At 38.0% G+C, this 72,089-nt stretch overlaps 1 protein-coding gene, 1 long non-coding RNA gene and 1 other non-coding gene across 13 annotated transcripts; all 3 read left to right on the forward strand.

Annotated features, from left to right (window-relative positions):
• The first annotated feature begins 225 nt into the window (after positions 1–225).
• On the forward strand, positions 226–2,198 carry LOC145056668 (tRNA/rRNA methyltransferase (SpoU) family protein). The gene is made up of 4 exons (XM_079004374.1): positions 226–536; positions 643–744; positions 1,426–1,552; positions 1,807–2,198. The coding sequence occupies exons 1-4, from the start codon at positions 258–260 to the stop codon at positions 2,022–2,024; spliced, it is 726 nt and encodes a 241-aa protein (XP_078860500.1). The 5' UTR covers positions 226–257; the 3' UTR covers positions 2,025–2,198.
• A 5,927-nt stretch (positions 2,199–8,125) lies between these two features.
• On the forward strand, positions 8,126–30,352 carry LOC145056672 (uncharacterized). Of its 11 annotated transcripts, none has more exons than XR_013685872.1 (8): positions 8,126–8,236; positions 8,385–8,834; positions 8,907–9,040; positions 9,418–9,494; positions 9,882–10,099; positions 11,290–11,462; positions 11,953–12,036; positions 12,210–12,461. It is a non-coding gene; the product is annotated as an uncharacterized LOC145056672 (long non-coding RNA). The 11 variants fall into 11 exon arrangements; XR_013685875.1 differs by lacking the exon at positions 8,126–8,236 and adding an exon at positions 30,204–30,352 and having other exon boundaries at positions 8,243–8,834; positions 12,210–12,293; XR_013685874.1 differs by lacking the exon at positions 8,126–8,236 and adding an exon at positions 12,678–13,001 and having other exon boundaries at positions 8,243–8,834; positions 11,953–12,135; positions 12,210–12,293.
• On the forward strand, positions 22,901–23,007 carry LOC145060808 (small nucleolar RNA R71). The gene has a single exon (XR_013686991.1). It is a non-coding gene; the product is annotated as a small nucleolar RNA R71 (small nucleolar RNA).
• Positions 30,353–72,089: the final 41,737 nt, after the last annotated feature.

The raw sequence follows: 72,089 nt of genomic DNA on the forward strand, positions 1-72,089 counted from the left end.
AACTTTGGAAAAATAAATAAACCAAACACGTTTTCAAAATTTTCATTTTCTTAAAAATTAAAAAAATTTCACGGTCAAACTCACCCTTATCTTTGTGATTTGCATAATTTTATTTGGAAATTTGAGTTTTGCCCAAGAAAAAATAGGTACTGATATGCCATTGAGTGGAATCACAAAGGGCTTAAAATGTAAAATGGAATGTTATCGAAAATCAAGAACAAAATAGGGTTTAGTATTCAAACCCTCTCGTTATTACAATGGGGGATCGAGAGCAAAATCAAAGTCCAAGTCAAAATCAAAACGAAAATCAAAATCCAAGTCAAAATCATGTTGGTTTCGAGAGCTACGTGGTGATACACAACATAGCAAAGCGGCACAATGTTGGTACATTAGCTCGTAGCGCCACCGCATTCGGCGTTTCCGAGCTCATTCTGATTGGCCGCCGCGACTTCAACGCCTTCGGCAGCCACGGATCTACCTCTCATCTTCGCTTCCGCCACTTCTACTCCCTGTCCGACGCCCGTCTCTTCCTTAAGGTTTCTCTATCTTTACTCCCTGCTCTGCTCTGTATATGATTTTCTGCAGCAATTTATAGATTTTTTTCCCGAATATAGTTATGAAACGCTTTGGCGACTCTTACAGGAGAAAGATTGTGATATATGCGGTGTGGAAATTACTGACAACGCGACAGCTGTAAATGGACACCCATTTAAGAAAAACACAGCTTTTCTTCTCGGCAACGAGGTATCAGAATTCCGTTTCTATGATTCTGTGATGTTTAAACCGGAGATTGTTTCAATGGATAAAAAACGCTAGTCGTTGAGCTTTGAAATCATCTTAAAATAAGGGTTAAATGCAAGAATTAGCAACATAATTTCACTGATATGTTTATTATAGCATCCTACTTTATTTTCTGAAGCGCCTGTGTAGCCGTGTGTTGCATTGAATGAATACAAGATCATTGAGTTTTTGTTGCAAAAGACAATTCCTTTGATGTTGGATACAAAAAATAGAACATTAGATCAGACAAAAAAGAACACTTGATCAGATTATCATGTATTTGTTGCAAAAAAGAACACTTGATCAGATTATCATGAATCTATCATCTTGTCTAAGCATAATATTAGTTTATCTTCTAGGTGAGGCATTTTATCAAACATTTAATATGCATGCCAGATTATCATGTATTTGATGTTGGATACCAAGCCACACAAACCCCCAAGAAACAATTCCCTCAAACAAAGATGACAATAATCAGATTAGTTCTGTTGTTTTCTAAGATGTTTTTGCTTTTATACATTGCAGACTTTAACAACTACTTTCTACATTCAATTGCTACTTTTATTGCTTTATGCAACCAAAAAACCGAAACCAAGAAAACCTAAAATGTACATAACATTCTAATATTGTTGTATTTTTTTGTAGGGTAGTGGATTATCTGCTAAAGAATGTGAATTTTGTGATTATTTCGTGTATATTCCACAATATGGGTGTGGCACTGCTTCTCTAAATGTCACTGTTGCAGCTTCCATTGTTCTACATCACTTTGCAGGTAATATTTGAGTAATAAAAAGGGTTAATGTCATAACTCATAAATAGGTAATGAACTGACCTTTTTTTTTTCCAAAAAACCTCATTGTTTTTTTTTTAAAAAAAAAAAATGCTATCAGAAGGTAAGCATGGAACTTCATGTTTACAAAAAATGAAAAATGGAAGTAGGTTGCTATTATAAACAACTAAATGATAGTACAATGCTATTTCAGACAATAACAATATCATGTTTGATTCTATTTTGTTTTGCTTCAGTTTGGGCGGGATTTCCTGAGCGAACACGCGATGGAAACAAATTTGTTGTGGCAGAACGACCCGCGCGTAAAGTGGGCCGTAACTTCTCCACAGAAACAGCCGAGTCTGTCACTGAAGAACGAAAACTTAAAAAAGAAAATGATGCCATAAACGGATTTTTTGACGAATCGCTTGAAGACGATTCTTCTAAACTTCTTGATTCTGTTTTTGGAGATTAATTTCTAAAAAATCTTTACAGAGTTTTACTTGGATGCTCTAGGTATATTGTAGTGATTCGTACTTTACTGTTTTTAGTAATATTGGCAATGTATTTTTTTTTTACCTATAATAGCATTGTACTCATATTTTTGTATCCCTATAGCTATGTAGTTGCAATTATTTACTCATAACAACGTACTTACATGTCTTATTGATTTTTTAAATATGTGAAACAAAGTGTAATGCTTTTATTGGTAAGTTCATTGCAATTATGAGTTAAAATACTGTTTTATGATGTCTTTATTGGTAAAGGGAATAAAGTATGTTGTTAATCTTTGCAATTTATTAAAACATATTTGTAGTGATTTTGTGTCCATTAGTGATGTTTCATAAGTTTGGTTGCTTGGTGTTTGTAGATGTTATGACGTCATGTAGTAGGCTAAATGCAAGAAATAGATATTTACTTTTTTTTTTTTTTTTCTTTTTCTCGCTGCATATTTACTATTACTTTGAAAAAGTTTCCTAATTATAGCATTGTGCTTTAATTAATTAACTATAAAAACATCAGCAATGTTCCAAGGTGCATCCAAGTTTAATAGAGGCTGTTCCACAATGCGCTTTCATTTGGGGCTAAATGCAAAGATTAACAATGTACTTTCCAGGGTAAATTTATGGTAGCATTGTATTCTAATTTCTTCTTATTACAACATTGTATTATCTGATTATATTTTATTAGGGCATTGTACATGGAAAAAACCACCTATTTACAGCTACAGGTAACATCCGTATGAACTTTCCAAGATCCTGAGTTGTTTTCGCATATGAAATTAAGTTCCCAAGGTTGACTTCTTCTTTACCGACTCAGCAATAGCCTTTGCTCCATGCAACATGAAAATATATCAGTAGTCTTTCACAAAACAATTACCATGTTGAAAATTTTAAATTTGTATAAACAAAATAAATAAAATGCTAAGCATATTTTTATATTTCTTGCATACAACCTAATTAGTCAGTTGCAAATTAAGAGAAAAAGTTGGAACAAAGAAAATTACGAATTTTCTATATTGTTTGGAAAATGAAAAGTAGAGGCTATTTTCATAATTTTATGGGAAATCTCCATTTTAGTCCTATTATTTTACCCGCGTTTATGATAAAGTCCTAAACTATTAAATGTTAACGAAAAAGCCTGAAATACCAGATAAAACGGCGAGTTGACCAAATTTACCCGGTTACCACTCTTGCAACTGGTGACAAATCGATGTGGCATTAAATGAGATTAGGTGGAAGGTGAGTCGACCAAATCACACACCCATTCCTTCAACGGTAAATCACACACACTTATGGAAATATCTTCTCTGTAGACGACATTAAATTAGGGTTTTTTACGTGTGAAGAAGACGACAACTGTGGCCACGAGTTCGAGTCTTCCAAGCTTTGCAAATGGAAGACGTTTGGGATTTTGATACTATTGATGTTGAAGTAGACAAGGATTTGAAGAAGCAAACCAAGAGATGCAATGATGCGTTCTTGAACAACTTGTGTCCCGACATAGCTGGTGAAGAAGGTGATGACTTTGCAATCCCTGAAATTGAACATATGGATGACGATGTTGACTTAAATGAAGATGATGTTGTGGAGAATGAAGATCAATTTGACTTAATGCGAGAAGGAAGTGGGTCTGATGAAGAAGTATCAAGTGAAAGCGACCAAGATTCTAAGCATGAGTTCGAGTACAACACCCACGATCCAACGGTTAAATGGAACAAGATGAGACCATTTCTGGGAGAGAGGTATGAATCACCCCATCAACTAAAGTTATGTTTAACTAACCATGCTATTCATACTGGTTATAAGATAAAGTTCAAGAAATGTGACAGTGTTAGGCTAGTTGTTGTATGTGCTAGTGATCCACAAAAATTTCAATGTCCATTTAATGTTAGGGCTTCGTGGATGAACACTGAGAGGTCGTTTCAAATTAAGAAACTTCTTGACAAACATAAGTGTGTTAGGAATTATAGAAATACCAACCTTATGGGTCCAACATGGTTAGGAAACCAGTTTCTGAAAGAACTGATTAGGAAGCCCAATTTGAAGTGTAAGGAAATGCAGGTAATTATCCAAAGTAGATTCCACTGCAATGTGTCCTGGTCAAAGTGCTATAGAGCAAAGTGTAGGGCCATGTCTTTGATAGAAGGGAGATTGAGTGACCACTACGCTAAAGTATGGGATTATGGTGGTGAGTTGTTGAGATCAAATCCAGGTAGTTCAATTAAAATTACTATCAGTCAAAACCAGGATAACACAACTACTTTCCAAAGAATATATATCTGTTTTAAGGCAATAAAAGAAGGATGGAAGGTTGGTTGTCGTAGGGTTATTGGGCTAGATGGTTCTTTTTTAAAAGGTCAATGCAAGGGAGAATTGTTAACTGCTATAGGGAGAGATGCAAATAATCAAGTGTATCCCATTGCCTGGGCTGTAGTTGAAATAGAGAACAAGGTAAACTGGAAATGGTTCTTGGAATTGGTAAGAGATGATTTAGAATTGGATGGTGGAAGGGGTATCGCAGTAATTTCTGATCAACACAAGGTACTTCACAAAACTTTAGTATTTGTTTACTACATATTTCATACTTAGGTTATCTAATGTAATTGTGTTTGTTATGAATAGGGTCTTCTTGAGGCTACAAAGGAAGTTCTACCACTTGCACAACACAGACAATGTGCCAGACATATATATGCCAACTTCAGAAAGGTGTATACTGGTGTGTTGTTTAAAAATATGTTCTGGGCTGCTGCAAAATCAACTGTTGAAGGGGAGTTCAACATGAACATGCAAAAGATTAGTGATATTAGTCCATCTGCTTATGAACATCTAATGGCAAGGGATCCCGGTTCATGGTGCAGGGCCTTCTATGGTGGAGGATTGGCATGTGAGGCAGTAGAAAATGGAATGGCTGAATGTTTTAATGCAGTTATCGTGGATGCTAGAAAAAAGCCCCTACTGACTATGCTTGAGGAAATACGACTATACATGATGGAAAGATTCTATAATCTAAAGGAAGAAGGACAGAAATGGGATACTGAAATATGTCCAGCATCAATTAAGAAGATGGAAGCATTTGGTGAAAGTTTAAAGTAAGTTATCCTATAATTTAATTCACTAATATTATCTTTCATATGCTGATGTATTCTTAATTACAGGTCCTGGTATGTTCATCCTAGTGGTGTAACTGCTTTTGAAGTGAGGAATGGTTTTTACTCTTATTGTGTTAATTTACAAGAGTATTCTTGTACTTGTAATTTGTGGGTTGTATCAGGGATACCTTGTGTACATGCCCAAGCTGCCATTATGTATACACAACAAGATCCTGTGAGCTACATTAGTAGTTGGTTTAGTAAAGAGAAATATATGTTAACATATGGTTCCAACATACTACCAGTCAATGGTAGCAATATGTGGGTGGATTCTCCTTATCCAAAGCCCCTTCCACCTATTGAAAGAAGGATGCCAGGAAGGCCAGCCATCAAGAGAAAGAGGCATGTTTCTGAACATGAGGACAAGTTTTCACAAGTATCATCTAAGGGCAGAACTGTCCAATGTACAAACTGCCAGCAAAAGGGTCACAATAAGGTCTCTTGCAAAAATCCCAAGGTGATCCCTGAACCAGAACCAAAGAAGAAAATGGGAAGGCCTAAGTTAGATCCTAATCTTACCCATTGGAGAAGAGGTGGAAGGGGAGGAAGGGGTGGAAGAGGAGGTGGTAAAGGCAATAGAGGTGGAAGAGGAGGTGGTAGAGGTGAACCTAATGCTAAGGTTGAACCTGAGTTTGAGGTTAAACCTGAGGTTGAGGTTAAACCTGAGTTTGAGGTTAAACCTGAGGTTGAGGTTAAACCTGAGTTTGATGTTGTGGATGGAATTGATATATCAGATATGGATATAATAGTAAGTTCCATTCTAAATTTGAGGTCATCAAACTACAGTGATGCTGAAATAATGTCTGTTCTTGGAATTAATGAATCTCAATTGAAGGAGTTTGGGTGTTTAAATGTGGTTAGTGTTTAATTTTAAGGGCATTACAAATAGAAGCCAATTTTTTAAATTATTTGTTTTTGTATTCAGGAAACCAATGTTCAAGAAGAGACTCAAACAGTACAAGTGAATGAAGAAGAGATCAATGAAGAAGAGGTCAATGATGAGGATACCCAAGAAATCATGAGGAGCAACACCCAAGAAAGCAGGATGAGGAAGACCCAACAAATCAGAAGGAGGAAGCCATCAGAGAGGATAACTGAGTTAAAGTTGAAGAAGCAGGTGGTGGGCAAATTTGGGATGACTGAAAGCACACCACTTAATTTAGAATAGGGCAAATGATTGTGATATGGTAGCCCTTTTTTTGTAATTAAGTCATTGTGTTGGCTTTATATAACTCTTTGGGTAAAAATTTCTCTTTTTGTAAATTTTTTGGAAAGTCAAACACTGTGACATACTTTGGTATGTAGTTTGGTATGCTTTATAATGTTATTTTGAAAGTCAAACACTAACAGTTTCCTATAGTTATTTGGTATGTACTTTTGTATGGTTTGTAATGCAGTTTCCTATAGTTATTTGGTATGTACTTTTGTATGGTTTGTAATGCAGTTTCTTATATTTGTTTGGTATGTACATTCCATAAGAAACATAATTAAACATCCAAAAATTACAACCAAAACCCAAACAATTGCAATCAAACCAAATATGCATTTCATACTCATATACCATTACATTAGAAGATCAATTTTTCCACAATTCATACAATTACATTCCAAAACAAACAGGGAATCCTAACATTACATAGAAACATAAGTAAACATCCTAAAATTACATAACCATAACCCAAATAATTGCAATCAAACCAACTAAACACCAAATCTTCCATCCCTTAAGAACCATCACACCTTCCACTTGCAGAGGAATCTGTTGCACTACTCCTTCCACATCTTCACCCATAAAGTCTTCAAACCCTTCATCATTGACTCCATGAATTCCTTGGTTGTGAAAATCATAGATCATCTGTTTGTACCAGTTGTTTGGTAATGGAGGATCTATCCATTCAAAGAATTTGCAATCCTTTTCCTTATCCTGCATTGGACGACATTTTGCAGTGTAACTACTATGGTGTTTAACGGAAATTTCAAAGATTTGAAGATTAAAACCTCACATTTAACTAATATAGTGTTCTTCCGTTTCCATGAAGATAAAAACCTCGCACTCAAAGATTCGAAGATACTCACCTTGTAATTGGGGCAACCAACGAATCTCCTTCCAGGGTTCTTCGGCTTCCATGAAGTCCACCTGCCAACTGGTTCATCACAATCGCACCTTCTTCGAACTTGTCTGGCTGACCTATATGCACTACTGTTGGAGACGGAGGAGGAGGAGGCCATATTCAAAACTTGCAATTCGGTCGATTTAGGGTTTGTGTCACCGGTATCTAAAGAAAGAGAGAGAGATATATGTTTGAGTCAACTTCCATGTAAGCAAAATAATGCCACGTCGATTTGTCACCGGTTGCAAGAGTGGTAACCGGGTAAATTGGGTCAACTCGCCGTTTTATCCGGTATTTCAGGCTTTTTCGTTAACATTTAATAGTTTAGGACTTTATCATAAACGCGGGTAAAATAATAGGACTAAAATGGAGATTTCCCTAATTTTATCTATTTCTGGACGGTAAAATTTAAATTTAATAGGTCATAGTTTAAATGAAAAAAACAAAATACAAAAATATTAAAAACATTATGGTTATCAAAGTTTAAAATTGACGTGAACAATTTGATGATTTTGGCCCTTGTTATAACCATTTTATGTTTTTAGTAATAAATGAATTTTTAACAAATCATTTGACTTGCTTGGGAATTAGAAACATTGATTTTCTTATGTTTTATCCCAACTTTTAAGACATAATTCTTGTGTCATTAGATAAACCTTGTGGTTCCACACAAATGCCAATTAAAATACTAGTATAATATATATGAATGCAATTCAAAAAAAAAAAAAAATAGAATGTTTTGCTCCCTATTATATATACTATTATTAATCCTTAAAAGGTTGGTGAACAGAATCTTTTAGAATTCGTGTTTCTGCCACAGATTTTCCGAAGTTTTTAAATATTTACCACAACGCTTACTAAATGTTTGCTTGATGCTTATCGTCTCTTCGTCGAAGTCGGTTGCCGCGGTTGTCCTCCAATACGGTTCGTTTATGTTTTCTTTCTCTTTTCCCTTTGTTATTTACTCTTCCTTCCTTTATCCGCTTCCTTTTATCAATTCTTTCCCACACCGTCTCTCTCCCTCTGGGTTACTGACGTTGGAGCCGTTGCTGGTGATCGACGAATGGTAAAGGAGCAGCACTCAGTGACCAGTCCCAACTTTTTCGTCGGCGTTGAAGGCCACCGGTGTTGGCGAAGGCAGTCCATCAAAGTGCTCGGCGGACAGAGACTTGGCTTCGGGGTTGTTCTTCTAAGAATAGGTTTGTCTCCTGCTTATTTCAAAAAACGACATACATGTAGATTTGATTTCCTTAATTACTCTTTGCAAGTATTACGTTCATCAACTTGGGTTCTTCCACCACCGATTTATGTTCCTACGTACCGGTCTCACTGAATTTTTATATTGTGACTGACGTTGGAGCTGTTGCTGGTGATCGACGAGTGCTGAAGGAGCAGCAGTCGGAGACCAGTGGTTTGATGGTGCGCCGATGGCGTCACCGATTTCCTGTTTGCTTAACGGTTCCATGTTTCGTCCACTGCTTCTCTTAGCAGTTTCCGTTCTTTCTCTGGGAATCAATTTAAGGTTCGTTTTCGATTATTCATTTCCTTTCTTTTCTAGCTTTCAAAAAACATGGATTTTGTTTCCTTTTTTTAGGTGTTTGACGGGATGAGAAAGCAGGAACAACTATGTGTGTTTATGGTTATTAGAGAAATTTGAAGAAACAGTGGAAGCGCACCAGGTGTTTGATAAAATGCCTATTTGAAATCTGGGTTTGAAACCAATAATTGGTAAACTATTCTTATCAATTTCAGCCATCTTACTCTACTAACTAAAATATATCATCCATTTGCAAATTTAGCTTTCAAAGTTTACATTCTATTATCATAACATCTCTGGTTATTTGAAGACTAATATGCCCTCAAGAAATAGCATTTATAACAATTTGAACTGATCATTGCCCTTGCTTCCTTTCATTGTATCTTTAATGTTTTTGGTTCCATGGATGATTCACAAATGAAATTATTGACTTTCATTTTTTTTAATCTTATTTTTCAGGAAAATAAATGAAGGGTTATATGCAAAAAATAGCATCATACTTCTGTTATAATTTTGATTTTTCAAAGTTTATTAGTTTTAATACATTTTTTTTAAAACTCATTTACAGGTCAGCTTAAGAGATCCTATTCGGAAAGGTGCTGATGATAATGACCTGAGACAAATTAATGAATTATTGGGGCTGCGGTACGATTTTATCATCTCTTATGCACAATTTTTTTTTTCATTTATTTGTAAATTTTTGTGATGCCATTTACAAATGATACAAATGGTCTCATGTTGGAATGTTTGTCACCAATAATACATATTGGTGGTTAGCTTTCCTTTTTTACCCTCCAATATGTTTCTTATTCAACCAAGAAATATCTTTCCAGATGTGTAAACTTATGGTTAAATGTCTTAATGAAAAGGTGACATTGTTATAATTGGGTAGATTTCTCAATGTACAATGTTGTAATATGAAGAAATGATAGTTATGATGCTATAATAAACAAATCAATGAAAATATGTTGCTATTTCTTACATTTATCACTTTAAAGTTGATGAAAATTCTTTTGATTTGGGATTTTGTAGGCAAGTGAATCTATTAAGAAGGAGTATGACCGAAAGTGTGAACAACTTAGACATCAATTCGCAAAGGATATTAAACCTCATGTGATTGATAAAACTCAAGCTACGGCTAAAGATTTGCATTCGCGTATTTGGGTTGTATTACATACGGTTGATTCTATATCAAAACGGATTGAGAAAATAAGAGATGAAGAGTTACAACCGCAAGAACTCATTCAAAGGTAAATCATTAAATTTTAGTTTTTTCTTTTCTTAAATAAACATTGTGAATTTATTATACTTTACGAAAAATATTAACAAATGAAATACTGTAAATATTTAATAAAATTATAAGCAAATATAATACTAAAATTTAACATTGTAAAAAAGTAAAACAAAATGAAATGCAAAATATTTTAAAAAAAACTACATTTATTATAAGAATAAATTGAATACTTAAAATTTAAAATTATGAATCATAAAACATAAAAAATGGATTACTTAAATTAAAATTTTTAATATTTACAAAACATGCATCTTTTAAATTAATTCCAAGAAAGTTACAAACAGAATACTAAGGATTTATAAAGAACAACCAAACTTACAATAATTTTAAGAACTGTAAAAATATTATAAAGAAATGTAATTCTTAAAATAATATTTATTAAGAAGTACAATAAATGTGTCGTTTATATCAATTGCTAACAAACCAAGCACTTAAATAATTATATAGATCAATTACTAACAAACCAAGCACTTAAATAATTATATAGAACAAACGAAATTAAAATAATTATGAAAGTACAAAAAACTATTTAAAATGTTATACCCAAATGAAATACTCAAACTAAAAATCATAAAAATTGCAAAAAGACTATTTGACTTCTAAAAATTTACAAAGGGAGTATTGTAAATTGTAACATATACCAATTCAAAATTTTCATGGAACATGTCTTTTGGTCTACTTGATGCAAAAAAGACTCGATTCATTTACATATAATTAGTGATTAAACTTTGCAGATTAATCAAAATGTGGAAATCAATGCTCGAATGCCACCATGCCCAACACAAAACAATCTCATCTTCTCACCATTTCACCATTTCAAGAACACAAACTCACCAAAACGAATCCAAGAACCAGATTCTAATTGAGCTACAACACGAGATCGAATGCTTTGCACAAAAAAAGTCTTTGTATTTGTATTGTACCTAACCTAACCCCCTTATCTCACTTTCTACTTTAGAACTAGAAAAATATCTACTCAAAAAACATGGGCTAAAAACAACAAAACTACCATTCAACAATTAAAAAGACGCCATTAAATTCCAAGCACAAATCTTTTTTTTTTTAATATATATGAATGTGATGTGTCATAAAAATCGAAATTCTTGATTTATTCTACTAACAACAAAAACACATATTACCTGTCAGCTTTTTTGGTCTCTCTGCTTACTCAAACGCAAACCCATAGAGGTAATTTTCAATATACGATTTTCATTTCTGATTTCATATAAAGGTGTATTCCATTGCAATCGGTCTGTCGGCCATGGCAAAAACCCGCATAAATGTCACTTATTGTTGGGCTTCCGCGTCATAATAAAAAGGTAGATATTCTACCTTCTAGGTGAGCATAAATGTTCAAAATTAGATTTTGTTTCTTTTTTACTACTTTACTGTTATCTAGATAAATGATTTTAATTAAAACAATTGGTTTAATTTTTATTTTTAATTTAATTGAATCCACGAAGAACAAGGTTTTTGTTTTTAAAAGGCTAAGATTATGGTTGTATTTGTATGAGGTTGACAAACAATGTTTGGATTTGTGTTTTCACATTTGTGGTGTTTTGTATGATGATTCCAATGAAAAGCTGGTGGTGTTATCTTCTTCTTTTCATCATAGAATTTAATGAAAAGTTTCAATCTTGCAATATAACCAATTTTTGTTGAGTACTACTTTTTATGTGCTCATGTATAATATAAAATTTATATATGAATATGCCATCAATTTGTGCAAACCAACCGAATGTAATCACTAATAACTTTACATGTGAATTCCATTCCACTGAAAGAACTAAGGTTTGGTTATTTTTGTAGGATGATTTTCGCCAAGCTGCTCGACATTCCATACACCAAACTCCTTCAAAATTGCTTTCACTTATCCTGCTGTTAAGTGTTAAGGTATGATAATGAAAGTCCAAGCATCTAAGTTGCTTTTACTGATATGATGATTGGCTACTCTTTATCAAAAAACCCTTGTACAAAAATAGCTATCCACAGGTAAAACTGATTGAAATTATTGTCATACACGTATGGCTGACTTATAGTTGAAACTGATTGTGTACTTTCCGCAGTTACTGACAAAGAAGCCCTTCAGGGTTCTGGGTTTGCATTACGGTCTCTGAATATGGTTAGACACTTCATTATCAAAGAAGAAAGTAAGCACTCTGTACTCACTACAAGGTTCCATGTCGTTCGTCTGTTTCTTTCGTCTCATCTGAACAGTAGGTTATTATGTATTTTAACAGCTTGACTGTTTCATGAATAGTGTCATTTCTCATTTTAATATTAAATATAGTAATATACACCATTTTTTACTTAGAAAATGATTAAATATTTGATTAGGTGACTAAACCTCTAAGTTTTCATTTTTTAATTGACCTTTGGATAAAAATCCCGAAACACCAATATTTAAAAAAATTCAAGAACTTTGATTAAATACTTTTTGTTCTTTTCCAAAAAAGAAGTAGAAGTATTTTATAAAATAATTCTAACTTTTAGGTTTATGGTATTTTAAGTAATATTTTTTTTGGTGTTTGTAGTGTCTATGTCCTTGATGAGACGGAAACACGCATGCACAATGCATAGTGTGTGCTATCTCGGACTGTAAACGACAGCAGGGTCCATTTTGTCCAAAAAAGGGTACTTTATCTATAGAATATTCATTTTAACAGAAAGATATAAAGGCCATATAGATGGTAATGCTATAACAAACAAATGAATGGAAGTACGTTGCCATTCTTTTCATCTCAAATGCTCAAACATGACATTGGTGTTACTTTCAATTATTTTCTATTAAGTCATTGTATTATATATTGGGTTGAAATTTTAAATTACAATGTTATAATAACACTGATGTGTGTGAAGCGAGCTAGTTTTAATCCTACTTTTAGTTAATAAATTAAGCACACAAAGGCAGTGAACCTGTCTTTTAGTGGTATAGTTGGATAAGTAGGGTGTTGAACTCAGGGAACGGAATTTAATCTAATAACTAATTTTAACTAAACAAGTAATAAAAGTAAAGGGTTTTTTCTTTAGTTTTACAAGACTAGAAACTTAAACATCGCACTTAAAACAATTAACTAACTAAACAATTAAAGCAAATGACAAATTCACCAAATTTATTAAAGGGTTTCTGTTTAGGTTCAACTAATTCACTCCTATGGTTATTTAAATGATAAATTAATTATTATTGGTTACCAACTATAATGGTTAGGTTCATGTTCATTACTCCTAACCCTTAGACAATTAATCAATTCAAGCAGTGACCAATTGTTTAAACTAATTAATTCCCTAGTTTAATTATTTGGATTAAATAAGATTTGTAGTTGGTTAATCAAATTGGTGTTTCAATTAACCTCTTGTTTGTTGGTTTCTCAAACAAGCTCACATATTAATTTACCCATTCTCTAATTAATCTTAATTTCATATTCATTACTCTTAAGTATATGATCAAGTGTTCACATAACATATGAGGTTAATAATTAAGAGATGTTCATGCAACTTAATTACCTTCCAATTAACAGAAAATAGTTGTCATTAATGCAAAAGGTTCTTTAACAAACTTAATTTAATAAAATCACCAAATAACAATCAATCATAAAGTATATTCTAAACCATAAGAGTAAATTAGTCTTCCCCAACAGAAACAAAACGAATTTAGTTCATAGTCATGATAAAAGCAAACTCAAAAGCAGATTTAACTAAGCTAAACGTACTTAATTCCTAAAGCTAAGTGGAATGATTAACCTAATTGCCTTGATTCTTCAAAGGATTGAAGATTAGGGTTCCTTAGCTCCTCCAAGGGTTCTTCAATCGCAGATTCAGCTCTCAAAATCGCCAAAAGTCCTCTCCAATCGGATAATAGTTTGGTATTTATAATTATCACAAAACAGGGTGTACTCGGCGAGTAGCAGATCCAACTTGCCGAGTAGATGCTAGTTATCCGTCCCATACTAGGAGTCTTGACTTATCTTCTGGAATATTCTAATGGACTCGCCGAGTAGGAAGGCTTTTGTCCCTCATTCTTCATTCTTTGGTCTCTAATTGCTTCCTCTTGTTCCCTTTCACTCTCAAGCGTGTCTTTTGGACTGAAAACAAAATTTAAACATTATTAAGTACCTTTTGTCCACATTATACACATAATTAGTTAAAAATAAATAAAAATGTATGCTAAGTAATTAACTAGTTATGCACATAATTAACTAATTATGCACATATCAAAATACCCCACACTTGACTTTTGCTTGCCCCCAAGCAAAACTGAATTTTAAACATATTAGAACCACATATGACAACTCCAATCTAACCCAACCATTATTGCCAAGATCGCAACGCATGCATTTGTGTCTAAAATTGTCCTAAATACCCCCATACTCCAAATACTCACAATCCTCATAAACATTCGCCCACTCACCCCGAACTATGCTCATTTTATGCATCTCTCCGAATCCATCCCCAGAAAACCTCTTAACCTCAAGGTATTTTTGTTTGAGCAACCCAAGCATACATAATCTAGATAATTACAATTTATGATACCACATTGGAGCTCTTTGGAATTCTTCACTTCTTGGCATTTGATCTTTGATCTCTTTGAATTCACCACTTTGTTGTTTGATTTTTGGTATCTTCAACTTTTTGAATTTCTTTGGAATTTTTGATCTTCTAATTTCATATTTGACTTTGATGCTCCAAAAATTCTTCAAACTTTTCTTGTAATTTCTCTCTCTCTCTCTTTTTTTTTTTTTTTTTTTTTTTTTTACATGTACCTCACTTTTTTTCACTCAAATCCCTACATGCTTAAGCAGGGGCGTTCAACTTCAACCTTTATTGGCTAAAGATAACAATTTTCCTAGATACATTTCTGGTACACGATGCTAAACATATTGCATCCCTCAGGCTGAGCGAGGTCGTGTTTTTGTCCCATGATTTCACTGGAATAAGGAAGCCACAAATGCACTAGAACGTATATAGGCTCAACTAAACATTTGGGTTTTTATGCAATTATCAACACAATTCTAACATGGAATCATAATTTGCTTTTACCAAAATTTTCTCAATTAATTCCTAAGTAATATTTTTGGTATGCAACAATTTTTTAAAATTAGCCTAAATTAAGGCTCTAAATTTTCTAATATGTGACCAACCCCCTACCCTACACTTATTTTATGCAATGCCCTCATTGCATATTATGCAAAAATAAAAATGCAAATATAGAGAGAATTGGAACAAACTCCCCTGGGGTAGCAGTCGATATGTTGATACTCTTTTCTTCAGCTCCATCTTCAATTGACTTTAGCCATGGAAACAGCTCATCCATGTCTTGGGTGTCATGCGTCTCGTGTGGTTGACAGCTCGAAAATATCACGTAACAAGCTTCTTAGAAAATCCCCAGTAACAACTCTTCACGAAAAGTAGATAAATGCTGCAGTGAAAGTGCTCAAAACAGCTCTGGAACTCGAAAATTGCAAGTCTACTCGGCGAGTAGTGCCGTGTACTCGGCGAGTAGCTCTTAACTTGGAACTATAACGTGTAATATCCCATGTACTCGCCGAGTAGAATTTGTGCACTCGGCGAGTAGGCAATGTATTGCCAAAACTGATCCAACTCATGTTCCTTTGGACTCAGGTTTTGAAATTGGAAATTTCACTGAACCTTACTCTAAATCCTTCAGCAACAACACTCTCCATTATTCTCGACTCTAACGGACTCAATCCTAAGGACAAGACTTCGTACTTTTTCTTGAACATCTCTCATTCCTTACTTGACCCTCAACACTTTATTATGCTTTCTAACCTTCCATCCCTGAAACATAAGCAACTAAAAGTGAAAGTAATAAAAATCCTAAAAACAAAAATCATCCAAGTTTTAACAATTGTTCAAAACAAAACACCATAAAAACACAAAACATAAAAATAAAGTCCTTAATCTTCTTCTTCCATATCGGCTCCTCCCGCGCCACATCCTCCTTCTTCATTTCTTCTCCTCATTCTTTCGTCCCAACTCATAATGTATAGATAGCCGGGTCCGGGTCTTGGTGCAATGTTCATCTGTTGGAAGAGGTATTCAAAAGATTGATTATTATAATTAACCCCTCGTCCAATATTGTCCAAATAGCGCCGGTACTCCACTTGATTCCACCCATCGTTGTCCTCCTCCACCGGAATAACCGGTGGGTCTTCTCGTATCCGCTCGCTACGTTGCCTTACCCGTCTTCCCGGCTCCTCGGGGATTGCCGGCTCGTCCGCATGTGGAATGGAAAAGGAATCACCAAACTTCTCCACGATCCGTGCCCTCCTGTATAATGCAGTGTTGAACGGGGGAGGATAAATGACCGTGAGCGCCCCTGCTTCTTGCAAATCTAAGACCCCAAACGACCTGACAAGCCTTGTAACAAACATGCCTCCATTAATCTTGGAGTTCACCTTTTCCTTAACCGCCCCTTCAGCAAGATACTTGGCGATGCAATAGGGGAGATTGCAGAAAGCATCGGGAGTAATAATACTCCAAAGATAGAAGATATCAAGGGTTGGGACCTTGTCCTAATCCTTTCGCATGTTGATGGTGCTGGCCACGAAGCGGTGAATAAGACGATGGATCGGCGAGCGAATATGACCCTCCTGAGCGGTGGAAGGAATATACACCCGGTTGGCAATAGTATTCCACCAGGTGGAGTCCACCATTGCCTCGGGAAGATCCTTATGGCAGTTCTCCAGAAAGGCTTCAAAGTCCTCAGTCAGCATAGTGCTTTGATCATAAATCCCCAGCCTCCAGGAAAATTCAGCCATGCTGCATTGTCGCAGCTCACCACCAAGAGAAAAATAAATTATGTTGGGGTTGTAATACTCACTACCACCTCGGAATGAGATGGTAGCAAAAAATTCCCAACACAGTTCAGCATAAACAGGTTCTTGTATCTTGAATAACTGTAACCAACCATCACATATGATGGTGGTATCCCCTAAGTTGCACTCCTTCACCAAATATGGTGTGAGCTCCTCCTCCAAGCCCACTTTTCCCAACCAATCCCAGTCAACAACGTTGGGCAAATGGATCTCCTTCTGTTTCAGCGCCTCTAATTTGTTTTTGGCTCGAGCTTGGGATGATTTGGACGTGATTTGTCGAAATGAGAGCCACGGGATATCACCTTGGCTTCCACCTCTGGAAGACTGCCCCCTTCTGGACATGGTATCTGCATAAGAACATTAAGAAAACACAAACAAACAACACCCAGTAATTAAAATCGAAATAAACACGGCTGTATAATATCCTACTCGCCGAGTTCATGTCCTACTCGGCGAGTAGGATGAACAGCGGGACCAAAATCCGTCGATCATATATAGGGTGCCCAAAACTCCTAATTTTTCATAGGGGTTTGTTGTATTAAGTCAAATAAACATAGATCCAAAAGAAATTTCTCCTAACATTACCTAATTCATGGCAAAATTAGAACCCTAGAATTTGAGGAAACCCCCAAATCCGAATTTAAGCAAAATAGGGGCAAATCGATGATAAAGCTTGAACATTTGATGAGTTTTAAGTATAAAGATCTTACCTTTTCCTTTGAAAGACGAAGATTAAGTGGAAAATTGAAGAAATCGCAGAGGGTGCTTGAAGGATGCTGTGCACGACGAGTATTTAGGGTAAATGGGTGAAAACCCTTATTTTACAGTTTTTATACTATCTGTGTAAGTTGGCTACTCGCCGAGTAGAAAAGATCTACTCGCCGAGTAGAACTGGTGTTACGCGTTTATTGGGTTATTTGGGCGGGTACTCGCCGAGTATACGTGCCTACTCGGCGAGTAATCCTTACAGTTTGAAAAAAATTTGAATGTTTTTGAAAAATTAATGAATTTTCTCATTTTTAACCATCCACCCCACACTCTAGGCATTGCTTGCCCTCAAACAATTATATTCTTAGAAGAAGACGAATGAAAAAATAAAATAAAGTAAAGGAAAGAAAATGCAAACTTGAGACACGGGTTGCCTCCCAAGAAGCGCTTCTTTTTAAGGAGTCATTAGCTGGACTCCTCCCCTTCTACGTGGTTGCAATCCCTTCCAGCAACAGCAATTCTTCCATACCTTCATTCCTGGGGACTCCTTCTTCATACTTTTTGACCCTATGTCCATTGACTTTGAAAGGTGTTCCATCTCTTGACAATAGCTCTATAGCACCATGTGGAAACACCGTCTTCACCAGAAAAGGACCATCCTGTTGATTTTCTTTTATCCTCTTGTCATGCCACATCTTGGTCTTCTCTTTATAGATCAACGAACTAGAGTATGCATCATTTCTAAGCTCCTCAAGAGCATTCATTTGCATTAACCGGTTGCTCTTGAGTTCCTCCATGTTGAAGTTGCACATCTTTAAAGCCCAAAATGCTTTATGCTCTATCTCCACCGGCAAATGGCATTGCTTTCCATAAACTAACCTATATGGTGTAGTACCAATAGGCGTTTTGAAAGCTGTACGGAAGGCCCAAAGTGCATCGTCTAGCTTATCCGACCATTCTTTGCGATTGCTCCCCACCGATTTCTCCAAGATTCGCTTTAAAGCTCGATTTGTCACTTCGGTTTGTCCACAAGTTTGTGGATGGTAGGATGTAGAAAATTTATGGGTTACCCCATATTTCCTTAGCACCTTCTCTAGTTGATCATTGGCAAAATGCATGCCTCGGTCACTTATAAGAGCTTTCGGGACTCCAAATCGTGAAAATAACTTTTTTAAAAACCGCACCACTACCCGACCGTCATTAGTTGGTAACGCTTGTGCCTCCGCCCATTTGGATACATAATCTACCGCCACCAATATGTGTTTGTTGCCTTTAGACATGGGAAATGGTCCCATGAAGTCGATTCCCCACACATCAAATACCTCGCACACTTGGATACTATGTTGTGGCATTTCATTTCGAGATGAAATGTTTCCCACTCTTTGACAAGCATCACACTCTTTGAAAAATTGGGCTGCATCTTTAAAAATCGTGGACCAATAGAACCCAATGTCAAAGATCTTCTTTGCAGTGTAATGTGCTCCATAATGTCCACCCGTGGGCCCGCTATGACAATGCTCTAATATTTTCCGGCTTTCATTCCCGAACACGCATCTTCGTATGATCCCATCCGCGCAGCTTCGAAAAAGATATGGTTCATCCCAAAAGTAATATTTTATCTCGGAAAAGAATTTCTTCTTTTGTTGACTTGTGAGATCTTTTGGGATGTAATTGCTAGCTATGTAGTTAGCTATATTTGCAAACCATGGTTCTTCTCCCACGGTCACCATAATATACTCGTCCGGAAAATCATCGCCAACTCTATCTTCGTGCAATCGCGGGTTTTCAAGCCTTGACAAGTGGTCAGCTGCTACATTCTCCATTCCCTTTTTGTCTCGTATCTCTATGTCAAACTCTTGAAGAAGTAGCACCCATCGTATCAGTCTTGGCTTTGTATCCTGTTTGGCAAATAAATACTTGATAGCAGAGTGGTCAGTAAAAACGGCTGTTTTAGATAAAACTAAATAAGGACTGAACTTATCAAAAGCATACACCACAGCTAATAATTCTTTTTCCGTGGTAGTGTAATTTTCTTGGGCTGGATTTAGAGTCTTGCTAGCATAATATATGGGTCGAAAGTGCTTATCAACCCTTTGTCCAAGGACAACTCCTAATGCAAAGTCACTAGCATCACACATAATTTCAAAGGGTAAACTCCAATTTGGTGCAATAATGATCGAGGCATTAGTTAATTTTTCCTTTAAAAATTCAAATGCCTCTAAACACTCTTTAGTAAAATTAAATGGTGCATCTTTTAATAGTAATTGTGTTAGAGGTCTAGTTATTTTGGAAAAATCTTTTATGAAACGCTGGTAAAAACCTGCGTGTCCTAGAAAACTTCTAATGCCCTTCACATTAGTTGGTGGGGGTAATTTGGCAATGGTGTCAATCTTTGCCCGATCCACTTCAATTCCCATTTTGGAAACCTTGTGGCCTAACACTATACCCTCCTTAACCATAAAGTGACATTTCTCCCAGTTGAGGACCAAGTCGGTTTTTTCACACCTAGCAAGTATTAAGTCAAGATTTGTGAGACAATCATGGAAAGAAGATCCAAAAACAGAAAAGTGGTCTATAAAAACTTCCATGAATTTTTCCACCATATCATGGAATATGGCTGTCATACACCTTTGAAAAGTCGCGAGTGCATTGCATAGCCCAAAGGGCATGCGCCTATAAGCAAAAGTCCCACTGGGGCAAGTAAATGTGGTCTTTTCTTGGTCCATTGGGTCTATGGGTATTTGGAAATAACCCGAGAATCCGTCTAGAGAGCAATAGTAACTATGGCCCGATAATTTTTCTAACATTTGATCAATAAAAGGTAAGGGAAAATGGTCTTTAGTGGCATCGTTTAGCTTTCGATAATCGATGCACACTCTCCAACCGGTTACCTTTCGTGTTGGAATTAGCTCGTTCTTTTAGTTGGTTATGACCGTCATCCCTCCTTTCTTGGGCACCACTTGGACCGGACTCACCCACGGACTATCGGAAATGGAATAGATAATTCCCGCATCTAAGAGTTTAACCACTTCCTTCTTGACAGCTTCTTGCATATTTGGGTTTAATCTTCTTTGGTGCTGTACAACCGGCTTTGCTCCTTCTTCCAGATTAATCTTGTGAGAGCAATAAGATGAGCTTATTCCCTTGATGTCGGTGATGCTCCATGCTATGGCCCGCTTCCGCTTCTTCAACACTTGCACGAGCTCTTCCTTTTCAGATTTGGACAGGTCAGAAGCTATGATTACTGGCTTTTGGTTTCCATCTTCAAGGAAAGCATACTCCAAATGTTCTGGTAACTTTTTGAGCTCAGATTTTTGGTTCTGACTGTTGTAACTCGCCGAGTGCAGGTAAGGTACTCAGCGAGTTGGTAGCTGCATTCACGACTTCTGATTTTTCTGAGGATGAACTCGGCGAGTAGATCGGACCTACTCGGCGAGTAGAGCTATCAGTTTGCTTGACTATTTCTTCAAATTCAGCTTCTTCCAGCAGCCTTTCCATCTCCATTAAGTCTCTTTCTGCATCAAATTCTTCATAAAAAATTGTGGACTTGCTGGAATCTTCACTTACGCACTCCTCCAATAGTTCGTCTAGCATGTCAATTGAGAACGCCGTGTCGTCACTGTTCCTTGCATACTTCATGGCTTGATCAACCCCAAAAGTTACAGAATCATCACCTACCCGCAAAGTAAGCTTTGAATCCCTCATGTCTACTATAACACTCGCAGTGTTGAGGAAGGGTCTTCCGAGGATGATTGGGACTTGAGGATCTGCCTCCATATCTAGAATTATAAAATCCGTGGGAAAGACGAATTTGTCCACCTTGACTAGTAAGTCTTCGCAGATGCCTCTTGGGAACGTGACTGTCTTGTTTGCTAAGTGAATTGCCATGCGAATTGGCCTTGGTTCCGGGAGATCCAGCTTCTTAAAGAATGAATATGGCATTAGGTTCACACTTGCTCCCGAATCGGCTAAGGCATGAATGGTAGCCAAGTTGCCAAATTGGCAAGGTAGAGTTAAGCTCCCCGGGTCACCCTTCTTCTTTGGTAGCTTATTTAGCATAGCAGCTGAGCAGTTTTCATTGAGGACCACCTTCTTCACTTCTTCCATCTTTCTTCGATTAGTGAGAAGTTCCTTAAAGAACTTAGCATATTTGGGCATTTGGGCGACAACTTCAATGAAGGGTATGTTGATTTGAAGAGCCTTGATATGATCTAGAAACTTCTGGTACTCCTCTTCCGGCTTCTCCTTCTTAGCTCGGGCTGGGTATGGCATTGGAGGCTGATACAGCTTTTTCAGGAACATGTTCCTTTGGATTTGGCAGTGTACTCGCCGAGTCCATATTTGGTACTCGGCGAGTAGAGCTGTCAGATTGAAGATTTTGATTTTCTGCTTCCTCCTTCTGTGAGTCTTTGGGTGCTTCATTCTGAATAGGGGCCAGAGGAGTGATTATTTTCCCACTTCTTGTTGTAACTATATTTATGTGCGCGCCTCGTGGGTTATTTTCGGTTTTACTAGGAAGTTTGCCTGGTGATCTTTGGTTGATTTGTTGAGCAAGTTGCGCTAGCTGCGTTTCTATGTTGTGGATGGATGCTTGCTGGTTTCTAAGCATGGTCCTTGTTTCTTGAATTGCAGCATCATGATCACTATGTCTCTTTTCTGAAGCAGCTACAAATTTGGTAAGCATTTCTTCCAAACTTGGTTTTCTTTCTTGTGCCGGCTCCTCCTTTTGGTAAAACCCTCTTCCTTTCTGCCTGAACTTCTCCTCCTTAGCCTTCTTGTACTCTTCATATGGGAGCCACTATTTCTTTGGTTTTCGCCAATCTTCATCATATCGGTCTCCACTTGAGTAACAAACTTGCACCTTCTTGTTGCCATTTTCATCCAAGTCGCAATCTCTAGTAAGATGAGGCCCATTGCAATTTTCACAACCCACCCGAATAGCATGGATCGTTTGATCCATTTTATCCATCCTCCTATCTATGGTTTTTAGCATAGCCATGACTGTGGACAAGTCTTTAGTAGCTGCATATGCAGCTCCCCTAGTAACATCATTTCTTGGGTTGTGGTATTCTCTAGAGTGCTTAGAGAATTCTTCAATTAATTCCTTGATCACCGGGGGTGGCTTCTTTGTGAGCGGGCCTTGCGAGTCAAGTAACTGCCTGGTTGTGACATTGACTCCATCATAGAAAATGGAGACTTCTTGCTGGCTATTTAGGTTATGGTGTGGGCAGTTTCTTAGTAAGCTCTTGTACCTCTCCCAAGCTTCATATAGTGACTCTCCAGCTTGTTGTTCAAAGTTAGCTATTGCTTTCTTTAGTTTGGCTATCTTGGAAGGCGGGAAAAAGTGATCAATGAATTCTTCTTTCATCTTGGCCCATGTGGTGACTGATCCGGGGGGAAGTGACTTGAGCCAGTCTTTTGCAGCACCTTTGAATGTCACCGAAAGCATGCGAAGCAGCTGAGTCTCGCGAGGCATATTTTGAACATTGAAGTAATCAGCTACATCATTGACTTCATCCAAATGCTTATAGGCATCTTCGTGGTCTTTTCCATAGAAATGTATTTCTTTAAGTAAAGCTAGGATATGAACCTTGAGCTCAAAAGTAGCAGTCGCGGGAATTGCGGGTTGCACAAGTCCCGGGCCAGTGTCGTCGCGCATCCTCTTCTTCCATTCCCCCATGGGGATTTCATCAATGTTAGCCATGGTAAGAGTTAACTCGTTGCCGGAATCGGAGTCGTGCCCGTATGTGGGTTCTTCCTCTTCCTCGGTGTCGTACTCGGTGTCTTCCTTGATCAGGTCTTCGCTTGCTAAAGATGCGCTGGATGCTCCTGATTTGCTGCTCTTTTTCTTCCCAAAACAGTCTTCAAATTAGACAAATGTGACTTCTTTGGTGTACTCGAGCTCTCCACGTCCTTTCCTTTGTTCCTTTTCAATGCGGATTTGGGATCTTCAAACGGGGGTACCAGCGGGGTGTTTGATCCTCTGGTCATGAAAGTCCTGAAATAAACAAGATAAAAACGTAAAAAGAACAAAAAAGTGTACTAAAAAAAACGAAAATTAAAAGCTACAATCTGCTTTACTCGCCGAGTAGGTGTGAATGCACTCGGCGAGTAGCAGTGTATTTTTGAAAGAATTCAAAACTTGAAATAAAACTAATTTAGATGCTAAAACCTAACTACTAATTATTAATCTGCAATGAATTAACTTTGTGCCAGTAAACTCACACAAAGGATCGAAAAAATTAGAAATTAGATAAATTATTTAGAACCGTTCCCCGGCAACGGCACCAAAAACTTGATGTGTGTGAAACAAGCTAGTTTTAATCCTACTTTTAGTTAATAAATTAAGCACACAAAGGCAGTGAACATGTCTTTTAGTGGTATAGTTGGATAAGTAGGGTGTTGAACTCAGGGAACGGAATTTAATCTAATAGTTTGGTATTTATAATTATCACAAAACAGGGTGTACTCGGCGAGTAGCAGACCCAACTTGCCGAGTAGATGCTAGTTATCCGTCCCATACTAGGAGTCTTGACTTATCTTCTGGAATATTCTAATGGACTCGCCGAGTAGGAAGGCTTTTGTCCCTCATTCTTCATTCTTTGGTCTCTAATTGCTTCCCCTTGTTCCCTTTCACTCTCAAGCATGTCTTTTGGACTGAAAACAAAATTTAAACATTATTAAGTACCTTTTGTCCACATTATACACATAATTAGTTAAAAATGAATAAAAATGTATGCTAAATAATTAACTAATTATGCACATATCAAACACAAAAAAAATAGGATGCTATAATAAAACAATAAATGAAGTATGTTCCTATTTTTTTCTAGCAATATCCAAATCAGCGCCAACGGCGCAACTGAGTTCCTTCTAGTTATAATGGGTTATTATCACTTACTTCAAACATTCGCTTAGCATATGCATTAATCCATTTTCCCTTAGACCCAAGGCTATTCAAGCAAATATATAATCAATACTTTCTCTCAAAAGCTGATCAAAACCTTGAAGCCATCATATGAAATAAAAAAAATACATTTAAGCAAAGCAACCAACTTTATACAGTAAAGAAAAGGTTATACTAAGTCTATAGGGAGAAACATAGTGAGTACCGTATCTACCCTTTTTTTGCTGAAGACTATGTATTGTAATTGAAGGTCTTTTGCAATAGGGTCCTCCTTAACACCAACTTCATCATCATCATCATCATCATCATCATCATCTCCAACTTCTTCTTCACTTGAGAAATCTCCATCTTCAACATCATCTTCTGGCTCCTCTACATCATTGTCTTCTTCTTCATCATCATCCTCTATGTCACTACCATCTTTTGTCTCTGGTTCAGTTGAGCTCTTCCTGTTAAGCTCGGAAAAGGAAACATGTAAAAAAAATCAAGTTTTATAAAATTTTCAGATTATAATAATAGAAAGTGTTTGCAAATTGAGCGCCACCTTTGATAATTTCCAATCAAATTCGGCAATGTAGTTGCATCCTGAAGAAGAAGTCCCATCTGCTTAACAAAAAAACACAAATTTTTTCATGATAAAAATGAATTAAAGTAATGCAAAATTTTGTTAACATTTCATGTCATATTGCCATCATTCCATCAAATGAAGGAAATTTGTAAAAAGTTAGGAGAAGGGTATGGATACCTCACTTAGTCATACATTTTTTTACAAATTTGCCTATGTATATACTTTTTCTTTCCATTTCCCTAAGTATTCAAGAACTTTTTCAAATATATTTTAAACAAAATTTATCATGATAGTATATAATAGAAAAAAGGGAAAAGGCAGGGTTCATCAAGTCAAAAAAGAACAACAATAAGGGAGACAAGCTTGATGTTGAGTCAATGGAAAATTAACTGGCAACAATATAAAAAATTTGAAAGTCAAAAGTCAAAAGATGAACTTTCTTCATAACCTAACTTAAGAAACACAATTCTTTCCAACACCAAAAGATCTTGAAAGTGCAAAGAACAATCAGCTTTAGGCGTCATGTGTATCATTGATGTAATCCCTTTGCTCTATACCTAAAACAGTAGATACTAAAGAGTATACTAACAATAGCCCTACGGTTCTTCGAGTGGATTCCACAACGGTGACGATTGTCGTTGTGGTAGTGGTGGTGTGAGTCTAGAGTGATCAAGAAAAAGAGTTGAAGAAAATGAGAGATTCAATTTTGACTATGTCTTTGATGGAAAATCGAGGGTTTGTCGATGAATGTAGAAGCGAGTGTTGAAGTGAAACGTTCCAGAAATTGGAAGCGGGGAGATAAGAGAGGCAGTGGATCAAATTAAAGTAACCCTGAATTCGATGAACAGTACCCGACTCAGGTACTGTTCATAAGGCTCCTTTCCTTTAATATTAACTAGAAAAGATTCCCCAGCGTTGCCGGGGTCGGAAGGTATTGCTTTGTAAAGTAAAGTAGCATGTTGAATTGCATTGAGATAATCTAGTAAAGGAAGATAAACAATGTCATCTAATTACATAAGTAAAGAAATCTAAATCATTATTTCTTGCAATAAATGAGGAAAATAAAGAAATGGTATCACAAATTGAACTTTATTGCTACGTATGGCAGTGGCCGGAAAACCAATCCGGAAAATATAGACCGTTGTTTTTTGTCCGTTAATGTGAGGGCAATTTGGTCTTTTAAGGTAGTAGAGACTGAATTTGTGACGACGGGTAAACCATATGAACCATTTATGTAATTTTGGCGGCGATGGTGGTGGTGGTGATGGCAGCTGGTAGGTGGTTTTATGGTATTGGGTGAGTATTTTCTAATAAATAAAACATTAATTTAAAACCAAAAAGAGAAATATAAATTAATAAAAAAAATCGGATCATGAGTAAAAGAGTGATTTCGGTTTGCATCGTTGTCCTCAATGTGTTAAATCTGGTAAACCATAGGGACCAATTGTGTAATTTTGTCTAACAATAATAATAATAATAATAATGAGGGACCATTTCTAACAAAAGCCTAAATACTAATAATATGTAATAAAAGGCGAGGGTTATGAAAAATTCAAACGAAAGTGAAAGGGTTGTTTGTGAACAAAAGCATAAAAGTGAAGGGTCAATGTTGTAAGTAGTTTTTTAAAACCAACATAAGTTGGAGGACCAAAAGTGACAAACAAAATTGACAAAAAGAGGAGCAAACATATATAACCTTAGGGACCAATCTTGCCAAATACTTAAAAAGTTTACTATTCCTAACTTTCGTATCTTTAATATATATATATATATATATATATATATATATATCAATTAATTTTATTTTTTTTTAGTTTTTATGATGACAATGACTTTAAAAAATCTATCACTGATTTATATATGGATACTGTTGTAACACTCGATTTTAGATTTGCTTCTTTATTTGGGGTTGAAGCCTAATCTTTAGTGGTCATGAGGCTTAGTGTGACAACCTGAATTTTTTTTTGCTTTATAAGCTCAGTCATTCAACTCAACTGAGTGTCAGACTCATTGGTAATGAGTTCTAGCCTTGTTAAAGGTCATTCTAAGGAGTTTTAAGCCTAGCACACTTAAGGAATGAGTGTTAGAATGTACCTGCTAGAGACACCGTCCAACAAATGAAGACTTAACCTCCTCAAAAAGAGTTCACGGCCACAACACTTGAGTTTACGGTCGTAAAGTCAAGGTGGGCTGTAAACTCCCTCCTTAAGTCACATATTCTTCAACTTTCTTTCATTATTTCATTTCCAACTCAAGAACACTTCCAAATCCTCTCAAGTATCATCGAGTTCATCATCTTAGATCATAAAAAACGTAAGTGTTCTTTCCTTGATTTGTTGTTACACTTCATCTCCTAGTTACACTCTTTGATTCCATCCATGAAAACATTCATTTCAACTAGATCTTCAAGTTTCACCAAGAACACCAAGAACACACATTCGTGTTCTTGGCCAAGATCGACCATTTCAATCCTTTACATTGTAAGTACTCTTCCCTACACTTGATAGCTAGTTAGGACTCATGCTTAGAGCCTTGAAAACATCAAAAACACAAGGACAAAAGGAGTTTACGGCCAAGCCATCTCCCATGGTCGTAAACCCTTTTAAGGGTGCCATTTTGGCCATAAACTCTTCCTAAGACTTGGATTTGAGGCTAGAACACTCCCTTGTGCTTTGTAAGACCTTAAATCATCACCAAACTCATCATTTAGTGAGTTTACAGCCCAAGAGTAAACACCCTTGTCGTAAACTCCAAGTATGACATGTTTTGGACCTTAAACACATCTATGCTCTTGCTTAACCTTAGGACACATGAGCCCTTGAGACCCCTTACCTTTAAGACCTTAAATGTGACCATTTAGAGAGTTTACGGCCAAGAGTAAACTCCCTTGGGCCGTAAACACCTCAACACTCTCCAAGGAGTGGGTCTTTCTCATCCTTGTGTAGAGCAAAAGTCCCTCAAGCTTCCCTAGCCTTCAAACCAACACTTATGCATCTTTGACCATGAGTTTATGACCGTAAACTCCCTTGGGCTGTAAACCCATGGTAGTAAACTCATTTTAGTGCCATTTCACATTCCTTATTGAATCACATGTGATTCCAACACTTGGTCAAGGTGTTTCCTAGTCCCGGAAGGTGTTTCCTTTCATATAGTTGTTTATAAACACTATATTCATGTAAATATGTGTCCTTATATGTCAATTAGGACTTATTGTGTCTCGGGACTTCATTCGTGGAACTTCTCATCCTTACACACATACCCGTTTGAATCACCCACATCAGGTGAGTTCATACCCCGTAATGAATCTTTTAACCGTTTTAAATGCTTTTAAGGGGGGAATACAAGTTGAACACAATGATAATTGTGTAATTATTTGTTATAAACATCTTTCAAAATGTTGCCTATGTCTTCTATAAGTGGTCAAAACATTTCAAAAACTTTATTAAAGTTATGTTACTTTATAGTTTAACAAAACTCCTTTTTTAAAGTACAAGCATAACTAGGTAGTAAAATGAGTCTTTTCAATAACAGTTCAAGTAGAATACTAGTAAACTATAATGGGTATAGTTTAGGGGTTCAGTTCATACTAGATACAATACACGATAATAGAAAGAACATACAAAGATACTATAATAAGAGAGGATACTAAGATACTATAACAAAACGAACATACTAAGATGTTGTAGCATGGAGCACTTACATGATCTAATTATACCAATGAATCACTAACACATTGTTATAAACAAAAGGTGATAGTTATATTGGATATAAATGATCATATAATTTTAATGTGGATATTCACGACTTGCAATTGACTGCAGAGGTCGCGTTTGGGTTCTAGAATCTTTTGACAGGGAGAGCGTTTAGTATAGGATCTAGCCATCACATTATACCTTAATAATCAATTTAAGGCAATTAGTACAACAATAGTTACTATATACAAGACAAACAGAACAGTCGGGTCTAGTACATTCAGTAGAAAAGGACCATGATGCTAACCTTATGATTCTTTAATGTATACACCAAGGGATATATATTAATAGGATCCGATAGGTAATAGGATGTGTGCTTTCCGCTTCATTTCCTGTTCCTTGTTTGGTTGTGGGCTTAGAGCAGATTATATATATATATATATATATATATATATATATATATATATATATATATATATATATATATATGTCTCGTATATATTAAGTCATCATAAGGGGTACCAGGTATGGGTCAAGTCATAGGACACTAATTCAAAGAACTGTTTTCTAGTACTAATCATAATTTTCAAATCAGAATTTTTGGTATACAAAACTAGGAACTTACCAGTAAAGTGTTTAATCCATTTTATTAAACTAGTGTAAACTTAAAGGACCTTAGCTGATTGACTCTATAATACCTTAGTTTATACATCATGGTTATATATCATTAATACCCAACAGGTACTTGGATGTGTGCTTTCCACCTTATTTCCTGTTCCTTGTTTGGTTGTGGGCTTAGGGCAGATTCATCCAATCAACTATCTATTCGATATTAGATTATATATAGCTAGTATAAACTAAGTGATTATAGAAGTAATCACTGTGGTCACTATTTTATTATAAGAAATAAGGGTTTTCTTAAAGGATCTTTTCATAAATATAAAGTAACTATTACAATTAACTCCATGAGTAACAAGTGAATACACCATGGTTATATACAACGAGGACCTAAGAAACAATGGGATGTGTGCTATCCGCCGTACTTCCTGTTCCTTGTTTGGTTGTGGACTTAGGGCAGATGTGCACAATCGATTGTTTGTTTACTCTGAGTTTTATATAACTTGTATCCACTTAGTACTCATAGAAAGGATTGTAGAATTATTTTTACGTATCTTTCATCAAAGTAGGAAATACAGGATTTTCTAGGGGAACAGGCGAAATTTTCTAAAAACAGAACTTATAACTTACTACGTTTCAACAACTTTCTACAACTTACTTACATCACTAAAATCTTATGAACTCACCGGTTTAATTGCTGATAAAGTCTTTCAAATAACTTGTATACTCAGGAAACTAGTAGACAGGAACTCGCGCTGGGAATTCAGAAGATGGAGCAGTATAACTTCAAGTCTTTTTTTTGTTATTTGCTTATGTATTCTATGTTTTGTGAACACACACATCGTAAACACTTTCTTTCTAATGAAATGGTTGTTCATTACTTGCTTACTATGATACATGTCTTGTGATACTAAACATGACGTCCTCCACACCCGAACATTTCCTCCATTCTGGTTTTGGGGTGTGACAAATTGGTATCAGAGCATTGTTTATAGTGAGCTAAGTATATCAACCGATAAAAGATATACAAACTATAAATACAATGGGGTTTAAGTGCTCTGGATAATGATATATTTTAAGAGTATAACGATAAGTTATTAAAATATACCTACTTGCTTATGATGGGTTTTGAGCATTCTAACACTCCTATGGCGTACATGCAACCCTATAAACCTTGAATCTATGTTTTCTCTAATATACATGCAAATTTGATTTTTCAAGGTTTACTTCCTAACTAGCATGGCATGGGGAATATGTAATATAAAAACTAGTAGAAGTACATACCTTTCTTGTTGCTTGGATTCCTTGAAGACTTTGTGAGCCTAGCACCCCAAATGTTGTGCCTCAAATGCTTCACACAACACTACAAGACTTGGAATAACTTGAGAGAATACACTTGCACTCAAAAATCGGTTATGCCCTCTTAGAACTCACTAGCAGTCCGATTTTGCTAGCTATAGGGCTCCTTTTATAGTGTTGTCACAATTAGGGTTTACACATGAATGCCCTTAATTGTCATGACTCTTCATTTCTAATGATCCTTGGGTTTGTAACTCCCCTGAACTATCCATGGAGCTCCAAATGGTTATAACCCAACTCCATAAACCATGGATCATAAATCCACCATAAAAGATTAGATGATTGTCATAATCAACCCTATATATTTAATTAGTCTCATTTTGATCACCAAATTAATTCTAAATTAATACTTGATCAACACTAATTAAATAATACTATTATTAATATATTAGAACTTATAATATATTAATAATCACAAGTGTCCTTTCTCTCATTTAGTCTATCCAAGTATTGCAATGCCATGCAACCCAAATGGACCATGCCGGGTCGGGTCAAGTACATACCAAATAAAGTTATGGACTTAGACACTATATCCAACAGTCTCCCACTTGGATAAGTCTAATAACTATATTTGCAGATATGACTTCAGGATCCGACTAGCAATCGTAGCTCTTTCAAAGTCTCTCGGAACTGAGATGATAATGATACGCCATTTAAGATAAGTGATCATACAATCCTTTGCTCTCAAGATATCAGCCGGACAAACACATGGAACATGGTCTTACTTATTGTCCAACATTTTTTTCTCGATCTCGGATTTGTTTCAACATAGAACTAAATTGAACACATCAATTAAGTTCTGACCGGCCCCGGTACATAAGTCAAAACCAAATCATCGAGGGGCCTAGATATCGCTTCTATTTCTAGAGGGAACAGATAAACTTCGACTCATATGCTTGTACTGACTACTTGATGAATTATGCACAAAATCATGTTTTATAACATCGAGTTACCAATGCGTTTTCGTACAATCAATGGATAACCAACTCATAGTTAACAACTCATATCTCTAGGTTTAAAGTTTATATGATATTACCGTCTCACGATCACTCGAGATAAATTCCATGAAGTGATGCAAGTGAGCGTGGGTTGAATCCAATACTTAGGACTTATGAGTACTCATGAATGTTGCAACAACTATTGCTATGTCTAATACTCTTTAGACATATCATACAAACAAAATTCATGACAGTCTTGATTCATATCTACTTCCGACATATGACCGACTGTGGAGAGTTCGAATAAAATAATTATTCTGGAAGACAAAACATGCAAAATTCAAACCATAGTAAACGATTAACATAAGATAGTAACACTTTACTCATAAATAAATAACAACTTTTATTTAATCATCAAAATGTCAATTACATTTTACAAGTTTTAGAAACCTAATCATTGAAACTAATATCATCTTTCAGCCCGATACGCCTCGCATGCTATAAATGCTTAACCCTACTCAGTCCCTTCGTGAGGGGATCTGCTGGGTTCTCATCTGATGATACCCTCTTTGTCACGAGGAGTCCTTCTTCTATTCGATGTCTAATGAAATGGTATTTTATGTCAATGTGCCTAGATCTCCCATGATCTCTTGGTTCCTTAGCCAAAGCAACCGCACTTTCGCTGTCACAGAAAATTTTCGTTGGCTCCTTTATAGCTGGTACAACTTCAAGTTCTCCGATGAAGTTCTTTAGCCATATTGCCTCCTTTTCTGCTTCACTCGCTGCTATGTACTCTGATTCACAAGTAGAATCAGCTACTGTCTCCTACTTGGAACTTTTCCAAGTAATTGCCCCTCCATTTAGGATAAAGACCCAGCCTGAATGAGATCGGAAATTATCCCTATCAGTCTGAAAACTAGCATCGCTATATCCTTCCATTCTCAAGTCATCACTGCCACCGAGGGTAAGGACCCAATCCTTAGTCCTCCGCAGATACTTGAGAATGTTCTTTACCGCAGTCCAGTGAGCCTTGCCAGGATTCCCTTGATATCTACTGACCATGCTCAAGGAAAAGGCCACATCAGGGCGAGTACAAATCATAGCGTACATGATAGAGCCCACAACGGAAGCATATGGTATATGACTCATCTCAGCTATCTCAGCCTCTATACTGGGACTCTGAGTCTTACTCAGCTTGGCATTACTCTGGATAGGTAATTCCCTTTTCTTGGATTCTTTCATGCTGAACCTCTTCAGCACCTTATCCAAGTAGGTACTTTGACTAAGTCCAATTAGTCTCTTACTCCTGTCTCTCATTATCCTTATCCCTAGGATATAGGCAGCTTCTCCAAGATCCTTCATGGCGAAACATTTCCTAAGCCAGGACTTAACCTCCTAAAAAGTTGGGATGTCATTTCCTATGAGTAGTATGTCATCCACATACAACACTAGAAAGCTGACTATACTCCCACTAGCCCTAACATACACACGGGACTCATTTTCGCTCCTCGAAAATCCAAACTCTTTGACTTTCTCATCCAAGTAGGTACTTTGACTAAGTCCAATTAGTCTCTTACTCCTGTCTCTCATTATCCTTATCCCTAGGATATAGGCAACTTCTCCAAGATCCTTCATGGCGAAACACTTCCCAAGCCAGGACTTAACCTCCTACAAAGTTGGGATGTCATTTCCTATGAGTAGTATGTCATCCACATATAACACTAGAAAGCTGACTATACTCCCACTAGCCCTAACATACACACAGGACTCATCTTCGCTCCTCGAAAATCCAAACTCTTTGACTTTCTCATCGAAGCAAAGATTCCATCTACGAGATGCTTGTTTCAATCCATACATGGATTTCTCAAGCTTACACACCTTATTAGGGTACTTTGCATCGACAAAACCCTCTGGCTGAGCCATGTAAACATCCTCAACCAACTTTCCATTAAGGAAAACGGTTTTGACATCCATTTGCCATATTTCATAATCATGAAATGCAGCTATGGCCAGCAAAACTCTAATAGACTTAATCTTTGCTACTGGTGAAAAGGTCTCATCATAGTCAACTTCTGGAGTTTGAGTAAAGCCCTTTGCCACCAGTCTTGCTTTGTAGGTGTGTACCTTCCCATCCATGTCGGTCTTCTTTTTGAAGATCCACTTGCACCCAACTCTCTTACGGCCTGGTACATTGTCAACCAAGTTCCACACTTGATTGTCATACATGGACTGAATCTCGCTGTCCATAGCCTCCTTCCATTTAGCAGACTCAGGGCCTGCCATGGCTTCCCTGTAATTATTAGGTTCATCCAAATCTATTAGTGTACTATCACTAATAAATATATCACCTTCAGTGGTGATGTGATAACCATAATAAAATTCAGGTGTGTTCCTAACTCTAGTGGAACGCCTTGGAGGTACGGACTCACCTATCGGGTCAACAGGAGTTTCATCCTCAAGTTGGTCGGTAGTATTTGAGCTTCCTTCACCACTTGACTCTTGAAGCTCTTCAAGGTCAATTTGCCTCCCACTGTCCCCTTGGCTTATAAGTTCTCTCTCACGAAAGACTCCTCTTCTTGCAACAAAGACCACATTATCACTGGGTTTGTAGAAGAGGTAACCAAAGGATCTTTGTGGATAGCCGATGAAAATACACCTCTCACTTCAAGGTTCAAGCTTGTCATGAGACTCGCGCCTCACAAAAGCTTGACAACCCCAAATCTTGATATGGTCTAGATTGGGAACTTTCCCAGTCCACATCTCGTGAGGTGTTTCGGCAACCTTTTTAGTAGGGGCTAAATTGAGGATATGGGTAGCAGTCTCTAAGGCATACCCCCAGAATGAGATTCTTAACGAAGCTCGACTCATCATGGAACGAACCATATCCAACAAGGTTCGATTACACCTCTCATCCATACCATTCAACTGTGGTGTCCTGGGAGGTGTCAATTGTGAGATGATACCACATTCCTTGAGATAGTCAAGGAACTCTGTACTAAGATACTCACCACCATGATCGGATCGAAGCATCTTAATGTTCCTGCCCAATTGGTTCTCTACTTCCTGTTTAAACTCTTTAAACCTCTTAAAAGTCTCTTACTTATGCTTGATTAAATAGATATATCCATATCTACTATAATCATCAGTAAAAGTCAAATAATAACGATTAGCATCCCTTGTGGCTGATTTGAAGGGTCCACAAACATCTGCGTGTATGAGGTCCAACAAACCCTCACCCCTCTCACAAGTACCAGTGAAGGGTGACTTTGTCATTTTTCCAAGTAAACAAGACTCGCAACTATCATCCGACTTTAGGTCAAATGATTCCAAAACTCCAGCCTTTTGGAGTTGGCCTCTGCGCTTCTTGTTGACATGTCCAAGACGACAATACCACAAGGATGCTTTATCCAAGCTATTTGAAGAATCAACATACAACACATTATTTCCTAGATTGTCTACAACATTCACAGTTTCATATACACCATCACAAGGTAATGCTTTAAAGTAAAATACATCATTGTAATAAACATTAATAACACCATTATTATTATCAAATGAAAATGTAAACCCTTTTTTGTACAAGCCATGAAAGGAAATAATATTTCTCACCATTTCAGGCGAGTAACAACATTTATTCAAATCTAACATTAACCCATTATTAAGCAATAAAGAATAAACTCCTATCTTGGTAACATGTGATGCTTTCCTGTTGCCCATGACCAAGTTTATATTCCCGTGCTCCACTTGCTCACTTCTTCTTAGGCCCTGCAAATCAGTACAAATGTGAATACCACAACCTGTATCAAGCAACCAAGAACTAGAATTAGATGAGTTATTAGACAATATTGTATAAATACCTGCATGGGTGGGTTTAACATTCCCATCCTTTACATCTTGCAAGTATTTGGGATAGCTTCGCTTCCAGTTCCCCTTTTCCTGGCAATAGAAGCATTGTGCTTCCTTTGGGTTTGAGGAAGGAGTAATGGGACCTTTCTTTGTCCCACTTGAAGAGGAACCATCAAGGGGCTTACCCTTGCTAACCTTCGAAGGGTTTTTCCTCTTCTTACCCTTTCCCTACCTAATTGCAAGAACAGGGGCTGCTGTAGGAGTAGGAGTAGAAGTAACAAGCGACTTACCTTTAAGGCCACTTTCAGCGGTCCTTAAAAGTCCTTGAAGTTTGCTAAGTGTGACTTCCTCCTTGTTCATATGATAAGTCATACACAACTGATCATAACTTGGAGGTAAGGAATGGAGAATGATATCAATCGACAAGTCCTCAGATAAGTCCACATTCAGCTTCAGCAACCGGTCCACGAACCTTTGCATTTTATGCAAGTGACCGGTGATGTCACAACTAGGAATTTTGATGCCTTGTAACTACAATTATGTCAACTATGAACCAATAATGTGAAAGCATGTATGATGCTTATCCAAGAACAACAAAACTTCATCAAATACTTCATTCAAGCACTACAAATAGTCCACAAAGAGTTGGAAACCCTTGAAATCCCGGTTTAAGTCCATTTTGGACTAGGATTTCCTTATTGGGCCTAATGGACTAATAAGCTTCCAATTTAACTATCTTGAACCTAGAACTCTCAAATGGACCCTAATTGGACCCATATACATGAAACTTAATATTTTGGGCCTTATAAGCCTAAAATAAACTAGGTTAACTTTAATGGGCCTTATTGGGTCACAACCAATTTAATTTAGCCCTAATAGGTCATAAAAATCATTCTGTGATTTATGTTGGGCCAAAAATCATCTAATTAAATCATGATATGGGCTTAAGCATGCAAGGCCCAATTTTCTTCCTTTCTCCTCTCCATTCTCGGCCCAACAACCCAAGAAGAAAGAGTTGACTTTTCATTTTCCACCTCACTATTACTTGTTGGGTTTCCATGCAAAAGTCTCATGCTTCCATACAACCATCACTTCATCTACTCTCTCTTCCCCTCTCTCTTCTTCTCTCGGCCGAACACAACACAAACACACACACATTTCACTCAAAACTCTCTCAAGGAAACTCCCTCCACTCTTCATCAAGTTCTCGAAATTTAGGAGGTTTTTCAAGAAGATATTTCCACAAATTCATCATCTAAGGTAAGTTCATGCTTGGATCTATGATCTAGATTCTTTGTTTTATCAATAACCTCTTTCTAATCTATACAAAATCATGATCACTCTCTTAGAAATCATCTAAGTTCGAGATTTACCAAGAGGACATGTTAGGATCGAAATTTCTTCATCTCTTCCTTCAAAAACCGAAACCACAACTCAAGGTGAGCTTCATACCCCTCTCTTTTTGGTTTTTATGTGTTTTATGGGGGAGAATACAAGAAAATGTGTAGATCTATGTGTATGTGTATGCTATGTGTGATTTTATGCATGTATGTGTGTTTTTATGTGTTTTTATGATGAACATGTAACCAAAAAGGGGTAATACTCAAGATCTATGACATGAGAAAGGAAACAAACATGATCTAAGTTATTTTACACTAAACAAGTCAATAATAACACCCTATAAGATTATGATGAACATATTTCCCACATAAAACCCATTTTTGGGCTCAAATTGTCAAAAATACAAAACCTGGGTTAAAAATTGCCAAGTCATGGTTTCTTAAGGGCCAAAAGAGTCAAAACAGTTTCCATAATTGTTTATCTGAATATTAAAATTTTCAAAGGACTTGAAATGTAAATTTTTAGCTTAATGGGCTAATTTTGGGCCTTTTAGCCCAAGAAGCCCAAAATTGCGAAAAATGACAACTAAAGTGGATGAAATGAAACTTTCTTCAAAACAGGGGATAAAAAGGGTAATAAAACTATTTCAAGGGTCAAAAATGCTTTTTATTTCCAAAAAGGATAAAAAATGTAAAGTTTTTGGATTTCGGGCCAAAACTGTAAAAATTGTGAAAAGTTGGGTTTTAACCGAAAATTACTATTCTAAAAGGACTAAAATAGTTAACAAAATAAATTTTGAGTTAAAACCATCATTTCAACAAATTTATGATACAAAGGTGTCAAGAAAATGTTTTAAGGGCTAAAAAGTCTTTTTTTTTATAAAGGACTAAATTTGTTATTTTTATAAAAAGAAATGTGTGAAAAGGGTCGAACTTCTACTTTTAAACAAATTATTTCATTGAGTCAAAATACAAAAACCACGACTGCCGAAAAAATCAAAAGACGAATACACGTTTAACTCAAAATATCGTTACAAACGAATCGATCGGTCTCGAATCGATACCATTACAAAAACCATAAAATCAAACCCTCCAATAGATATGCGAAACCTAAGATGAGTAATTATTCAAACTTTGGGCTTAGAAGTTTCAAATCATGCTTGTTGGACCTTGCAGGTCCATTAACATGATCTTTGGGCCCAAAGGGATAACACTTATATGTTACTGGGCCTCCTATGACCCAATTCCATATAAAAGGACTTTCAATAGCTTTTATATGCTATTAGGCCCTAGGGGCCCATTAGTATTGCTAGTAAGGTCAAAGTAATCAAATGCGAGTTGGACCATCGTGTCTTTTGCATCCCCGACAACCTAAGGTACTTACGATAGTAGCAGGACATAATGCTCCTCTTCTCTTCGTTCGCTAAGGCTTACGAGTAATCAAAGTAGACGGAATTAGGACGTTATTCAACAGTAATCAAGGTGGTGAAATCAATATTCATTCGATGTGACGGTACAACATTTGTAATCACGTATATCTTTCGACATCGGAAAACATCGGGTTTTCCGGGGAAAATCAATACTATTCGTTTGGAAATTCTATAACTACAATACAAAACACTCTTTTTACATATATGTTTTGAAATCATTCATGCATCAACTTATGGATCTTCACACTTTGATAAACTAATGTATTTTTAGAAAATATCAGATTTTCTGGGTTTTACAAACTATACAAATCATTTTTTTCAACTTTGCTTATGAACTCACCAACATTTCATATGTTGACGTTTTTCCAAAATAACTTGTATTCTCAGGTAACAGATAAGCGGAAGGGTAATACCAAGTACGTTAGAATGTTTTGTTTTGAAAACTTTGAAACAATTTGTGTTATGAATGTGTAATATTTGAAAAGAGTGTACTGGATGTAAACAATATCAGTTGTAATGTATTGATGCATGGTGACGTATATGTTATGATTCATATATATTCATTGTGATGATATTCAATTAAAGTCACGCGAGCCCTCGGACGTGTCCGTCGTCTGGTTCGGGGGTGTGACAGGATGGTATTAGAGCTCTGTTTATAGTGAACTAGCATATCTAACCACACATTGATATGCAATTATAAACCAAAGAGGGACTAACACAACTCTGAACAAAAAAAATAAAACACAACGATAAATCATCTTTGCTTGTGTGAATTAGGAAACAGAACATAATACCAAACCAAACAAGATAATGCTAGCATCTCGGTTAAGCCGGGACTTGTAACAGCCCGGATTTCCAGGTATCTTTTATGCTTATATTTTTGGAGTTTTGTGAGGGGACTCGGCGAGTTGGAGCTCAAACTCGCCGAGTAGGATCGCGGTTCAGGACGCGGGTTTGCGCCTGGACTCGGCGAGTCCAAGGATTGGACTCAGCGAGTCCTCGCTGTTTAATGAAACCCTAATTTCCCGGTCCTAAGCCCTATTTAAAGGACCTTATGGCCCTTCATTGCGGCTACCTTGATCTTGAGAGCACCAAAGCAGCTGAGGGTTCTTGTGAGTGAGATAAGAGGCCATTGTTCACCAAATTTGTGTGTATTTGCAAGAAAGGAAGAGGAAAGTCAAGCTAGAAGAGTTGGGGAGCTTGGATCTACTTTCATTTCATCAGAGGAGGCTTCTTGAGGTATGAGAGGTCCCATGAGGATATGGTGCTTAGATCTGGACCTTAGTAGGTCCAGAGAGTCCCTAATGTCATGCTTTATGTCCTTCCTTTTGGGTTGGAGACTAGGGTTGCCATCTTAGAGGTCATTTCTCCAAAAAGAGCCTTGTAGGTGTTGCATGGTAACCAAGACATGAACTTTACGTGATGAATGAGCTTAGGAGGGCCAGATCTATGTGTGGATGGAGCGTAGCATGAAGATTGTCCTTAACCACTCAGCGAGTGGTCCTGCCAAGTTATGGGTTGACTCAGTGAATCAGGGAGAGTTAGAGAGGGTTGACAGATGGACTGAGTCGAGCTGGAACTCGCCGAGTTGTTCTTGAGACTCGGCGAGTTGAGTTGTGGTGGCCCCGCAATTCATGCCAGGTGGAACTCGTCGAGTCAGGGGAGTACTCGACGTGTCAAAAGAGAATCCTAGAGAGTTGGTGAAAACGTTTAGACTCGCCGAGTCGCTATAGTGCACTCGCCGAGTCCGGTCAAAGTTGACCGTTGACCGTTGACCATAGTTGACCAGTGTTGACTTGATAGGGGTAGTCAACCTTAGTGGTAAAAGTGTTAATTAGAGATATATGATGTTATAGGAGGATTATAGCTTGGAGGATCGAGCACGAGTGATTTCCAGGATTCGCGAGTTATCGAGATATACGAGGTGAGTCTTCTCACTATACTTTACCTTGAGTAGGTAATCAGAGTTATGTGACAGAGTATGTGTATGTTATGTGTATGCTATGTGTTGTACTGCATGATGTCTATGTGATTTATGCTGTGCATGTTTATAGAGTTGGAACCGGAAGGTTCCTAGAGTTAGAACCTGAGGGTTCACAGAGTTTGGGTGCACGGACCCATAGAGTTATAGCCTCGAGTGGCTAATATGTGTTATATGTGGTATTTTGGGGAACTCACTAAGCTTTGTGCTTACAGTGTCAGTGTTGTTTGTTTCAGGTACTAGTGATGACCGTGGGAAGGCGCCGGCTTGATCTGTACACACGCATGGGATTTTTATATGTGATCTTGGGATTTTGTATGATGTGAATTGGAGATTTAAACTTGATGTTTTATGAAAATTAAATTAAAAATGTTTTTATATTTTGCGAAAAATTATTTTAAAATTCACGGTGTTATAGGACTGTTCATAGTTGTATCAAGGAGTGGATGTAGCCTGATCAACTACATTTCCTCCAAGGTACAACTATCACATGTCCCAAGGAAATCACGATGGTAGGAAAACCTAAAAACATACCCCTTTATCACCAAAAAGGGAACATCAACTCAATCTTAAAACGTCTTAGGAATAATACTAGCATGTTTATACACCCTCGCAAACAACATGGCTGGTTTTCATCACCTCGGAGATCCTTATTTCCCTAATAAGGGGAATACGGATGGTTGGAAGAATCCGAAAAGGAACCTGAAGAGGACCCCGAGGAGGAGTCTGAAGAGGAACCCGAGGAGGAATCCGAAGGGGAACCTGAGGCGGAAGCCGAAGGCGGACTTGCCGAGCCAGTGGTGGACCAGGAAGAAGAGGAAGCCGAAGGAGGTCTCGAGGAGGAACCCAGCGAAGATGAATATGGTGATTCAAACGCAGAGTCCGAAGTCATCAACCCACCTTATCCGGTTAGGGTGCCCACTTATCGGGTGGGCCCCACTGGTCCTACACCCCCTGGGGTATCGACCTTTGGAGGTGGAGCAGATAGCAGGGACAACGACCCCCGTTCGGTATGTCACGCGAGTTCTATGACTTGAGGGAAGGAGGACCGGCTGATCGCACACTCCAGGTTATGGTGAGACGATTGCGGAACACTGGCGACCTAGCTCAGAGCACCGCTGATCAGATGCACCAGATGCGAACTAGGGTCAAGCGTGCAGAGCAAGAAACTAGAAAGGTTATCCGAGAGTTCCACATGAGGCAGGCGAGATGGGAGGCTTGACTCCGAGATGCGGAACGACAGGTGGCTCGTCTTCAGGGAGCGTCCACTTCCTCAGCACCACCCCTTGGCGCATCCCACCATGACTAGGACTAGTCGTATCCGTCTTTAATATTATGTTACTAGGATCTATGCTATGTACCACTGACTCTATGTTTAAGTGATTACACTACTCATAGAGCCGTTATGCTGCCAAACTTACACCACTTATGTATGCTCTTTCGAGCAAAGTTTTCATGTATCAAAGTGCGGATAATATTAATGGAAAATTTTATGTGTTCTACTGTGATGTTGTAATCTGCTATGTGTTATATATCCTTGATTGTATGCTAATTTGTGAAATTACTTAAGTTTGTGCCACACACCTAGTTTATAGGACCACAATCTCAAAAAAACCACAGACACTCAACATCTTTCCGTTCCATGACAGAAAGATGCCTCAACGACCAACTCGCGGTAACCTTGGGCCAACCCCACCCGAAGTCGACTCAGCTGCATTCCAAGCGACTGTATCTGCTGTGGTCACCGCAACAATGGCACAAATTTACCAAGGGAACAATGGAGGAGTCAACGAACAAGGGGCTGGAAGTTCGAACAACGGGATCAATCAAGGACCTACCAAAACATGCTCCTACAAAGATTTCACAAATGCCAAGCCGCAGATCTTTAATGACACGGGTGGAGTGATAACCCTGAAAAGATGGATTGAGAAGGTGGAATCGGTGTTCGAAATATGTGAATGCCCCGAGGAGGTGAAAGTGAAGTTTGCCGCGTGCACGTTCGTCGACCAGGCTCTTACCTAGTGGAATGGACATATAGAGGCCATGACTCTCCCTGTAGCCAACGCTATGCCATGGATGGAGCTGAAAGAAATGCTGATGGCTGAGTACTTCCCTCGAGGCGAGATTCAGAAAATGAAGCAAGAGCTGTGGGATCTCACCGTCCGAAACTCTGATATAGACGCATACATATCAAGGTTTAGCGATCTCTCATTACTGTGCCCTGGTATGATTATGTCTGAAGGGAAGAAAATCGAACGATTCATTTGGGTATTGACCTCCCCAATTCAAGGAAATGTAATCACTGCAAAACCTGAAACCTTCGACAGTGCCAAGAGATTGGCCAAGAAACTATACGACTACAACAACAAAAAGGGCGAGAAGCCAGCGGAAATTGAAGGCAAGAATGACAATGAAAACAAGAAAGGAAAGAACAACAAGAGAAAAGGGCGACAAGGCTTGGAGTCGACAAAGAAGCAACAAATAATGACAATCAACGCTGCAACCACCCAAGTACCCTTCACACCACATGCTCCAGCCTCAGCTAATCCAAGCACTCCCAAGCAGTATTATGGGAATCTTCCAAAATGCAACAAGTGCAATTACCATCATAATGGAGAATGCAAGGAAATGCAATGCACTAATTGCAATCGGAAGGGTCACACGACAAGGTATTGCAGGACCTATCCTCCCCAGAACCAACCATAAGGAAACAACAACAACAACAACCGTAACAACAACAACACCACCATCAATAACGGCAATAACACAGGATCAATCCCCACCTGCTATGGATGTGGAAAGAATGGGCATATCTGTTGAAACTGCCCCAACACCAACAACCCTGGGAATGGAGGAGCAGGAAGGGTGCTAACTATACGATAGGGAGAAGCGGTTCAGGATCCCGCTGTTGTTACTGGTACGTTTCTCCTAAACCACACTTATGCATGCATCCTATTTGATACCGGGGCAGAACGATGTTTCGTGAGTAATAAATTCAAACACTTGTTAAAACAACAACCCCAAAAGCTTAATGTAACCTTCACGGTAGAAATGACTAATGGGAAGACATAATCCACTGGGGAAATCTACATCGGATGTACCCTGACCTTAAATCATCACGTCTTTCAAATAAACTTAATGCTTGTCTCCATTAGGAGTTTTGATGTGATTATTGGTATGGATTGGTTAAGCCCCCACCATGCTGAAATTATGTGTCACGAGAAGGTCGTTCGCCTTCATCTCCCAAATCACGAAATCCTAGTTATTTACGGAGACAAACCCAGCACGAACCTTCGTCTTATCTCGTGCATTAAGGCACATAAGTACCTGCGAAAGAAGGACCTGACGTTCCTGGCTCATATAGTAGATAAGTCCAAAGAAGAGATCAATATTCGAAACATCCCTGTGGCTTGTGAGTTCCCAGATGTCTTCCCTGATGATCTTCCAGGGATACCCCCAGAAAGTCAAGTCGAGTTTCGAATTGACCTTGTGCCAGGAGCTACTCCCATCGCCAAATCGCCCTACAGATTGGCTCCCACGGAGATGCAAGAATTTTCCAGTCAACTCAGCGAGCTTTTGGATAAAGGATTCATCCGACCCAGTTTCTCACCATGGGGAGCTCTAGTTCTCTTTGTCAAGAAGAAGGACGGATCTTTTAGGATGTGCATTGATTACAGAGAACTAATTAAGCTCACCGTCAAAAATCGCTACCCACTCTCGCGAATCGATGATCTATTCGACCAACTTCAAGGAGTAAGCTATTTCTCTAAAATAGATCTGCGATCTGGTTACCATCAACTCAAGGTATGGGAAGAGGATATCCCCAAAACCGCTTTCCGAACTCGATATGGACATTATGAATTTGTTGTAATGCCCTTCGGTCTAACGAATGCCCCCGCCGCATTCATGGACCTAATGAATCGAATATGTCGACCATTCCTCGACAACTTTGTCATTGTTTTCATTGACGACATTCTAGTTTACTCTCGAAGCGAAGAAGAGCATGGCCAACATCTTAGACATATCCTGGAAACCCTGCAAACCGAAAAGCTATATACGAAGCTCTCTAAGTGTGAGTTCTGGCTCCGAAGCGTGAACTTTTTGGGGCATGTTGTTAATCAGGAAGGAATTCATGTGGATCCTTCTAAAATCCAAGCCATCGAAGGATGGGTAATTTCAACAACACCCACAGAAATTCGCCAATTTCTGGGTCTCGTAGGCTATTATAGGAGATTCATCTAGAACTTCTCTAAGACGGACAAACCGCTTACCATGCTTACACAAAAGGGCGCACCCTTTGAATGGACGAACAAGCAAGAAGCTGCATTCCAAACTATGAAACAAGCACTCTGCAGTACGCCGGTGCTATCATTACCAGATGGAACAGATTACCATGCTTACACAAAAGGGCGTTGTAACATCCCGAAATATCAAGAGTAGAGTTGAAGGGCTAAAAGAGTAAGTTGTGGAAGAGTGACTCGGCGAGTCCATGGATGGACTCGGCGAGTAGAGTCGCGACTGGGTCGCGTGTTAAGTAGCCGACTCGGCGAGTCGGTAAGGAGGACTCGGCGAGTAGGCGCTGAGTGGAGAAAACCCTAATTCCCGGGGTTGAGCCCTATATAAAGAACATTATGTTTTCCCTCCCAGCCTCTTTATCACCCCTTGAGCCCCAGAAAACCCTAAATTGCGGAGAAGCACCATTGTTGAGTGGATTGGAGCTTGGAGAAGTAATTATTGAAGGAATTTTGAGAGATTGAAGGCTTGGAGCAAGGGGCTTTGCTTGGAATCGAATTGCATTGCAGATTGGGCGTCCATTGGAGGTAATATCTCGTTCTTGGGCTATTGTTATGTTATTTCTTCATTTTGGGGTTTGTGGGAACTTGTCTATGGGTGGAATTGGAAGTCTAGAGGTTAGATCATAGGTTGCTACCTCAGATCGGAAATAGAGAAGAATCAGAGAGCATGAAAGTTCCTGTGTTGGAGTGTTTAGTGAAGCTTACATGTCCCAAACCCTAAACCATTGTGCAAATAGCCTAGATCTCGTTGGATTCACGTAAAGTTTGCCACTTTATGTGATAAAGGGGTTGTAGGAAGCTAGATCTATGTTTTGGATCAATTGCATGGCTTGGAGTGCTTCTGTATGGATTCAGACCAGTGGTACTCGGCGAGTCACATGAGTGTACTCGACGAGTTGTTTGAAGATGAGCTGGGACTCGGCAAGTTGGAAGAACAACTCGGCGAGTTGGATGAAGATGGCCTGGAACTCGGCGAGTTGTATGAACAACTCGGCGAGTAGGTTGAAGATAGCCATAGACTCGGCGAGTCTGTTCTTGGACTCAGCGAGTCTTGTCGAAGAGTTCCAATATTCTCTGGTTGAGTCGAGAATCGGTGAGTCAAGGGATGACTCGGTGAGTTGTGTGCGAGAGGACTCTGAAGTTGTGGGACTCGGCGAGTCTCGGGGTGACTCGGCGAGTTAGGTCGCAGATTGAGTGAAGTTCTGAGTATGGGAACTTGGCGAGTCATCGGGTTGACTCGGCGAGTAGGGTCAGTCAGGGGTTGACTTTGACCTTGTCTTTGACCAATGGTTGACCAGTGGTTTCCAGGGGTATTTTGGTAATTGTTGATTATTGTTTGAGTTCAGTGCATTGGTGGTTGTCCAGAGGTGGAGATCGTATCAATGATCGGAGCAGCTTGAGTTATCTGTTCAGTCGGCAGTTTCGTTTTGGTATCCGTTGTTCCCTGAAGGTTTGGTATGGTTATAGTTTGGTGTTTTGTGCTGGTATCTTTGTGCGGTTTTCGATGCGGTATTCGTCATTTTGCGGGTTGTGGTTTGGTTATGGGTTATTGTTTTGGGGATTTCTTTGGTTATCATTCGTGAGGGTTATTAGTGGAGATGCGGCATTGGGTTGAATGTCGGGTAGCATCTACATTCATGGAAGGGATAATTGGAGATCGGATTCTCGGTGAGCAGATTGATCAGTGAGGAGATGTGTTTTGCTGAGGGTTGCTTATGCTTGTGGGAAGCAGTCAGTGTGTAAGTGTTCTCCTTGTGCGGGGTTGTTCTGGAAGGTCGTTAATGGCGACCAGTGGTTGTTAGTCAGTGGTTTAAGTGGGGGAGAATTGGAGAATTCTCCGGGAGATCGATGAGTATCTGAGGGTGCTTAGCTGTTGGGATTCAGCAGTGTTCTGTCAGCCCTGAGTATAGGCTGATAGGAGCGAGTGTCGGGCATGCGGGGTGGGATACAGACCTAGGGCATTTGATTGTGGAGGCCTAGAAGCAGGCCGGGATCAAGTTTGAGTGGGTAACCGGGGTTAGGTGATCAGAGTATCTGTATGCTTTATGTACGTGATGTGTTGTACTGCATTAATTCTATGGGATTTATGCTGTGCATGTTGTAGAGTTGGAACCGGAAGGTTCCTAGAGTTAGAACCTGAGGGTTCACAGAGTTTGGGTGTACGGACCCACAGAGATATAGCCTCGAGTGGCTAATATGTGTTATGTGAGTCGGTCCAGTCATGCTGGAGACTCTGTTGGTATTGTTGGATCAGTTTGAGATTTCGTATTGTGTATGTTGCAGTGTGATTGCATTGGAAGGTCTGGCCCCGGGTAGTGATCTTGTTTAAGTGAGGTAGTGCATGGGCTTGAGAGTCCCTGCGAGGAGAGTCAGGGTAAGTGTGTTGGATGGTTAGCGGTCACGCTAAGGGTGGTGTAGCGTCGGGTGAGCGTCGTGGCATTTGTTGGAGTGACATTGTGACCGGGTGGATTCCTTGGTAAAGGAAGAGAAAGAGGTAAGAGGCGTGTAACTCCGAGAGGGAGTGCAACTTCATGGAAATGAAAGCGGCAGAGCAGAGTTATGATTAGAGCAATTCGAGTATGGTTATTGAGCAGCGTGTTTGCGGCAGTGGATTAGAAGCTCATCCGGTTTGGAATGTTTGCTGAGGTCGCGGAGGGAAATCCGCAAGTGTAGAGCCAAGAGGCTCGGAAGGGATGCAGGGAGAGAGAGAGAGTCTTGAACTCTTAGTGTGATTCTGATCAGGGTATGGGTTGTATATTAGTGGTTTATCCTGGTGGATGTTTGAGGGTATTATCAGTGTATCAGGTTTTCCCAACCTGAGGGTGTTAGAGCTAGTTCAGCATGTGTATGCGGTTGCAAGGGGAGAAATCGTGAGAGTTGCTCTGAGATTGAGAATGGGTCTCTCAGTCGTTCCAGAATGGATAGAGTGGGATTCGGATCGGGGATCCGATGGTCCTTGGTTTTCTAACCCTTATGGGTCGAGTGATTGTTGAGATTTAGAGCAGAGTTGCATCTTGGGTAATTCTCGGTTATTGAGAATGATAATCAGGGGTACAGTCGATGCCCGGTTCGAGACGGTGGTCAGGACACCGTGAAGGAGGGGAAAGTGTGTTCGAGTTTCGATAAGTATGCCTGGAGGGACCTGGTCCGGTTAAGGCCAGGTGGAGCGTTATGGGAGTATCCTTGGAGTTGAGTTGCTGTAGGCTTCGAGGGCGAAGCCTAATATAAGTAGAGTCGCGACTGGGTCGCGTGTTAAGTAGCCGACTCGGCGAGTCGGTAAGGAGGACTCGGCGAGTAGGCGCTGAGTGGAGAAAATCCTAATTCCCGGGGTTGAGCCCTATATAAAGAACATTATGTTTTCCCTCCCAACCTCTTTATCACCCCTTGAGCCCCAGAAAACCCTAAATCGCGGAGAAGCACCATTGTTGAGTGGATTGGAGCTTGGAGAAGTAATTATTGAAGGAATTTTGAGAGATTGAAGGCTTGGAGCAAGAGGCTTTGCTTGGAATCGAATTGCATTGCAGATTGGGCGTCCATTGGAGGTAATATCTCGTTCTTGGGCTATTGTTATGTTATTTCTTCATTTTGGGGTTTGTGGGAACTTGTCTATGGGTGGAATTGGAAGTCTAGAGGTTAGATCTGAGGTTGCTACCTCAGATCTGAAATAGAGAAGAATCAGAGAGCATGAAAGTTCCTGTGTTGGAGTGTTTAGTGAAGCTTACATGTCCCAAACCCTAAACCATTGTGCAAATAGCCTAGATCTCGTTGGATTCACGTAAAGTTTGCCACTTTACGTGATAAAGGGGTTGTAGGAAGCTAGATCTATGTTTTGGATCAATTGCATGGCTTGGAGTGCTTATGTATGGATTCAGACCAGTGGTACTCGGCGAGTCACATGAGTGTACTCGACGAGTTGTTTGAAGATGAGCTGGGACTCGGCGAGTTGGAAGAACAACTCGGCGAGTTGGATGAAGATGGCCTGGAACTTGGCGAGTTGTATTAACAACTCGGCGAGTAGGTTGAAGATAGCCATAGACTCGGCGAGTCTGTTCTTGGACTCGGCGAGTCTTGTCGAAGAGTTCCGATATTCTCTGGTTGAGTCGAGAATCGGTGAGTCAAGGGATGACTCGGTGAGTTGTGTGCGAGAGGACTCTGAAGTTGTGGGACTCGGCGAGTCTCGGGGTGACTCGGCGAGTTAGGTCGCAGATTGAGTGAAGTTCTGAGTATGGGAACTCGGCGAGTCATCGGGTTGACTCGGCGAGTAGGGTCAGTCAGGGGTTGACTTTGACCTTGTCTTTGACCAATGGTTGACCAGTGGTTTCCAGGGGTATTTTGGTAATTGTTGATTATTGTTTGAGTTCAGTGCATTGGTGGCTGTCCAGAGGTGGAGATCGTATCAATGATCGGAGCAGCTTGAGTTATCTGTTCAGTCGGCAGTTTCGAGGTGAGTTATCCTCACTATATCTATAGGGTCTACGGCACCAAGGCCGACCCCTTTATCGGATGGAAATCCGAGTAGTGTTTGTTGTTATGATATTGCGGAATATGGGCCGGAAGGCATTATATGTTGTGGGCCGGAAGACATTACATGTTGTAGGCCGGAAGGCATTGCGATGTGGACCGGAAGGTCATGGCCTGGAAAGGCGTATGTGTGTAATTAGTATGTTGACTGATTCTTATGGTGATGTTATGCTAGTGACCGGTTAGTCCGGTATCTTGGTTAGGGTAATGATATGTTATGTGATCTGTTGATCGATTCGCTGACTGTGATCTGTTGAATGATTATATGTTATGTGCACAGTTGTTTGGTCTGGGGATTTGACCCGATATGTAAGGTTGTTCTATGTTCTGTTATGTTATGTATGCTGTTATGTTATGGGCCGGAAGGCGATGTGTTATGGGCCGGAAGGCAATATGTTATGGGCCGGAAGGCGATATGTTTTGGACCGGAAGGTCGTGGCCTGGAAGGGCGTATTTGTGGTTGGTATTTTTGGGGGTATCTCACTAAGCTTTCGGGCTTACAGTTGTGGTTTTATGTTTTCAGGTTCCCAGGAGTCTGTGGCAAGACAAAGGCGTGATCGTACCGTTCCCCGCGTTGGTGTTTTATGATTTGACCCTGGGAAAAATACTCTGTTAAATAATGTATTGAAAACCTTTTTGTAACAACGTTATTAAAATGAGTGGTTTTTGAAAAGTTTTAATTGTTTTGAAATTTTGGTCGTTACAGGCGTACCCTTTGAATGGACGAACAAGCAAGAAGCTGCATTCCGAACTCTGAAACAAGCACTCTGCAGTACGTCGGTGCTATCATTACCAGAAGGAACAGAAGATTTCGTAGTATACTGCGACGCGTCGAATCAGGGCTTAGGTTGTGTACTCATGCAGCATGGAAAGGTGATAGCTTACGCGTCCTGACAACTAAAGACGCACTAGGTGAATTACACCACTCATGATCTGGAACTGGGAGCAGTGGTCTTCGCCCTGAAGATTTGGAGGCACTACCTTTACGGTACTAAGTGCACCATCTTCACTGACCACAAGAGTCTCCAGCACATCTTGAATCAAAAAGAGCTAAACATGAGGCAACGAAGATGTGTCGAACTGCTAAACGACTATGAGTGCGAAATCAAGTACCACCCAGACAAGGCTAACGTAGTAGCCGATCCCTTGAGTCGGAAAGAATACTTGAATCGTCGTTTGAAGAATCCCTCCATAACCATTCGATCCCACCTAACCTCTCAAATCAGGGCAGCCCAACTCGATGCCATGAAGATAGAAAATAAAACAAGCGAAGCACTGCGTGGAATGGAGAAGAACTTTGAAGCGAAGGAAGACGGAACAAATCATTTCATGAACCGCATCTGGGTCCCTAAACTTGGGGGATTCAGAGAGGTAGTCATGAACGAAGCCCACAAGATGCGATACTCCATCCATCCGGGGTCAAACAAAATGTACTTGGATGCTAAGCAGCATTATTGGTGGCCTAATATGAAGGCGGAAATTGCCACTTACTTTAGCAAGTGCCTCACATGTGCTAAAGTAAAGGTGGAATATCAAAAGCCCTCGAGACTATTACAACAACCAGTAATTCCTGAGTGGAAATGGGAAAGGATCACTATGGACTTTGTGACCAAGCTACCCAAGTCATCAGATGGTTTGGACACGATCTGGGTAATAGTTGATAGATTAACGAAATCCGCCCATTTCCTACCAATAAAAGAATCATACAAGATGGAGCGCCTGACAAGAATCTACATCAAGGAAATCGTGAGACTCCACGGAGTACCCGTATCTATCATCTCAGATAGAGATAGTAGATTTACTTCACGCTTTTGGCAATCTTTTCAGAAAGCTATGGGAACGCAACTTGACATGAGCACTACCTACCACCCACAAACGGATGTTCAAAGCGAGCGAACCATCCAAATGCTAGAAGATATGCTTCGTGCGTGTGTGATAGACTTTGGAAAATCGTGGGATACCCACTTGCCTTTGATCGAGTTCTCATACAACAACAATTATCACTCGATTATCAAGGTCACTCCTTTCGAAGCGTTATACGGGCGTAAATGTAGATCACCGCTGTGCTGGACTGAGGTAGGAGACACCCAGCTAGCAAGAGGACAAATGCCAAACAATGCCTTAACGGGACCGAAAATCATACGCGAGACGACCGAGAAGAGAATTCAGATCAGGGCCCGACTGCAATCGTCACGAGACAGACAAAAGAGCTACGCCGATAAACGACGAAAGCCCTTGGAATTCAGAGTCGGAGATAGGGTGTTACTAAAAGTCTCTCCCTGGAAAGGGGTGATTCGTTTTGGGAAGCGGGGAAAACTGAACCCTTGATACATTGGACTCTTCGAGATTCTTGCCCGAATCGGTCCAGTGGCTTATAGACTGCAGCTACCCACTGAGCTCAGCAGTATACACCCTGTGTTCCATGTTTCCAATTGAAAAAGTGATATCCGACGAGACTCTCTTCATCCCATTAGAAGAAATAGAAATCAATGAGAATCTTCTGTTCAACGAGGAACCAGTTGAAATCATGGACAGAGAGGTGAAGCGTACCAAGCAGAGCTGCATTCCGATTGTGAAGGTACGGTGGAATGAGAAGCGTGGGCCAGAATTCACATGGGAACGCGAAGATCAGATGAAGCAGAAATACCCTCATCTATTCTCGCATTCTCAAATCTAGCTTTCAAAAGAATTTCGGGACAAAATTCCCTTTAACGGGGGGATGATGTCACAACTAGGAATTTTGATGCCTTGTAACTACAACAATTATGTCAACTATGAACCAACAATGCGAAAGCATGTATGATGCTTATCCAATAACAACAAAACTTTATCAAATACTTCATTCAAGCACTACAAATAGTCCACAAAGAGTTGGAAACCCTTGAAATCCCGGTTTAAGTCCATTTTGGACTAGGATTTCCTTATTGGGCCTAATGGACTAATAAGCTTCCAATTTAACTATCTTGAACCTAGAACTCTCAAATGGACCCTAATTGGACCCATATACATGAAACTTAATATTTTGGGCCTTATAAGCCTAAAATAAACTAGGTTAACTTTAATGGGCCTTATTGGGTCACAACCAATTTAATTTAGCCCTAATAGGTCATAAAAATCATTCTGTGATTTATGTTGGGCCAAAAATCATCTAATTAAATCATGATATGGGCTTAAGCATGCAAGGCCCAATTTTCTTCCTTTCTCCTCTCCATTCTCGGCCCAACAACCCAAGAAGAAAGAGTTGACTTTTCATTTTCCACCTCACTATTACTTGTTGGGTTTCCATGCAAAAGTCTCATGCTTCCATACAACCATCACTTCATCTACTCTCTCTTCCCCTCTCTCTTCTTCTCTCGGCCGAACACAACACAAACACACACACATTTCACTCAAAACTCTCTCAAGGAAACTCCCTCCACTCTTCATCAAGTTCTCGAAATTTAGGAGGTTTTTCAAGAAGATATTTCCACAAATTTAGGAGGTTTTTCAAGAAGATATTTCCACATAAAACCCATTTTTGGGCTCAAATTATCAAAAATACAAAACCTGGGTTAAAAATTGCCAAGTCATGGTTTCTTAAGGGCCAAAAGAGTCAAAACAGTTTCCATAATTGTTTATCTGAATATTAAAATTTTCAAAGGACTTGAAATGTAAATTTTTAGCTTAATGGGCTAATTTTGGGCCTTTTAGCCCAAGAAGCCCAAAATTGCGAAAAATGACAACTAAAGTGGCTGAAATGAAACTTTCTTCAAAACAGGGGATAAAAAGGGTAATAAAACTATTTCAAGGGTCAAAAATGCTTTTTATTTCCAAAAAGGATAAAAAATGTAAAGTTTTTGGATTTCGGGCCAAAACTGTAAAAATTGTGAAAAGTTGGGTTTTAACCGAAAATTACTATTCTAAAAGGACTAAAATAGTTAACAAAATAAATTTTGAGTTAAAACCATCATTTCAACAAATTTATGATACAAAGGTGTCAAGAAAATGTTTTAAGGGCTAAAAAGTCTTTTTTTTTATAAAGGACTAAATTTGTTATTTTTATAAAAAGAAATGTGTGAAAAGGGTCGAACTTCTACTTTTAAACAAATTATTTCATTGAGTCAAAATACAAAAACCACGACTGCCGAAAAAATCAAAAGACGAATACACGTTTAACTCAAAATATCGTTACAAACGAATCGATCGGTCTCGAATCGATACCATTACAAAAACCATAAAATCAAACCCTCCAATAGATATGCGAAACCTAAGATGAGTAATTATTCAAACTTTGGGCTTAGAAGTTTCAAATCATGCTTGTTGGACCTTGCAGGTCCATTAACATGATCTTTGGGCCCAAAGGGATAACACTTATATGTTACTGGGCCTCCTATGACCCAATTCCATATAAAAGGACTTTCAATAGCTTTTATATGCTATTAGGCCCTAGGGGCCCATTAGTATTGCTAGTAAGGTCAAAGTAATCAAATGCGAGTTGGACCATCGTGTCTTTTGCATCCCCGACAACCTAAGGTACTTACGATAGTAGCAGGACATAGTGCTCCTCTTCTCTTCGTTCGCTAAGGCTTACGAGTAATCAAAGTAGACGGAATTAGGACGTTATTCAACAGTAATCAAGGTGGTGAAATCAATATTCATTCGATGTGACGGTACAACATTTGTAATCACGTATATCTTTCGACATCGGAAAACATCTGGTTTTTCGGGGAAAATCAATACTATTCGTTTGTAAATTCTATAACTACAATACAAAACACTCTTTTTACATATATGTTTTGAAATCATTCATGCATCAACTTATGGATCTTCACACTTTGATAAACTAATGTCTTTTCAGAAAATTTCAGATTTTCTGGGTTTTACAAACTATACAAATCATTTTTTTCAACTTTGCTTATGAACTCACCAACATTTCATATGTTGATGTTTTTCCAAAATAACTTTATTCTCAGGTAACAGATAAGCGGAAGGGTAATACCAAGTACGTTAGAATGTTTTGTTTTGAAAACTCTGAAACAATTTGTGTTATGAATGTGTAATATTTGAAAACAATGTACTGGATGTAAACAATATCTGTTGTAATGTATTGATGCATGGTGACGTTTATGTTATGATTCATGTATATTCATTGTGATGATATTCAATTAAAGTCACGCGAGCCCTCGGAAGTTTCCGCCGTTTGGTTTGGGGGTGTGACAGGTGATGGGTTCACCATCCTTCATCCTGGCCATTATTATAGAGGAGATGATTTCATACCTTTCTTGATGCGCGCTCTGATGGTATCTATCCATCAAATCCAAGTGCATCTCAAAGGGGTAGAAATCTTCATAGGATTTATGGAGTTCGGGAGTCATGGTATCGAACATGATGCAAGACACTTTGGTAGCATCCCTCTCATGTGAAGTGTACTCCGCAACTTCCTCAGGAGTAGCAGTGGACTCATTGATAACCTTAAGCTCTTTATCAAGGACATATTCCTTGTTCTCATAGCGAGTAATCATCATGATGTTTCTAATCCATTCATTGAAGTTAGACCCATCAAAAGTGACTTTCCCACACAAGTTCGTGAGGGAAAAGGAGCCTGTAGGGTTTGAGCCAGTAGTAGTGTTGGAAGACATCTGAAATGAAGAAGGACAAGTCTAATTAGATGAAGAATCCTTAAGAAGTCACCCAAATGAAATATTAAGGCTAGGATCCAACAAACTATTTATAGTTGGAAGAGGGATGCCGTAATCCATACTATAAAATATTTGAAGGTAGGTAAACATGGTGTGAGTAACCATACAAATTGACTTGGTACCCTCAACTATATTACCTAATCGATGTGCCGGTTAACCAAACACTCTCCACCGATCTATAATAAAGTCAAGTTACCCTTTGCCATACTTACTAGTCCTTGTTAATGTGTTGGTTAACCACACACGCTCCACTAACAACTTGGTAAGGTACAAAGTGTAATTTTATGGGCTAGCACCTATTTCACATTTTCCTAAAGTAACTAAGATTGAGAATTAATAATGTATAGTTACTTTATAATTCATTATACTTTTAATGAGAGTTAAAGTCTTATCCTACCTTTTCCGCTAACGACCCTCCACCGGTCATGGAAGCGGTGGATGAGAGTGGACACCCATTAAGTTGCCATTTTATAGGCAACAACCTTATACCCCCTTATAGACCGGCTTCGTGAATAGGGTCTACTTGCGGTAAGATTGACTTATTCTTATACATATCTATATAAATAAGATTATAATAATAGTATAAGTGTTGTTTTTTAAACCCTTTTAAAAACTAAGGTTTAATTTGGAATTAAAGTATTAAAGTGTAAGACTTTACAAATTCCAAAACTTGAGGGCAAGTTTTGAAACTATTTCAAGACTCTTCAATTTGTAACTTATGAGTTTTAATGGTTCATAAAGTTGAAGACTCTTCATTTTATGAAACCTCCTATTCTTTAGTGATAACTTTTAAAGAAGTAACTTTTGGTTATCCATAACTTTAGGACAAGTTATGGACACCATCATTAGAATTAAGATCATGAATTAAACAAGCATGTAGGTCACACATAATTCCTATGATATTCTAAAACTCATAAGAACAAATATTCATATAAAACAATTTCAAGAAATCATATTAACACATATAAAACTTGAAAATTGATAATAGTCATATGAAATGGGTTAACATAATCATTACCACTTTAAAAAACAGATTTTACAAGTCCAAAACAGTTTGGGATAATGATTCTAGCCCATTTCCAACAACAAAACTCGGAAAACTACCCAGTACACACCTACTCGTCGAGTGCATGATCCTACTCGACGAGTAGGATGAATTTTGTCTTGGACTCGTTGAGTTCTCCCCTTGCACTCGGCGAGTCCAGTCGAACAGTGAACAATTTTTTTCGATTTTTCAAGCAGTTTGCATCAAATATACAGAAAACAATCCTAGGCTCTGATACCACTGATGGGTTTTGAGCATTCTAACACTCCTATGGTGTACATGCAACCCTATAAACCTTGAATCTATGTTTTCTCTAATATACATGCAAATTTGATTTTTCAAGGTTTACTTCCTAACTAGCATGGCATGGGGAATATGTAATATAAAAACTAGTAGAAGTACATACCTTTCTTGTTGCTTGGATTCCTTGAAGACATTATGAGCCTAGCACCCCAAATGTTGTGCCTCAAATGCTTCACACAACACTACAAGACTTGGAATAACTTGAGAGAATACACTTGCACTCAAAAATCGGTTATGCCCTCTTAAAACTCACTAGTAGTCTGATTTTGCTAGCTATAGGGCTCCGTTTATAGTGTTGTCACAATTAGGGTTTACACATGAATGCCCTTAATTGTCATGACTCTTCATTTCTAATGATCCTTGGTTTTGTAACTCCCATGAACTATCCATGGAGCTCCAAATGGTTATAACCCAACTCCATAAACCATGGATCATAAATCCACCATAAAAGTTTAGATGATTGTCATAATCAACCCTATATATTTAATTAGTCTCATTTTGATCACCAAATTAATTCTAAATTAATACTTGATCAACACTAATTAAATAATACTATTATTAATATATTAGAACTTATAATATATTAATAATCACAAGTGTCCTTTCTCTCATTTAGTCTATCCAAGTATTGCAATGCCATGCAACCCAAATGGACCATGCCGGGTCGGGTCAAGTACATACCAAATAAAGTTATGGACTTAGACACTATATCCAACAGCTTATACATGTATACATACTAGAACGATTATCACAAGAAGAACAGAACTAAAGTATTTAAAGGTTGATGACTGTTGTCAAACCTGAACAGTTATGTAATCATAGCTAGGATCAATATAGTCTGATCAACTATATTCATTCAAGATGTGACCCACATGTGTGTGGGAGTGATGTGGTGTTGCAACAGTCTTAAAACGTACCAAATACTAACTCAAGAGAATAGTAGAACAAATACATAGAGTTAGAATACTATAGGAGTCTTCTATGATACTATAACACGATAAAAATTTTGAAACATACTAAGTACGTTACAGTAAGATACTATAGGAGTATTTTAGGCTCTATATAAATAACTTATGTGATAACTTTAAAAGACCCTTACGGATAGGTCTATAATATTGCAATGTATACTCCCAAGGTTATATATAATTGGATTTTTATAGACTTAAAATTTGTGATCTACGCTTCATTACATGTTCCTTGTTTGGTTGTGGTTTTGGAGTAGGATCACTTATTCGAAGGTCTATTTAATCTTGAATTATATACAACTTGTATACATTGTACAATTATAGAAGGACTCTGTAAGGATCACCCCATAAAGTTACCTTGAATCTCATAAGATTCTTTAGTCATTTCCATTCTCGCACGACAAACCCAGATAGATGTAACCACTTCCTCATAGTAGTCAACATAAAAGTCAAGGAGGAACAAGAACAAGTTCATGAGAAGTTTTCAAAGAAACATCAGCTGAAGTAATTACAACGTCATATGTGTCACACTAATAAATAATAATTTTGGTTAGCTTAATGAGTTAGTGGAAATACTGCTCACCCTATGTGTTAGGATTATTTTCTTACATGCAGCTGGTAACGGTTATTCAGGTAACATATATTCATTCGAGGATAGCCATTTCTAATTCATAAAGTTTCGGTATAGACATTTTATGAATTGTTTCTAGAACCATGTGGAAGTCAGGACCCGATACACTCAGAACTAGGATAACCTTGTCTTTTAGCTTGCGGCTTGTGTCCACTGCTATAGACTTATTCCATCTCATCTTTGTATTCTGTTAGCAAGGATGCCTCCTCGCAGATCAAACAGACGCACCACTCTGATAACTCCAATACCTTCTCCACAAATCGATACGGCAACTCTAAATGCTGCAGTAGCTGCTGTTGTGGCAACAACCATGGCTCAATATCATCCTATCAGTTCCAGCGGAGGTGGAACACCTGTTCATGCTACTCAAAGTGAGGTCCCTGTGCGCTCGAGGGAGTGTTCCTACAAAGACTTCATCAACTGCAAACCCCTTTCCTTTGTTGGAAATGGTGGAGTCATCGCCGGCTGTCAATATCTTGGATATTCACGACGTAAAGGTTCAGGAAAATGACCTTGTAAAGGTCTTACATCATATCCAAAGAAGATGGTTCCTGACAGCATAAGGACCTAACTAAAAGTACTCACGATACAAGATAATTTCATAGAAAATGCCACTTCGGGCATAGACAGAAAAACACGATTCCTTTTTATAAGGGAAATAAAGTAAAGCGTCTACCACTGGCGACGGTCATCCCTCTGGTGAACTCTTAGTTCAGCCAATTGACGTTCCATGTCAAGTAGGTGTCTTTCGTACACCCCCTGGCGTACTCGGAGCTCTAAGACTTCGGCTCGTGATTCAGCCAGTGTTTGCAGCAGGGTTTCATGGTTTCTCTCTGATCTCTCGTGAGCATCTTCTAGGCGAATGGTGCGGAGGGTATGCATTCTCGCATCGGTGACAATTTCTGTAATCTGATGTAGGGCTGTCCTGCCTTGAATCTCATTTCGGGCCACTCTGCGGACCAAGATTGGCAAGACTCTATCTGCTGAGCCCCCATTGCTCATGTCGTAAAAGCTTCGGTCTCCATTAAATGGCATGGGCTGATCTTGTCCTTGGCTCCATGTTTCCAAGCATTCCACTCACTCAGGGTCGGGCCATGAAAAGCCGGACGAGGGTTAGGAATTGGAACGGGAGTTGCTCGGGGTAGGTTCTCAACCTCTGGTTCGGAGTTAGCATCATACGAAAGGTCTTCATCATGGTGATCATTCAAGGGGATATGATGATCATTATCTGGTTCTTCTCCAAACCAACCAGTTATGACTTCATTCGGAAGATACTGGTTGCCGAGGGGATGGAGTCCAGCTATGTTTTCTATGCGAGAATTTAGGGTAAGAGAATAATTATTAGACGAACTATCTAGATAATTATTTAGAAAACATTCATTAGTTACATCGCTATTTGTGAAGTGCATACCAGCTATGTGTAATCTAAACAGGATAGACCTTCGAATAAGTGACCTTTAATTCCAAATTCACACAGAATAGGGGTAAGGCAAAATTATCACAGATTCTAAGTCTATAACATCCTAATTACATATAACCTCAGTGTATCCACTTAGCAACTATCAACTTCATAATGAAGATCCCGTTTTAGTTCTCAAGTATAAAGTACTTATAGTAACACCAAATACTCCTATAGTATTTTAATTTTAATGTTATGTTCTATTGTTCTCGTTGTGGTAGGGTTGGTAAGATTTTAGCATTGTTGCAACCACACAATTAAACTGAGCCACATGCTAGTCAACCCTCGGATAATATAGGTGATCAGGCTATATCTTCCCAGTTTTGACCATATGTCTCTAAGCCCACTTGTGTTGCCCAACAATCGTAATTCTTTTGTACTGTCCTAGTGACACTGATTTTTGTATGAATGCAGCACGTATACTTACTTAAATATTTTACTATTTAAAGTATAAACTCTTAGTTAGAGTATTTTTAATCCCTTATGTATTTATAGTTAGTATATCTTTTATGGGTTGATATACTTAATTCACTATAAACAATGCTCTGATACCAATCTGTCACACCCCAAAACCAAGAACGACGGAAATGTTCTGGGGCGGAGGACGTCATGTTTAATATCAACAACAATGTAAAGTAGTAAACAAGCAACAACATCATCCATTACATTAATAAAATAATTATTATACAAATATGTTCTGTCAAATTTTGATAAACACTAAAGCATAAATCAAAATGAAAGATGAGTCTTGAACAAGCTCCATCTTCCTTTCTCCTTGCATCGGTACCTGTCTATGATGACCTGAGGATACAAGTAATTTTGAAAGCGAGTATCAGCTTTGAAGCTGGTGAGATCATAAGTATTTTAGTGTCTTAATTTGTATGTAAGAATTTGTAAGTAAATGAATTGTAAGTATTGAAAATGTATATGAACTGTAAGTATGAAAATGTTTGTAAAACAACTGTAAACGTTTGATAAAACCCTAGAAATCCCTATGATTCCTACTATTATATAAAGTGCGTCTTCTACCAAGACCTAACTGTTCTCAATGTTCGTTTCTTGTAGAAGTGTGTAATTTTCCCAAGTATAACTATCATTTATAAAATATAGTTTTTACATTTATAGTTTAAGTGAAAAGATCACTAAATATATGTACAGGGAAAACTAATGTAGTACTAAAACGTAGCGCTATAAGAACTATTGATGTACTAACTACCTTAAACCGAATTTATATTAAGGCATCATGTGATTAATTGCACCATACTATCGACTGGTAACAACGACATACGAATGGTCGTAATAACGGAATGACGTTTGGCACCCGCAGACCTGCAGGTCCGGCTGTAGCTAGCAGCAAGGTGTAGGATAGTCAATCCAGTATAGATCTATACACAAACTCACGCTCTCCCTCCAAGAGAACTCTGGCTACAACTCGGGCCATGACATTTAAGGCATGCTCCGATACAGTGGATCACAATTGTTAACGTATTAATGTAAGTGTAATGTACGGAACTGTTCTACGTGTGCTAGCTGTAATGTGTGTTCTTTCTCTATCTAGCAAGTATAGTAATGTAATCATTCTAGTATAGTTGTATATGTAATGTACTGTGATGTTCTAGAAAGTATTGACTCATGAATGAACTGACTCATTTTATGATATCGTGTTCTAGTAATAGTTCTAGTATCTTCCTAAACTACCCATATGGTAGCTTACTAGTAATCTAAGTGGTACGTATGGACATGGATGTATACCCTTGCTACCCAAGGGCATGGGATGAACTGGAAAGACCTTTTATGACTATATATGTACACATGATATATAACTAATATTTAAACGACTTTCGGACGAATACCCGATATCCCACCAGACCACATCTCAAGCACGAAAAGGAAATAGGATGGATAGCCTTCCTAAGTCTTTTAAACATTTCTTATATAACTATACATATAGAGGCATGCAATTTATAATATAAAAGCATAAATAAGTTTTGTAAGACATTTGAAACATTAATATTATTTTAAGAAAAGATCGACTTGATGTCAATCTATAAAACAATTTGAAGGCATAAGTTTGATAAAACAGTTTAAGTATAAGGAAACATTTTTTTGAAACACAGTTGTAAATAAGTTTGAAAGGTAATGTATAGAGTAAGATGCACAGTGCAATAAGGAGTTTAAAACATATAAAATGTTTATAAAAATCATTTGAAGGAAACTGTTTGGTAAAACGGCTAATGAGTAGCCAAATCATTTGAATGTTGTATATATTAATCACATGTGATTGATGTCTAAGTAGCATAATTCTACTTACTAATCACATGTGATTGACATAATAAGTAGCATGATTCTACTTGTATCCCCCCCATAAAACATTTAAAAACAGTTTAAGTATAAGGAAACATTTGTTTGAAACACGGTTGTAAATAAGTTTGAAAGGTAATGTACAGAGTAAGATGCACAGTGCAATAAGGAGTTTAAAACATATAAAATGTTTATAAAAATCATTTGAAGGAAACTGTTTGGTAAAACGGCTAATGAGTAGCCAAATCATTTGAATGTTGTATATTAATCACATGTGATTGATGTATAAGTAGCATAATTCTACTTACTAATCACATGTGATTGACATAATAAGTAGCATGATTCTACGTGTATCCCCCCCATAAAACATTTAAAAACAGTTTAAAACATTAGTTAAGGGGTATGAACTCACCTGCAGTAAGTGACTGGAATTGAACAGACTGTTATCGTACGGAAGGATCGGACAAGTGCTTGGTGTCAAGTGAAGACTTAGACACACACAATGATCCTAATTACATATGGAAACATATATATATATATATATATATATATATATATATATATATATATATATATAATTAGTGATTAAAACACTAATTATACAAGTAATAACATTTAAGCGAGAGGAAAACACTTTTGGTCAAGTGCTAAGAGGCTAATGGGTTGCAACAAAGGAGTGCAATGCCCCTAATGGAAGTTTATGGTCAAATGACCATATGTTTTGGAGTTTACGGCTCAGGGGAGTAACTCCTTTGGGGATTTTACGGCCCAGAGACCACATTAACTCCTTTGGGGAGTTTACGGCCCAGAGACCACATTCCCTTGGAGTTTACGGCCGTAAACTCCCTTGGGAGGGTTTTTATGGTGTTTTCAAGTCTCAAACATTTCTAGGAACTAAACTAGGCTTTGGTACTTGGCTTTAGAAGGGTTTATGGCACTATTTGGCACCATTTTATGGAGTTTACGGCCATAGAACCTTTTGGGCCGTAAAATCCCTCACTCTTGGTGTTCTAAGTGTTTTAGCTAGTCCAAAACTCATTTAGGTACATGCCCAAATTGGTCTCTTGGCTTAAGGAAGGAGTTAGGGTGTCCTTTGACCCCTTTATAGGAGTTTACGGCCCAAGAACTACTCTTGGCCGTAAACTCTTCAACACTTGTGTTTCCATGTGTTTTCTAGGTTCTAATCACTTTAGGGTACATGTCTATAATAAAACCTAAGCCTTTGGGGGTGATTAGGGCACATTTAAGCCCTTGAAATTGGTGTTTATGGTCCAAGAAACTCTTGGGCCGTAAACTCCTAAAGCTAGGTGTTCTTAATTGATTTCTAGTCTCAAATGTTCATACATATTATCCTAAGCTAGATACCTAACAAGGAAATGGGACTAGATGGCCATTAAGCTTCATTTTGGAGTTTACTCCCCAAGAACGTTCTTGGGCGGTAAACTCCCGGATCTCATATATTTGACATATAATCTATGTTAATAAGCATTCAACAAGCATTATAACACAACTAGAGAAGTGTACTCACGATTTGGGATGAAAACCCGAAGATCCGTGAGAGAGAAAACGGCTTTTCTCTAGTTGGAAATGTGAATAATGAATGAATTTAGTTCAGAAATCTATTTATAGTCCTGAAATATTTTTGGCAGAAAATATTTTTATTCTTGGAACGAACTTTAATGTCCTAGAGTCTTGGAAAAACAGTGTTGCACAAAAGCCTAGTGCATCCACTCTCCTAATATCTCCTTAAGTGTAAAATCCTGAAATCTACCAAACTTATACTCGAAATCTGAGTTTACATTGTAACTGTTCTACATCTATTGGCTTGATATGGTTTGTTCAGAATGGAAATTTCGGGTTGTCACATAATCCTAATTAGATACGACTTGTATATACGAAGTAATGATAGATGGACCAAGTACAAGTCCTATCATGAACACTAGGGCAAAAATTGCCAGGTCTACGAGTGGGTATTATGAAAATCAAGGAGCGCAACCCCTGTAGTACTATAAGAAAGCTAATTTCGGGACGAAATTCCCTCCAACGGGGGGATGATGTGACAACCTTAAATTTTTTGCTTTATAAGCTCAGTCATTCAACTCAACTGAGTGTCAGACTCATTAGTAATGAGTTCTAGCCTTGTTAAAGGTCATTCTAAGGAGTTTTAAGCCTAGTACAATTAAGGAATGAGTGTTAGAATGTACCTGCTAGGGACACTGTCCAACAAATCAAGACTTAACCTCTTCAAAAAGAGTTCACGGCCACAACACTTGAGTTTACGGCCATAAACTCAAGGTGGTCCGTAAAATCCATCCTTAAGTCACATATTCTTCAACTTTCTTTCATTATTTCATTTCCAACTCAAGAACACTTCCAAATCCTCTCAAGTATCATCGAGTTCATCATCTTAGATCATCAAAAACGTAAGTGTTCTTTCCTTGATTTGTAGTTACACTTCATCTCCTAGTTACACTCTTTAATTCCATCCATGAAAACATTCATTTCAACTAGATCTTCAAGTTTCACCAAGAACACCAAGAACACACACTAGTGTTCTTGGCCAAGATTGACCATTTCAATCCTCTACATCGTAAGTACTCTTCCCTACACTTGATATCTAGTTAGGACTCATGCTTTGAGCCTTGAAAACATCAAAAACACAAGGACAAAAGGAGTTTACAGCCAAGCCATCTCCCATGGCCATAAACCCCTTTAAGGGTGCCATTTTGGCTATAAACTCTTCCTAAGACTTGGATTTGAGGCTAGAACACTCCCTTGTGCTTTGTAAGACCTTAAATCATCACAAAACTCATCATTTAGTGAGTTTACGGCCCAAGAGTAAGCACCCTTGGTTGTAAACTCCAAGTATGACAAGTTTTGGACCTTAAACACATCTATGCTCTTGCTTAACCTTAGAACACATGAACCCTTGAGACCCCTTACCTTTAAGAACCTAAATGTGACCATTTAGAGAGTTTACCACCAGGAGTAAAGTCCCTTGGGTCGTAAACACCTTAATACTCTCCAAGGAGTGGGTCTTTCTCATCCTTGTGTAGAGCAAAAGTCCCTCAAGCTTCCCCAGCCATCAAACCAACAATTATGCATCTTTGACCATGAGTTTACGGCTGTAAAATCCCTTAGGTCGTAAACCCATGGTAGTAAACTCATTTTAGTGCCATTTCACATTCCTTGTGGAATCACATGTGATTCCAACACTTGGTCAAGGTGTTTCCTAGTCCCGGAAGGTGTTTCCTTTCATATAGTTGTTTATAAACACTATATTCATGTAAATATGTGTCCTTATATGTCAATTAGGACTTATTGTGTCTCGGGGCTTCATTCGTGGAACTTATCATCCTTACACGCATACCCGTTTGAATCACCCACGTTAGGTGAGTTCATACCCCGTAATGAATCTTTTAACTGTTTTAAATGCTTTTAGGGGGGGATACAAGCTGAACACAATGATAATTGTGTAATTATTTGTTATAAATATCTTTCAAGTTTTTGCTTATGTCTTCTATAAGTGGTCAAAACATTTCAAAAACTATTTTACAGTTATGTTGCTTTATAGTTTAACAAAACTCCGTTTTTAAATTACAAGCATAACTTGGTAGTAAAATGAGTCTTTTCAATAACAGTTTAAGTAGAATACTAGTAAACTATAATGGGTATAGTTTAGGGGTTCCGTTCATACTAGATACAATACACGATAATATAAAGAACATACAAAAATACTATAACAAGAGAAGATACTAAGATACTATAATAGAACGAACATACTAAGATGCTATAGCATGGAACACTTACAGGATCTAATTATACCAATGAATCACTAACACATTGTTCTAAACAAAAGGTGATAGTTATATTGGGTATACATGATCATATAATTTTATTGTGGATATTCACGGCTTGCAATTGATTGCAGAGGTCGCGTTTGGATTCCAAAATCTTTTGACTGGGAGAGCGTTTAGTATAGGATCTAGCCATCACATTATACCTTAATAATCAATTTAAGGCAATTAGTACAACAGTAGTTACTATATACAATACTACAGTACTTACATTTTACAAACGACAAACAGAACAGTCGGGTCTAGTACATTCAGTAGAAAAGGAACATAATGCTAACCTTATGATTCTTTAATGTATACACCAAGGGATATATTAATAGGATTCGATAGGTAATAGGATGTGTGCTTTCCGCTTCATTTCCTGTTCCTTGTTTGGTTGTGGGCTTAGAGCAGATTCACCCAACATATTATCTATTCGATCTTTGTAATATATATATATATATATATATATATATATATATATATATATGTATATATATATACATACATATATATATATATATATATATATATATATATATATATATATATATATATATATATATGTCTCGTATACATTAAGTCATCATAAGGGGTACCAGGTATGGGTCAAGTCATAGGACACTAATTCAATGCACTGTTTTTCTAGTACTAATCATAATTTTCAAATCAGAATTTTTGGTATACAAAACTAGGAACTTACCAGTAAAGGGTTTAATCCATTTTATTAAACTAGTGTAAACTTAAAGGACCTTAGCTGATTGACTCTATAATACCTTAGTTTATACATCATGGTTATATATCATTAATACCCAACAGGTACTTGGATGTGTGCTTTCCGCCTTATTTCCTGTTCCTTGTTTGGTTGTGGGCTTAGGGCAGATTCATCCAATCAACTATCTATTCGATATTAGATTATATATAGCTAGTATAAACTAAGTGATTATAGAAGTAATCACTGTGGTCACTATTTTATTATAAGAAATAAGGGTTTTCTTAAAGGATCTTTTCATAAATATAAAGTAACTATTACAATTAACTCCATGAGTAACAAGTGAATACACCATCGTTATATACAACGAGGACCTAAGAAACAATGGGATGTGTGCTATCCGCCGTACTTCCTGTTCCTTGTTTGGTTGTGGACTTAGGGCAGATGCGCACAATCGATTGTTTGTTTACTATGAGATTTATATAACTTGTATCCACTTAGTACTCATAGAAAGGATTGTAGAATCATTTTTACGTATCTTTTATCAAAGTAGGAAATATAGGACTTTCTAGGGGAATAGGCGAACTTTTCTAAAAACAAAACTTATAACTTACTACGTTTCAACTACATTTTTCAACAACTTACTACAACTTACTTACATCACTAAAATCCTATGAACTCACCAGTTTAATTGCTGATAAACTCTTTCAAATAACTTGTATTCTCAGGAAACTAGTAGACAGGTACTCGCGCTGGGAATTCAGAAGATGGAGCAGTATAGCTTCAAGTCTTGTTTTGTTATTTGCTTATATATTCTATGTTTTGTGAACACACACATCGTAAACACTTTCTTTCTAATGAAATGGTTGTTCATTACTTGCTTACTATGATACATGTCTTGTGATACTAAACATGACGTCCTCCACCCACGAACGTTTCCGCCGTTCCGGTTTTGGGGTGTGACACTTAGGGCATTGGGGAAGGAAGAACTTGGCCCTTCTTGGGTGTGGGTGTTATGATTTAAGTGATCCAAGTGTTCGATTGTGTCTTCGGAGGTCATGGGTATAATCGTAATTTGATAATTCTGTCTTTTATGAATTTTGGATTTAGTTTCAGTTGGTTTTTAGACTAAATAAAGTTTATATAAGTTTAGGGCTTCTCGTTACCTTTTCATGGACATAAAGAACGTCGAAAACAGATAAGGGATGCACAAGTTATGACCATTTGAAGTTAGAGGGATGTTGGGCCAAAATAGGTACGCATGGCATACATGGGAATTTGGACGCGGGTGCATTTGGGAATGCCCTGCGTTCCCTAAGCGAACGCGTTGCATTCTTTAAGCCATATTAAAACCCTAAATTTGGGTCTTGGACCCTATTTAAAGACCTTAACTCACCTCCAACCCTCACTTCTTTCAGCCTCCATCCTCTCTAACCCTAAGAACGAAACCCTAGGCTCCATTTGACTGACTCTTGAGCTTCAAAGTGATTTATGTGTGTTTTTGGTGCTTGAGGAAGAAGAATGAACTTCTTGAAGAGTCGTTGCTTGACTTGGAGCTTTTGGATCTAGGCTTTGTGCACATAGATCTATCTTTTAAAGGTATAAAGTCTCAACCTTGGCAACTCTTTCATGTAGATCTAGCTAAGTGGTATTTCGTTATGGTTTTGGTCCCTTTGAGGTGGTTCTTGTGAGTAGAAGTTACTCAAGAACCTTTGAGCTTCATAATTGGTACTTGTTGAGGTTATGGAGTCATAAAGTTTAGATCTTGATGGGTATAAACCTTCCATGCATGATTTGGTAGTCATTTGATGAAGTTTGAGACTTAGGGTTTTGATTTGGGTCCCATTGAGTTATGTTAAGTCATAAAGTTGGAAACTTTATGACTTAAGAAGTCCCTTGAAATCAGATCTGGAAGTTTGGATTGAGGTCTTAAGGTATTAAGAAGTTTTAAGATATTTTGGGGTGATTTTAACCTTTGGGATTCATCTTTGGTGTTGGGATTCTTTAAGCGATGCAACGGCTTAAAGCCTTCGACTTTATAGGTTAAGTCACTGTTATAGGACTATTCTAGGGTTCTAGATGTTGGAATTAATGGATTATGTCCTTAGAATGAGATTTTGGAACTTAGCCTTGAATGTAGTGCGTAGCCGTTGGGAACGTAGCGCGTTCCGTCTTGAGTCCCTATCAATTTGTCCGGTGAAGAATGTCGTGCATTCAGCCCTTGAATGCTGTGCGTTCATCTGATCAGTGGAGTTTTTGGTTGTTGGGCTTGGACTTAACTTTGGATGTGGGTCTTGCTAATTCGGGCCTTATGGTGTCATTTCGGTTTTGGGCTACCTATTTGGCTTTGTTGCTTTAGGCCTTTTGGTCCATCTGAGATCAACTGTTGGACTAATGGAATTTTTGGGATTTAAGATAAGGCCCATATGGGTTGGGCCCAATTTGGAAAATTGGGCCATTAACGGGCCTTTGGTTTTGGACCTTTATGGTTTTTGGACTTAGGCCTCAGTTATGGTTCAAGTTTGGTTAGGGGTAAAATGGTCATTTTACCCCAAGTATGTTTATGGATCATAGTTTAGAATCCAATTGCTAATTGGGTGTTATCTTGGTATTGATAGCCCGGAGGAATCGTCAGGGCAGCAACCAGGGGTTTCATTTAGTGAACTTCAACATTCGAGGTAAGTCTCCTCACTGTTCTATGGGTCGAAGGCACCAGTGCCAGCCTATTTGGTTTATGTATTGTAGGAAGGCCCTGTTGGATTATGTGTCTAAGCCAATAACTATTTTGGTATATACTTGACCCGATTGTGAGCATGGTCCTTTTGGGTTGCCTTCACCATAGAAACTAATAGGACGAACTATGGAGAAAAAGGATTAATTATGATTTATTAATATATTATATCAATAATATATTAAAAGAGAAATTATATTGTTTAATTAATATTAGTCAAGAATTAATAAGAATTAATTTTGTGGCTAAAAGACATTAATTAAATAAAGGGGACTAGAATTGTCAATTGTGTGATAGTTGAATATTGGGCTAATGAACTCCATAAAAGTTGGAGTGGACGAAATCTATGGGGAAACCTGTATGAATTCGTCCAAGGCTTCTAAGGAGGGAGTCCATGGGCTGCTTAGGGCCTAAGCAGTCAAATTAGGGTTTCCTAGTTGAAAAACCTAATAGCCTACCTATATAAGGAACCCCTAAGGCCCCAAAAATGTGGTGAAGTGATCCCTAAGGGTTCTTGGACGTTTTTGTGCCTTCTCCTACTTCTCTTTGTTCATCTTATTGCTCATGGTGTTTGTGACTCCATTAGAGGTGCAACATTTGAGGCACTAAGCTTTCAGAAGTCAAGATCAAGTGGATTTGAGATTTTTATTGCTACATAACAATCAAGGTAAGATATAAACCCTATTTTCATATGTGATTTCAATTATAGTATGCTAGGTCTAGGGTTAATGAGCTTTGGATAATTTGCATGTACATTTAGATAAACCTAGATCCAAAGTTTTAGGGTTTTGCATATGCACCATAGGATTGATGTAATGCTCAAAACCCATCAGTGGTATCAGAGCCTAGGGTGTTCTTCTATTGTATTTGATGCAAAATTAAGTTTTCAAAGATGAAAAATTGTGAATTTTCGAATCTGACCTGATTCACGTCGTGAACACAGTGTGTTCACCTCGTGAATTCAGTCTGACAACAGATTTTCGAATTAAACCAGACTCATTTCGTGAACACAGTGTGTTCACCTCATGAATTCAGTCTGATAGCACAATTTCAAGATTTTTGCCTTAATTTGCTTTGGATAATTACCTTAAATTGTCTTTCCAAATTAAAATCAGATTTTTATATTATGGTAATTGATATCCTAATCAAATTAATGGATAATTGTCAATTTAAGATAATTACTTGTTTTATAAGATAAATATTGATTATTTGTAAATTGATTTGAGTTATCTTGTAAGAAAAATAGATTAGGTCAAATTATGTGATAATTATTAATTATATGATATTTAATTATTTTTCAAATTTGATCTAAAAGATATTTTGAAAAGTTTCAAAATCTGCCCTCAAGTTTTGAAATTTAAAATTTAATTAAAAGGTCTTAATTTTAAAATATTAAATTCTAAAACTCTAGTATTTTGAAAAGTTCAAATTACACCTTATGATTTTATTAAGTTGATTAAATGTATAATTAAAAGAGAGTTAATAAATTCATAATGATATGGTTTATATTTAATTAAATTAAAAGGTATAATTTATTAAATTAAACCACTTAGTATTTTAAAGTGTAAAATACACCCTTATACTATATATACAATTAAAAGTCTAATATTATATATGTATAAGTAAAGAGTCAGTCTTACCGTTAGTAAGCCTCATTCACGAAGCTTATCTATAAGGGGTGTTTAAGGAAACGACCTGTAAAATGACCTCCATTGGGTATCCACTCTTATCCACCGCATTGTTAACTAGTGGAGGGTTGTTAGCCGAACGGGTAGGATAGGACACAACCTTCCATTATAAGTATAATGAAATACGAAGTAACTAAATGTTTTATAAATTCCCAAATCTTAGTTACTTTAGGAAAAATGTGGAGTTGGTGCTATTCCATGAAATTACACTTTGTACCCTTGCTAAGATGTTAGTGGAGTGTGTGTGGTTAACCGGCACCCTAATTGGGCTCTAAAAAAATGTGGCAAAGGGTGACTCGATGTTTATCATAGATCAATGGAGCGTGTGTGGTTAACCGACACATCAATTAGATGACTGTAACATTGGGGGCACCATGTATATTTGCATGGTTATCCACAACTTGTTTGTGATCCTCGGCATCCCAGTCACAAACGAAGGGCACAATCAAGATTTAAACATGACATTGAAAAGTTCAATGAATCTCAAAAACTCTAGGAGTTTCAACTCATTTAAAACTTAATTTTCAATTTTCATTTTTCATGGTGGAAATTGGTAAATCGTCATTTACCTGCCTTCAAATATTCTGCGATTTGGATTACGGAATCCATCTTCCATATTGTAGAATATTGTGTTGGGTCCTAGCCTTAATATCTCATTTGGGTGTTTTATTAAGGACTCAATCAACTAACTTGAATTTTCTCCCGTTTTTTAGATGTCAAAGTCTGACAACTATGGTCTTCCTGAATCCGTTGGAAATGGTTTTCCACTTGAAGATGATGTTCCACATGGAAATCATGCTTCACTTCCTCCACCTCCTCCAAAAATTCTCCCTCACCCACGTGTTCGAAGACTTGAAAAGTTCAAGGTCACTCAAGCCCTATTGGCAAAAAGACACGAAGATGGAAAGTCTGTATGTGCTCATGTCTTGGATATGAAGTTGCATATTGATAGATTGGGAATGTTGGGTGTTGATGTCTCAAGGAAGTTGGTTGTTGACTTGGTTCTTCAGTCACTTCCTGAATCATATAATGAGTTCATTAGAGAGTACTATGTGATGGACCACGACATAATCCTCATTGATTTGACTTATTTGCTTATTTCTGCTGAATCAGCGATGATTTGGTGCACTGGTCAAGCAAATTCGTCTGGTGAATCAATGTCCCATCCTTCTATGGGAAATGGCAACACTGGAAGTCCAGGAAAGTTTTCTCTATGCAAGAGAAAGGCTGAGTCTGAGATAGTCCTGTGTACCATTCCAGAAGAATCCATATGTTTCTACTGTCAAAAGAAGGGGCATTGGTTACGAAGCTGCCCTAACTACCTGAAAGATCTACGAGATGGGAGAGTCAAAGTGTATGACTCCACTTCAGGTAAAATCCACTATGTAACTCTATTAAGTTTTCTATTTTAGATTCTTAATACATGATGTGGTAAGATTGCATTTTTATGTGTTGTAGGATCGAAGAAAAGAGAGGAAGCTTAAAGGAAGAAGTGAGCTGAGTCTGATTGCGAAGAAATGGATTTCGACCGCATAATTCGATGATCGGATTTTTGGAG

The sequence above is a fragment of the Lactuca serriola genome, chromosome 6 (assembly GCF_051521515.1).
Source record: "Lactuca serriola cultivar US96UC23 chromosome 6, Lser_US96UC23_V15, whole genome shotgun sequence".
Lineage (NCBI taxonomy): Eukaryota > Viridiplantae > Streptophyta > Magnoliopsida > Asterales > Asteraceae > Lactuca > Lactuca serriola.

Coding starts and splice junctions, on each gene's coding strand:
- LOC145056668 (XM_079004374.1), top strand. CDS start 258: ATGGGGGATCGAGAGCAAAATCAAAGTCCAAGTCAAAATCAAAACGAA. Junction 537..642: donor ACGCCCGTCTCTTCCTTAAG/GTTTCTCTATCT, acceptor CGACTCTTACAG/GAGAAAGATTGTGATATATG. Junction 1,553..1,806: donor TGTTCTACATCACTTTGCAG/GTAATATTTGAG, acceptor GTTTTGCTTCAG/TTTGGGCGGGATTTCCTGAG.